The 59,311-nt window shown below is 34.9% G+C and overlaps 8 protein-coding genes across 12 annotated transcripts in view; 5 read left to right on the top strand and 3 right to left on the bottom strand.

The window, feature by feature from the left end:
• The first annotated feature begins 1,625 nt into the window (after nt 1–1,625).
• On the top strand, nt 1,626–8,783 carry LOC110798279 (uncharacterized). Its single transcript, XM_056842815.1, has 9 exons — nt 1,626–1,782; nt 3,447–3,644; nt 5,056–5,141; nt 5,828–5,887; nt 6,897–7,139; nt 7,224–7,286; nt 8,022–8,090; nt 8,267–8,312; nt 8,436–8,783. The coding sequence occupies exons 1-9, from the start codon at nt 1,773–1,775 to the stop codon at nt 8,513–8,515; spliced, it is 855 nt and encodes a 284-aa protein (XP_056698793.1). The 5' UTR covers nt 1,626–1,772; the 3' UTR covers nt 8,516–8,783.
• Nucleotides 8,784–11,125: 2,342 nt separating this feature from the next.
• LOC110798301 (uncharacterized) lies at nt 11,126–14,971 on the bottom strand. Its single transcript, XM_022003478.2, has 3 exons — nt 14,815–14,971; nt 11,734–11,847; nt 11,126–11,655 (listed from the first exon to the last, which is right to left on the bottom strand). The coding sequence occupies exons 1-3, from the start codon at nt 14,857–14,859 to the stop codon at nt 11,425–11,427; spliced, it is 390 nt and encodes a 129-aa protein (XP_021859170.1). The 5' UTR covers nt 14,860–14,971; the 3' UTR covers nt 11,126–11,424.
• A 2,465-nt stretch (nt 14,972–17,436) lies between these two features.
• On the top strand, nt 17,437–20,975 carry LOC130459501 (uncharacterized). Its single transcript, XM_056826908.1, has 4 exons — nt 17,437–17,578; nt 18,140–18,346; nt 19,329–19,439; nt 20,513–20,975. The coding sequence occupies exons 1-4, from the start codon at nt 17,455–17,457 to the stop codon at nt 20,686–20,688; spliced, it is 618 nt and encodes a 205-aa protein (XP_056682886.1). The 5' UTR covers nt 17,437–17,454; the 3' UTR covers nt 20,689–20,975.
• A 2,254-nt stretch (nt 20,976–23,229) lies between these two features.
• On the top strand, nt 23,230–26,149 carry LOC110798297 (zinc finger CCCH domain-containing protein 39). Of its 4 annotated transcripts, none has more exons than XM_056842813.1 (3): nt 23,230–23,422; nt 24,340–24,951; nt 25,541–26,149. In XM_056842813.1, exons 2-3 carry the CDS (start codon nt 24,444–24,446, stop codon nt 25,789–25,791), a joined length of 759 nt encoding a protein of 252 aa, XP_056698791.1. In that variant the 5' UTR covers nt 23,230–23,422; nt 24,340–24,443; the 3' UTR covers nt 25,792–26,149. The 4 variants fall into 4 exon arrangements, with proteins under 4 accessions (XP_056698791.1, XP_021859167.1, XP_056698790.1 ...); XM_022003475.2 differs by having other exon boundaries at nt 23,231–23,422; nt 24,376–24,951; XM_056842812.1 differs by lacking the exon at nt 23,230–23,422 and adding an exon at nt 23,458–23,609 and having other exon boundaries at nt 24,376–24,951.
• Nucleotides 26,150–27,180: 1,031 nt separating this feature from the next.
• Nucleotides 27,181–30,573, bottom strand: LOC110798298 (uncharacterized). The gene is made up of 3 exons (XM_056842811.1): nt 29,107–30,573; nt 27,640–27,913; nt 27,181–27,536 (listed from the first exon to the last, which is right to left on the bottom strand). The coding sequence occupies exons 1-3, from the start codon at nt 29,842–29,844 to the stop codon at nt 27,196–27,198; spliced, it is 1,353 nt and encodes a 450-aa protein (XP_056698789.1). The 5' UTR covers nt 29,845–30,573; the 3' UTR covers nt 27,181–27,195.
• A 613-nt stretch (nt 30,574–31,186) lies between these two features.
• Nucleotides 31,187–35,089, bottom strand: LOC110798280 (uncharacterized). Of its 2 annotated transcripts, none has more exons than XM_056826969.1 (3): nt 34,967–35,075; nt 33,740–33,877; nt 31,187–31,740 (listed from the first exon to the last, which is right to left on the bottom strand). In XM_056826969.1, exons 1-3 carry the CDS (start codon nt 35,072–35,074, stop codon nt 31,327–31,329), a joined length of 660 nt encoding a protein of 219 aa, XP_056682947.1. In that variant the 5' UTR covers nt 35,075; the 3' UTR covers nt 31,187–31,326. The 2 variants fall into 2 exon arrangements, with proteins under 2 accessions (XP_056682947.1, XP_021859148.1); XM_022003456.2 differs by having other exon boundaries at nt 31,192–31,740; nt 33,740–33,971; nt 34,967–35,089.
• A 16,512-nt stretch (nt 35,090–51,601) lies between these two features.
• LOC110798281 (uncharacterized protein At1g15400-like) lies at nt 51,602–52,575 on the top strand. Its single transcript, XM_022003457.2, has one exon. It carries the CDS (start codon nt 51,824–51,826, stop codon nt 52,202–52,204), a length of 381 nt encoding a protein of 126 aa, XP_021859149.1. The 5' UTR covers nt 51,602–51,823; the 3' UTR covers nt 52,205–52,575.
• A 5,988-nt stretch (nt 52,576–58,563) lies between these two features.
• The window catches only part of LOC110798295 (citrate synthase, mitochondrial), a 7,638-nt gene continuing 6,890 nt past the window's right edge, over nt 58,564–59,311 (top strand). The window contains exons 1-3 of the mRNA XM_022003474.2: nt 58,564–58,678; nt 58,841–58,898; nt 59,131–59,193. Coding sequence (XP_021859166.1) covers nt 58,848–58,898; nt 59,131–59,193 — 114 coding nt within the window. The 5' untranslated portion in view covers nt 58,564–58,678; nt 58,841–58,847. The remainder of the gene's footprint in view (nt 58,679–58,840; nt 58,899–59,130; nt 59,194–59,311) is intronic.

Below are 59,311 nucleotides of genomic sequence, written 5' to 3'. Positions count from 1 at the left end.
AATTCTACCGTTAATCTTTCAATTTCATCAGGAATGACCTGGTTTCCTTCGATATGATTTAACAATTGTAACAAGAGTTGGTTGTACTATTGGCGAAGATGATCTAGGGCGTGTTGTGGAGCTTGAATCTGATTATTGAGTTCTTGCATGGTGTCGACAAAAACACCCAAAAGCGTTGTTGCATCCATACCGGCCTTAACTTTTCTTTTTTGTTTATTTCTGTTTGGGAAAAATTATTCGAAAAAGTTTTACGGTGGTTTATGCTTTTGATTTGCACATATACTTTTTTTTTTCGAGGGAAAATTTGGGCTATTATTGCTTCAAAGAGTCAATCTCCGGATCCGCCAAGGCTAGAATGCCTTCCGGGAAAGAATCAACAAAAATTTGTTCCTCCCCATTAGCTGGGAGGAGCCTAGCTGCTAAATGAGCAGCAGTGTTCCCTGCCCTATGTATTTTTTTTTTATTTTTTTTTATTTGTAAAGGAAAGGTACACAGAAGTTAGGATAGTCTTCTCTCAATACTATATCCTAACTTATCTAAAGTAAGAAAATAAGAAAATATATTGTCTACAGAATGATCAATATCTAATTGACTATTAATGTGATGACCAATGGATGCTACGTAATCAGCAGTGTGGTTAGCTTTTCGATACACATGTCTCGAATTATGGGTATCGAAATTAAAGAGCAGATCTGCCCTATGTATATATACATACATGTACTATGTATATATACTCTCTCCGTCCCTTAATACTCGCACCGTTTTGACTGGACACGCTTACCAATACACAACTTTGACCACCAATATTAACTACATCTTACAAAAACTTTTAAGAATATTAATATTTTGAGAATATTATTAAGATGAAGCCAACAATATATCATATACTAACATTTGTTTCATAATATATACTAGAAATAAAATAGAGTCAAAGTAAATTATGTGAATAGTGTAAAAAGTCAAAACGGTGCGAATATTAAGGGATAGAGAGAGTATAAATTTATCCCCTCAAAAAGTCTCATATACAAAAAGGAAAGTATCCTTCTAACCGGGAAGTGATAAATCCAAGGAAAATTTTACTTCTTCCAAGGAAATCCACATTTTTTTAAAGGTGATTTCCTTGGAAGAAGTGAAATTCTTCCTTGGATTTATCATTTCCCCTTCTAACCTCTTTTTGTTTTCTTACGCAGGAACTAATTAAGGAAGGAAAGCAATTTTATTTAGTTTCCTTTTTCGAAGTTAAAAAATAATGGAAAGAAAATTTTATGAAGTAATTTCCTTTTTCAAAGTTTTATTATAGAATAGTATTATTTATTACACACTATTTATTTTATTGGCAAATTTGTCGGAATCTATCTCATAAAATATGTAGAATTTATTTGTAACATAAATTTTCGTATTCGACAATAATAGTCCATGATATTAGATTATCTACTATGCGCATATATTAATTTCTTAGATAGTCAATAAAATTCCCTGAACAAATTAGCAAATACGGAGTACTAATAAAAACAGGTGAACCAACTCCAACAAATTTACCCAAAGCTAGGTTATACAGTCCAATAATTTATGGTCTAACTTTGACTAGATTTGTGGGTTAATTATTTTATTTTTTGCACCAAAAAAAATAATTTCAATTTCTCCAATTTATAATTCCACCCAAAAAAACGGCTAATCCTGAGCTCTGCAGTTTTGGCTTTCATGCGCTTTCTCATTCCCTCCACCTATCTATCTCTCCTCCTTTCTCTCTCTAACTACTTTGAACCACTGCCATGGCTTCCAGTAAGTCCCTCTTTCTCTCCCCTCTTGGTATCTAACCCTTCAATTTTATTAAAGTTCGAAACTTTATGCTATATGAATCATCATCTTCCCATGTATTTATTTACCCATTATCTTGTTTTTTTTTCTTCGGACTTTTATCCGAATTTGGATTCTGGGTTTGCTTCTGTATTGATAATAGATTGAATTGGGGATTTAGATTTTAATTATATCATATGCAAAAGAATGATGGGGTTAATTTTTTTAATTGCTTGCATGATTATTGCTGTTTTATTGTTTCCATCGAAATTGTATTTCCATGGAGGAAAAAGTTTAGAACTTGTTTCATGGGAATTGTTGAATTGGATTTGATAAGTTTTATCATGTTATTGGAATTGAAATCGGAATCGAAGTAACCAAACACTCAAACAGGGTAGATGTTTATGGATTTTGAAGGTTTCAGAGGTTTAGCCTTTTTATTTGAGGTTAAAGAAGATTTTTTTATTGTTTAGTTTAGGTACTTAAATGTTGCTCTTTTGCTATTTTCCCGTACATATGGGATTTTAAATTACTTTTGGCCTGGTTCTGTGATCAGCAATTAGGTGTCTGAAAACTGATTTCAGTGACCATTAGCTGATTCTTTAGCCGATTTCACTAGCTCATTGTATTAGTTGTTTGGGGAAATTTAACTGATAGGTGTTGGTTTTTAGCTGCTTGATTAGTTGATTTCATGAAAGGACTTGGAAGTTATTGATGAATTAGCATTGAATATCCGTTTTCTCAATAGCTGTTAGTACAACTTTTGATAAACTTGTCTTCAAATTTACAATCATCTCTTGAACGAATGCTTCTGTTACCAGTTTCTTTGAAGAACTAGAAGATTGATCCAAACTCTCTTCCTATCAGCTAATAATCAAACAAAAAATATCTCTAAACCCGCCCCTTTCCTTTATTTCTGGGGGAAACACCTATTTACCAATTTGGTCCCTACTTAAACGTGTCCCTTTGTGATCCGGTGCTTATTAATATGAAATGTAGTAAATCTCGGCGATCAATGGACTAATCATTTTTCTGTTTGTTTGTAACATCTAAGAATTTCTTTAGAGCTTCATAGTAGTGCCTCATATTTATGTCTCTTATCAATAATCAAGTTTATGTGTTGATAAGGTTCACTTTGTGATGATTCAGTACTGGCTTCACTTTCAACATACTTCGTATAATTTCTTATTGCCAGATGTGTGTATCATTTGTCTTTGTTCTCGACATTATTGACAAAATATTGTGCTTTTCCATTGTAACTACTATTGAACTAATTGTTAAGTGTCGTCATGATACTTTTCTTAATTCAATAAGTTTCATATGGTGGATTTTGTACTTTTACATTCAGTAAGTATCCTGCTTCTTACCTGGCAACTGATCTATACAAATTCACAATCAAGCATGAAACTTTAACCATTTAAATATGTTATCAACTCAAGCAATCAGATAGTGTTGAGTACTCAAAAGATAGTTGGCATTCAGTTTTGGCTTGTCACTTTTATATCACGTCCTGGCTTCAAACCTCACTACGGAAAAAATCTTGTCTCTCCTAATATCAGATGCTATTTTGAACTCAGTATGGTGTTTGATGCCTATTCTATTATGAGTTCATCAAATTAAAAATTTATGTCGTTTATGTCTGATTTCAGGTAGCTTAGGTGTTTCAAACACACAAATTTTGAGCTCTAAGCTTAATAACAGGAGAAGCTGTTCTTTGGCATCCTTCCCACGTGTTATTCGGGCAGGAAATAGGCCAAATTCATGGAAGAATTCTGGTTTAAAAATGTCACAAAGTTCACATAAAGAATTAATTGTGTGCCGCGCTCAAGCATCGTTAGTCACAGAAAGTAAGCAATGACTGAATTTTGTCTTATTTTTCATTTCAATTTTTACCGTCTGCTAGTGGTACAGCTGGTATTACTGTTGTTATCATCACAATTATCATTGCAAACATTGCTTGTTTGCACCTTAAGCGGTGCAGTATGTGATTGTTTTTCTTTCGAGACTTGTTTCCTTCTGTGTTTTGGTACCGTCTAGATATTCATGGTCTATTTTTCAGGACTAAGATAAGGATTTGTTCATAGCATTATGTATAGGTGGTCTAGGCTAGTAGGCTCTTTTCCAGTTCTGATATGGCAATTTCTTGATGACTGATGCCTCAAATAAGTACATGAATAAAATCATATGACCAAATCCTGCGCATATTTGTATAATGATATGGTGTTCTTTAATTTTTTTTTTTTTTTCCGGTGTTGTCATTATCCCGACTAAAAGGAAGTTAACCTTTGTAATCCTTATAAGGACAATCTAAATGTGGAGACCGGCAACATATTGCCTGTTCATAGAACTATATCTCAACTTTTGTACTGATATATTCTTGAAAGGGTTAGTACCCAGATTATTTTAGATATTTAAGCGGGCAGTTGTTTTTAATTGTATGTTTCCATGTTTCTTTGGTCTTTCAGATGAAATATCAATGAGGACGTCTCTCTATAGTTCTGTTTTCTATGAGATATAGGAGTATATAGTTTAAAAACACACAGACAACACAAGTGGAAGTTTTTTATTTTCTTCACAAGAATCTAGTATTGTGGACAATCCCGCAAGTGATGTTTCGAATGTTAACTTTGTTGAAAAGTCAGTTTAAAGATGTTCATATAATACCTGCAAATAACTGATAAGTAGTATAATATTTTTAGTTGCTTCACATTATTAGTTTTATGGAAGTGCAAAATACTTGAAATCTGTTATCACGAATCAATTTTCTTTAGGGTGTGGACTGGTGTCATAACCTCAACGTCACCATATAAAGGCCAAAGGTATATTGTTCATCATGTACAAAATCCAAAACATAGTTGCACCGTGTACAAAACCTAAAACATAGTTGCACCTAAAACATAGTTGCACTATGTAGAACTTCCGTGAAAAAACAAGAGACCCAAATAAACATTTTAGGATGTATTACATTGTTGTTAAATGTGAATCATTTTTTCCCATGTGGATATGTAAATCATTAATCTAGTTTGGCAAGATATTTTAATTTAAGACGCTACTAATTATTTCATAATGACAGTACCATGTTACAAAGAATTAAAACTTTGATTTCTGTAAAAAAGAAAACTAAACTGTTTAGTTTAACAAGCATTTGCTGGAAATGAATATAACAGAAAAGAAAAGGGAATAATATCTCTTCTCTCTGTAGCTATCCTTTATTCATACCTGCATGTTGCTCACACTGCCATGTGCATGCGTGTGCAGATGAGCCAGCCGCTTCAATAATAGAGGTGGGAGAAGAGCAAAGTAACTCTGGTTCAGTTAGCCAGCTTATTCCAAATTCAGACGAGGTTATATTCATTTCCATGTCATATCAAGTTTAACCTAGCGTTTTATCATTTACTGTTCTGAAAATTTGGATTCAGCTCCATGCCTTCACTATTAAATTTTACTGGTAGAATTTGTGTGCCACGATGTACTACTTTTTTCCGATTTTGTGGAAACTTGATATTTGTATATATGAGTGAGGGATGACTGACATTGGACATTGCATCTGTTTCTTGATTCTGTAAATCATTCACATTATTTATCTCATTCACATTATTTATCTCTTTTCAAAATCCATGTATTCTATCAAAGGTGTTGTTTTGCAGCACTTTCAAAGTCTGCAACTGAATTTGTAAATTGTTTGATAGTGATGTTTTGGGGGCTGAACTAAACAAGATTATTAGTTGGGTTTGTGATATTCAGTCTTCAACAATTGTATTCTATTTAAGTTTTTCTAGGAAGTTCTATTTATTGCTTTCTGTGTCTTGTGGGATTCTGAATGAATAAGCTAGCCAAATAGTCATTATGTTTCATGATTATTAAGAATATAATGAATTTTTCTCTGGTGAACTTTCATCTTTTCTGTTTCTGTTTCTTTCTTATAAATCCCTTCTGTCTGCATTCTTACCTTCCTTTTCTACATGGATTTCTCATTTTTTCTTCCTGATAAAGTTCATGGTAGATGTGATGCTTCTTTTTACTATGTTAGGTGAAATTATTGGTAACAGAAATCTGCGATACAACGTCAATTGCAGAATTTGAACTGAAAGTAAGTTTCCTGTGTTCATCTTTGTTTTAATTTACCATTCTCATTTAGGTAGGATTTAGGAAATTACAGAATCGTATTATTCTTTGACCACATGGATATTTGGAAGTGGTATGAAATTGTTAAGGATCAATGTAGGAGAATACGGCAGAGGAAAGCCTATATTTACTGATTCACGACCTCGTTTGAAATTAGTTCCAGGCATCCTCATTATTTCCCTAACAAGTTCCCTTATCATTCTATTTGGTGGTTAGATTGGCTACTGTTTTTCCTACACAACCCACCACAAGAATTTCTTTGTTTGTGATTCTTATCCAAATGCTTTTTTTGGGTCTATTAGGCATCAGTTCATATCAAGGCCAAGGACAAGTTCTTGAAGGGATAAGCTTTTTGGATAATTGTAAACTTAGACTAGTTAAAAATGAGTGTTTTAGTCTATTAATGATGTATTAATGGCTCGTTTGGTAGCCGGGCAATAATGGTGTCAATGGAAATGGATTTTTATGTAAATTTGTAAGGAAAATCAATATCCATTCCCATGGTAATGCTAGTTCACTTAAAATTCTCTCTTTTTCTTCATAAATTTCAATTACCACACTTTACCATTGGGGGAGTGGTATTGGGTGGGAATGCAAATTCATGATGAAAAACACCAAGTTTGAGATAAAGTTTCATTACCACGGACATTATGATGTTATTTTTCTCGCCAAATAACACTTAGATTTATTCCCACTCCCGCCATTTATTAACGGCTACCAAACGGGCCGCAATAAATGCCAGTCTAAAGGCTGTGTTTAGCTACCAATATTACACTCATCACACTAGCTGCATCAAAGATAACTTCTATTGCTTGAAACCTGCTGAGGGTGTGTAATATTTATTTTCTGGAATATAATTTACACTCAAACGAATTTTTATTCTCAGTTTTAATAATTGTAACTCGGACAGTTTGTTTAGTACATACAAGACATCTTCAAATTTCTAATAGCTTTAATTTTTTTTGCAAGATTAGCTTAATGGCTTTCACCTTCATGTAACAAGGGCCTTGTCCGAGGGTGTTAACCCTCCTCCGTCTTTGCCTACGCCGGGTTCGGTTTCTATGAGTGCAAACACAGCAGTAGAGGCACCTTCTTTGAATGGTCCAGTCTCGCCATCTTCATTAGCCATCACCAAGGCAGGGCCTTTAGATATAACTCACGGCACCTTGCTAGAGAGAGCTGCAGATGAAGGATTCGTAATAATTCAATCACCAAAGGTGAGAATCCTGGTATTAAGTGACTCTGCTTTGGAAATACCCTGTATCTGTACATTGAAAATTTTGATGTCATTGATGACACAGGTTGGGTTTTTCCGGAGATGTCGAACCATTAAAGGGAAGCGTGCGCCTCCAGCTTGCAAAGAGGTACTCCCTCCGTCCCAAAATGTTTTTTACATACTCCTTTTTGGGTGTCCCAAAATGTTTTTTACATTGGGAAATCTTTCCTTTTATAAATAATTTGTGTGGTTTTCCATAATTGGTTCAAAAGTTAAATAAAATAATCTCATTTGTTGTTGGAATGGTTGGTGGATTGAAGTTTTATTTGAGTTTATTTTCTTAATAAAAAAATAAAAGTTGTTTTCACTATATCCAAAAAGACAATAAATGTCAGATTTTGGAAAAAAAATAAAAACAGGATTAACGATGGAATAATTTCCATTTAAAAAAGAAAAGAATGAATCTTTATTATACGTTAAAACGCGTGCAAAATACCAAACGTAAAGAACATTTTGGGACAGAGGGAGTATATTATTTCACCCCTTTGCAAAGTCCTCTCAAAATTCTTGTGGGTTTTTCCCCTTTTAATGGAACCTCTTTGGTTAGTAAGAAAGGGAGAGAGAGAGGGTAACAGGGAGGTTTTTATTCAGGTTATTTGTTCTTTCATTATGCGGATTACAGAGGATAAATGATTTCGAGTTTTGGAGAGAAATAGAAGGAATGTTTTTTTTCTTTTTTTCCAGTACTTGAAAGTTATTTTGATGACTAATTTTCTGTGAAATATAAAGTTGAACCCTTTCCGTGAATTTTTATGGTTACAGACCATGATACTGTCAATTACTATAAGAGTGTCTTATTAACATTTGTTTTTCATATAAACAGAAGCAAGTAGTTAAGGAGGGGCAAGTGATATGCTACATTGATCAGCTAGGTGGCGAAATACCAGTTGAGGTACTGGATTCATTCTTTCGAATCATTGTTTAAAATGTGCCTCTCTTTTCTCTATGACTTGATCACAATATTTGTTTAAAATACGCTAAATTGGGAAAGTTGATTGTTTTATCCGTGCCTTTGTAATTTTGTTACAGTAGTAACTAATTTCTCCAATTTCATCTTTCCAATGACAGTCAGATGTATCTGGTGAAGTTACAAAGATCCTACGTCAGGATGGCGGTATGTTCATTAAATTTTCTGCTATTTCTTGATGATTTTTCTGCAATTTCTTCATAAATGAATTGATTTTTTTCCTTTTTTTTTTTTTTCTGGTTTGCTTTACTGATCTTGGTTTTTCAACAGAACCTGTGGGATATGGTGATGCTATAGTCGCGATCCTCCCATCTTTCCCAGGCATAAAGAAGCTGCAATTGGATGGATAATTTGCCTAAATTTCCCATTTGTTGGTGGGAAATTGGTGTACAGGATACTGAAAGGTGCAAAGAGAGACTACTCCTCAAAATCTGTCACTTTACCTCCAGGAAACTACTGTTTTTTTTTTTTTTTTTTTTAAATTTGAATGGTTATTGGATTTTCCAGTAGTATTTCATAAGCTATTTTGGTTGGGATTGCATAAAGCTGTTCATCCCTTTCACTTTCTGTAATTTTACACATCATTTTTCCAGATTAGAAACTATACTATTCTTTTAACTGTTTTCTGTAAACAAACTCGACTCTTTTTAAAGTGTACAACTAAGTAAAGCTAACAATAAACAAGAAACAAGAAACTTGCCAATCCATCATTTTGCTCTTGACAAGAATTAGATGTATGGAAGGGTGTCTTGCACAATTGCACGGTATGAGACGATCTCACAATTAACTTGATAGAGCTATCACTTTTTATTTCAAGGATAACTATTTACTTTGATAGGGCCTCCTGGTTTTGTTTTAGTTGCAACATTTCTGTTCATCTTAACTTTTGCAATTTAATCTTCATACAACAAGGCAGCATCTAAACTTTCTCTTTCTAAAACTTTCTCTCTGCCTTCTTTCTAACCCCAAAAACCAAAACCCTAAAATCTCTCTGCTCACCGGCGGCCTGACTTTGCCACCTTCTTTGGGTCGCCGGTGAGCCAAATAATTAGGGATAAATTCAGTTTTATTAGTGGTAAAGTGAGCCGCGAAAAGTTCTTCCTCGATTTGGAGCTAGGGTTTCGATTTTAGGTCGCTGCCAAATTAAGGGAGAAAGCCTTTCTTTGCGGTTTGTGTGCGGTGGTTTCTTGCGCCGTTCATCACCGAAGAAGTGAAAGAGGAGCCAAGCTACTGCTTCTACCTCCTTTTCGTCCGAAGCTCTTCTTGGTGATTGTTTTGTTTTTCGGTTTTTTCAAGTGTTGGTGGAGAAAAGCTCTTTGGCGCAGATTCTCGACCTTGGGTGTTTCATTCCGGATCTTCCTAGTCGCCGCCGTCGTTGTTTTCGCCGGTAAAGGTAAAATTAATTGAGGGTTAGGGTATCTATTGGAATTGAAATTGCTCGTTTTTTTGGGTTGTGATCTGAGATTTAGGGGTTTGTTGTTTTAATTCCGATTCTAGCCTTGTCACCGCCGTCTTGTAGTGTCGGGAAACGCCGATCTTGACGGTAAAGGTAAAGATTAGGTTAGGGATTCCAAAACTAGCCGTGTCGCCGCCGTCTTGTTGTGTCGGAAAACGCCGACCTTGACGGTAAAGGTAAAGATTAGGTTAGGGTCTCTGTTTCGGTCTTAATTAATATACCTTATAATCTAGCCTTAGTGTTTTTTTGTGTCTGCCTTTAATGTTGGTAGTTTCTTGAGGGTAGTAAGTTGGTTTCTCTTTATGTCTGTTGAAAGGTCTATGTTTGGTTTTGGCCTGTGGTTTCCAGTTGTATGGTATTCATTTGTTTGGGTAGTGTTGTTAGGCTGTGCCCATTTGGTTTGGATACCATGGAGGTTTGAGAATGCAGGAAAGGTGTTAGTAGGTAATAAGATCATAGAGGAGTTTTCAATTGAAGTCTTTTTCTCCTCCGTTAAGTGGTGTTCGAGTTTTGAAGGAGGAGTAGTTCTAGGTGTAGGTTTGAAGGACTTCATAGCCTATGTTAGTGGTCTTGGGCCTGTAGAAGTGTTTACAGGTTGGATGATGAGGGAAGGAAGTAAGGTGTGGTGTTATTGGGTCCTGGTTGGGTGTTGGTGTATGAGATTTAGTGTTGTTAAATCTCATTTTAGGTTAGCAATTAGATTAGTTCTCGTTGCTTTCAAAAACCCCTATCTTTGCGCTGCTCCCCAAATTCATTTGGGGGTTCATAGTATGCTTTCCAAGTCACTTTTAGTGACCTTTTTCTCTTGTGAGCAAATCACAAGGTTTATTCAACCAGGGTTGTTTGTTTGTGTTGTGTTTTTATCTCCCCTTTTCATCTCCCAAGTGTCATAGGTTCTCAAAGGCGCCTCTAGTGGTCTGTCACCCCTGTTTCAGCTCTCCGTATGTGAAGGAAATTGCTGCCATTGATGGGGAAAAAGCATCAGGAAGCATCACTGGTCTATGCTTTGGCACGCTTACACTTCAAAGGTGTGGTAAGCGAGGTTATCACAACAATCTCGACCCGGCAGAAGTAGGGAATGCTACCTCTTCAAGTTGTATTGCCTTTTATTTCGTTTGGTTTGTAAGCTATGTAAGGGTCTTTCAAGGCCCTAGTTTAGGTTTAGTTCGTACTTTTAGTTTGTAATCTCTTTAGTTTATGCAAATTAAGCTTATGTCAAAAAAAAAAAAAAAAACTTTTGCAATTTAAGTGAATATATTGTAAATTACCTTTATACCTCCATTTTTAGATATAATTATGGAAAAAGGCGAGTTATTGAATATGGATGAAGGTAGTTTGGTAAAGTCAAGTGGATAAAGTTATCAAAAATAGAAAGTTGTAACTAAAAAAAACGGCCCAAAACATAAATGTTGCAACTAAAAGAGAACGGAGGAAGTAATATGTTTGTGTGAGACTGCCTCACCCAACCCAAGACTTGATCTATCCATATGGAGGTCAAAGAACATTGAGTTTTGAACCTCTAATGAATCATAAATATAGGCATACAACCAGCCTTAAAGTCTGGAATAATTGACACAAAATGGTCATGTAGATTTTGCCTTTACCTCTTTTAAGGCATACAAATTACTTCTATAATTGGATACAAATTATGGTCATGTATGTTGTATTGAAAGGATATGAAGCTCAAATGAGACCCTGTGTAATAACTCCTTTCTCATTGAATTTACAAAGGAATGAAGAAACTGCCCAACATGTCAAGCTTATTTCATTGAAGAATAATGTTACAGAAATCATCATTTACCCCTAGGCTACTTTTCTGGATTTGTTCTCTTCTGCTTCAGGTTCACCATCATTAACCAATGATGAAAATTTACGGCGTTCATCAGAAGAAGCAGTTATAACAGGCATCCAAACATCAGCAGTACTACTCAAGATAGATTTTACTCGAGGATCTGTTGTTATAGCTGACGATATCATCTCATCCACTTCATCCAGTTTAGATGTCAATTTATCCATTCTACTAGCCAATTCCAGCTGAGTGATACAACCAACATATGATAAGAATCAAGTACCTTGAACACAAAAAATTCTTAAGAGAATCATGATACCTACCTCAGTGTCGACTGTATGTTGTAGAGATTGAGAAGGTACTTTTGTTACTTCTGATTTCAGAGCTTCAATTTTAGCACGTAAATCAACTTCTTCTTGGTTTGATAATGTTTCAACCTACACATCAAAGGATCCACCAACACATAATATACATCGTAAAGAAAGACTAAAATAAGAATATAACTAAAATTAAAGAACATTTTAACAAATTACAATCAGAAAAACCAGTTGGTAAATTGCTTCAGAAAGAAGTTGAAAATCTAATGGGTTATATTGGACAATAGGATGCAGAAGTAGCAACAACACGTCAACACCTACTGTGGTTTTCCCATATTACGACTAGTGTCCTCCCTTTGAAGGAATCAATGTGCTATATAGTTAACAAGGGGCATTAACACTCAATAATAAGACCCGAGAGATACAACTCTGTTCTTGTGAGGGAATAAATGAAGTCCCGACTGATTTGTTCCAGGACTTTAAGGTCATTTCCAATGGAGTTAAGGCTGACATTTCTTTGACCTCTGGATTACACGGCCTATATAAGATGGATCATTAAATTGGCTGTATATTCAACACAAAGTAGCAGAACATCTTTGACATTAAGAGACAACTAAAAACAACCGCTATTATCATGAAGATAAGACAGTGTACACCCCAACCACAACTTCTACCCAGCCCGAGTAAGTATTCTTTAGAGGCATTGAGGAACTTTTACGGGAGTTATTTTTTGTTTGTACTTGCCTACTCGGATGCAACACCTCCAATCACTAAGTTACCAATGCAAAATACATTTCCTATTTGACACCTTGAACTCTTGAAGCATCAGAGTCATTCTCTTGATTTTAATTAGAGCCCCGTCCTAAAGCTAACCTCTCTGTTTTCTACTTCGTATACGTATATTTTCTATAAGGTCAATGTGAAACACCTTCAAAGATCATAACTTTTCAAAAAAGGAAGTATCTAAGGCGTAAGCATAGAAAGAGTGCCAGAAAATTAAAATAATCAAAGATTGTTTTCTGGCCAATGTGATGTTAGGTAGATGCTGAAGATCCAGTATGAAACCCTCTTCCAGTAGACAGGAAAGGGGTTTCAAAGGAATAGCTCTTCACTCTTAATTAGTATCCCAGTAAGGCACAGAACATCTTGCTGGTACTTTCTGTTAAGCTAGCGAGGAGCAACAGGTCAGTCTTTTGTTTCGTAAGAGAGAATTTGATCTAAGACAAAAAAGAAGGATACATTAGGGTCAATCCACTTCTTAAACTCAGCTTACAGGATTTTTATTATTCACTAATTTCTTTTCCAACCTTCAACCACTTCAGGTGGTACTGCAAATGTCAGCTACTTAAATGTAAGGGGTATTCTTGGACAAGGAATGGCCAGCAAATACATTAATATATCCTCATGTATTGATTCAAAGGGGAAAAAGTCGGAAAAGGAAACAGATGGAACATTGAAACTGGCCATGTTCAGAGTTTCTAGCAAGCATTTGGAAAAACAAACTTGCTTTTTGCCTAGGTTTCAAGAAATGGAAAGAAAATGGTGGAACAGGAAAAGAACAACAGCATCTAGTAGCATGTGGGTGTCGATCGAGGAGTGATTTATCTGTGAAAGTTTCCATTTTCACCAAAAAAAAAAAGGATCTAGTAGCTATAATCAGCCGATCAGGGGAAGAAAAACAGAAAATTTCATAATAATATTAACTCGAAATGGAACCTGAAATGCTCTTTCGTGAACTTCTTTATTACACATCTAACTTAAGGAAGGTTTTCATGATTTAGCAGAGGAAGTTTCAGAGCTTGGTCCTTAATTCACTTTGTAACTGTAAAGTCTACTAAATCCAATGATAATTTTGTGAAATAAACTGGCTAAAGTATGTTGAGAAGATGCATCGTCTTGTTACTAGAGTGATTAAGTAAATTAGGGGCAGAAGCTTGAATATGTAACACAGAACCTGCTCATCCAAACCTCCAACTGGGGGGTGGGGACAATAATCAAACAAATCATCTTCTGCTTCAGCAACAGTAAAAGATTTAAAATTTGGTTTAACTACAAGCCAATTAAATGAGTACCATATTATATGGGGATCAAGACCAATTACTCTAAACAAAATTGAAAGTTTCTAAAGTTTCAGGCGATCAAGTCACAATAGCTTAATATTCACAAACTAAAAACCGCTAGTAAAAAGTGGGATCTTAACCTAATCAGCAAGGACATGATATACAACATTCCTTCAATTCCACCTCGCCTTACCCGGAAACTACCCAAATGATATATTGTGTCCATTTGCAGTCATAATGTTATTAACGAGATACAGCCAAATAGGCGGCACATCACTAAAGCTGATATTGATGGATAAGAAACCAAGATAAGATAATTTTGTAGACCATAAACCATAATTTTCGGTATCAAGCTTTTGTACAACCCCAAAGTAAGTTCCGAAAAATGATTATGACAATACTAAGTGTCTAAGTCAGTAAGCACAAACCAGGCCGCAACCCACCATGCTCCATTACCAGAAAAATTCACTGGTTGTATGACCTCCTCAAGAGCAGTGTTAATACAAGTACGATCCACGGGTTGTTTCCCAAAACAGTTTTGAGTTCATATGATAATTATTGTCCTTCAAAGCTTAGCTACTCATACTGCACTGTCAATTCTAAGCCAATGGATCAAACAAAACCCAGTAGTTATGTCTCCCCTTACAAGTTACATCTGACTAATTTGCTCTATTAAAACATCAATAAGGTACTTAACACCTTCTACAATATCTACATCCAACACGTTCTACCATCTCAATCACCCTAAAAATGATCTACAATCAAACTCAAATAATTAAGCATGAAATTAGACAATCAAAGTTTCTCCAAATGCATTCTTTTTGTAAATTGACGACATTATAACAAAGAAATTCTACAAATTTTATATACCCAGATGAAAAATAAGAAGCACCCAGGTAAAAAAACAATTTTGATTATACCAAAATCAAAATTTAGTGATTTTCAACATAAAAAATGGCTGGTTTTAGACATTCAAGAGTTGTGCAAGTATGAAATTGAGAGAGGGAAAAGGGTAATGACAGTTTACCTCGTTGAGGAGAGTGGAAAGAAGCTCGAAAAGTTGCTGAGACATCTTGTCAATTTTTCCGTTGATTGCCTACAAATTTGATCTCCCTTAACTGGCGTTCTGAATTTCTGATGTATAGATTATGTTTATGTAGATGGCTATGTTTCTTTTTTTCGCTTTCCCCCTTTTTGTGAATTGTTTTGCTGAGGTGTCCAGAAGAATACGATGTCCAAGACCGGATCATATATGGCCCGGGCCAGCCCGGCCCGAAAAATTATGGAATTGGGCAACCTCAAATACGCATTTTTAGACTAAAGCCCGAACCCGGACCAGAAAAGTCTGCACCAAATTTATGGGTTTGAGCATGAATTTTATGTTTAAGTCCGATCCGGCCCGAATTTTGATCACCTCTGCCGATGTTCATTATGTCCAGAAAAAGTGCACAATGGCCTTTTTTTTTTTTTTTTGGCGTTTGGGTAGGAAAAGTGGAAAACCTTAAAGGGAAAATCTTCATAGAAAAAGCAACAAAGGGCAACTGACGTAAACCTCAGATACCAGGTAGATGTCAGATTATCATCTCTCTAAGACTTTATCAACTAAGATAGTATAATTCGATTGTGAAATATTCCGTACCATTTTTTAACATTTAGAATTTGTTCTCTTCGTCCGAGTAGCCTAGTTGATGTGATATGGTCTGATACTCTAATGTAATTTAATTATTTCTTGTATGGCCTGGATTATCTAAATCTTTCTAATGTGTTGCCCTAATCTTAGTTGTTCTTGTCTGGAATAATGTTTTTATCTAAATTTGTTGCTATTTTTATTTATTTATCGATACTATAAGTGACATCAAAATTCATAATAATAGTAAAAATATAATAGTAGTAGTAGCTTATTAGTAGCATTAGTGGTCTCATCTGATCCAATCTTAACAAGAATAAGTGTTACTCGGAACATTATTTTTAACATTTATTTTGTAAATTTCTAAATATACTTTTCTTTCCTATTGGTACTACGCATTAGTATCGAAGTTTTGGCCAACGGGCTACGGACCGGACCTTCTATTTCAAAAAATAACCAATCTATAACAAATTAACACTCTCCCTTCTCAAAAAAGAAAAAGCCCTTATCAAGATTTGAACCTTAGTAATTTGTTTTCAACAACAACCCAATGAGACAAATTTATTCAACAAGAAACACAATAATTATGATTTTTTGTCATTTAACACCTTAAAAAAACCAGTTTTTATAGCTTAACACCTTACTTAATTTGTATTGTTTTTAAACACCTTAAAAACAAAAAAAATTAGAAATCGACACCATTTCACGATTTTCATTAGAAAAAAAAGTTAGTTTTTAACTATGATAAAGTTCCCAAGGCAGGATTTGGTGGTAAACAACTCATTCTGCCATCAAATTATACTTTGGGAGCTATATCATGGTTAACAACTAACGTTTTTTCGTATGGAAAACGTTAAGTGGTGTTGATTTCAAAAATTTTAGTTTTTTAAGGTGTTTAAATATAATAAAAATTAAGTACGGTGTTATATTACAAAAACTAGTTTTTTTTTTTTTAAGGTGTTAAATGACAAAAGTTCCCAAAAATTATCCAATACAATTTTTTAATTTTTTTTAGGGGTGCAACGACACGAGGACTAGACCTGGTTATCGGGCGGGTCGGGTCAGGGTCGGGGCGGGTCAAAAGAGGGTCGGGTATTAAAAGGGTCATTTTTAGCGGGTCGATAATGGGCGGGTCAAAAGCGGGTTGCGGGTCAATAGCGGGTCATTAGTGGGCGGGTCAATAAACGAGCAATGAAAAATGAAAAACAAAAGAGCCATGTGCAAGTACAAGTGAATACGAAGCTATACAAGTAATTTTTTGTATCATTACTATTTTAATTTTCAAAATAATTGTAGTATAAGTTTGACCCTATAATGACCCTGTCCAATAAAGGCCCTGTCCAATAAGAGCCCTGACCAATAAAAGCCCTATTAACTTGACCCTAACCCTATATCCATTGGACTACCCTGTCCAATAACCAGGCCTAACGAGGACTTCCCAGGATGTCCGAGTAGCACCTAAACATCGAAGTTTTACAAACTTCAAGTGACAATATTTGTGATCAAATTATACACAAATCGTCAAACACAACCACTTTTAGTACCAATACAGAATATGTCAGTACCAACCGCGTAAATGACTCGTATTTGTATACCAATACCAAATAAAAACAAACGAGTAACATATATATTAAGTCATCCCACGTCAAATGATCATTCCTCAATTCCTCCCTTTGATGTACTAAATTTACAAATTCTGATTACTTCCCGTTACCACTTTATATATAGGGTTTGGTACTCCGTAGTAGTACGTAACATTTTTAATAAATTCGAAGTTTCGTCATCTTTGATAATTGATATTACTCCTCCCCTTTGAACTTTTTTGTTTGTACTCTGTAAAGAAGGTTCGTTAATCACTTAATCATCCTTTTTTTCCTCTTCATTTCTTCTATAATTCTCTATGTTTATTCACGCCCCTTTAATTTCTTGTCTATATTATGTAAAAGGGTTCGTTTAATCTAGTAGTGCCATTAATGGAACAAGCTTGATTAAGGGATTCTAAGGGTATTGATTTTACTTATTTCTATGATTTATTAAGTAATGGCGTTATGTTCATGTGATCGTGAGTCGAAATTACACGTAAAAAATCCCTTTATATTACATTTTCATGTGAAATCCTCAGTTAATTTTGCGAAACAGTACAAGTTAAGCAACCCCAATAATGGTGGGTCTAATTTTTATTTATTTATTTTAAACATCGATCTTTCTCTGCCAATTCTTGCTAATTATAGACTTTTTGGTATACATTTCTTGTAAAATTTTGTTAGAATCTTTAAATTGTTATTGTTGTTGAAGAAAAATCAGTGGAAGCTGAGGGTTTTAAAATTTAGAGTGATTTTTTTTATTGGTGTTCTTCATGTTCTTTAACTGGGTTTTACTGGGAAATTTGATTTTTCTTAAACATCGATCATTCCCTGCCAATTCTTGCTAATTATAGATTTGTGGGTATACATTTCTTGGAAATTTTTGTTAGAATCTTTTAATTATTATTATTGTTGAAAAAAAATCATTGGAAGCTGAGGGTTTTAGAATTTACTCATTTAGAGTGATTTTTTTTTTCCCTGGTTTTTTTTTATTGGTGTTCTTGATGTTCATTCCTTAACTGGGTTTTATTGGGAAAATTGCAATTTGCAGAATTGCAGTTCTTGAGTTTGTTTGCGTTCTGTTGCATTTATTTTTCTGTTAGACTGATTGTAAGGTGAAAAAAATGTTGTTGTTGTTGCAGCCTGCATTTACTTTACTTCTGCGTTTACTATTCAAAACTGGTATTTCAAGAATTTAGCAATGGATTCTGGTGGATTTTCGCGGCAAATTACAGGATCATCTTCTACAAATACACCCTCAGATGCCCAGATTTCTGCAACTGCTACTGGAAATTCGAGCAATCAGACAACAACAGTTAATGTGTTGGATTTTTCTCATGGAGAACGAGGTAATTAATATGCTCATTGGATTTTTCCTGTTTAATTTCATTTATCAAAATGTTTAGTTTATGTGTTCTGTAGTTTGAAACTGGAGTTCTTCATGGAATTACTGTGCTGTATAATTAACATAAAACTTCAATACATTGATGCGAAAACTGATTTGAATTCTTTCAACTGTGATCGATTTGGGCATGTAACTGGATTTAGTCAAATTGAGAACTGTGATCTTGGTGGTGGTGTATGGTTTATGTATATTATAACTGTGACATTATGTGTCTGTAAAAATTTGGCTGCTTTAAGTTCATAAGATAGAGATTTTCATGCATTTCTGTTAATTCGGAGAAGACAGATTTGCAGACTAGTTTTCAAACATGTAGCAGTCTGTAAAGATGGTCGTGGGTTGGGCTGGGTCGGGCTCCGGGTCGAACCAGGTCATGCCCACACCAGGCCACATTGTGGCGGGCAGGGTCAGGGCGAAAATTTCATAACATGGCCCAGGCCCGGCCCAAACCCACGGCTTTCTTGCCCGTCGTGCCTAAGCCAAATTTAGCGTGCTTTGTCGTACCGTACATTGTCGTGCTTTTTTCCAAAAAATTAAGTCCCAGGTTCGGCCCACGGCCCACAACTTCTTGCCTGTGCCGTGCTTTTTCATGCTCGGGTCGGGGCAGGTTTGTGTCGGGTCGGGTTTGTCTTCGGGCCGGGTCGGGCCTGGCTTAGGGTTTATGGTCGACTTCTTGTCTTGTCGTGCTTAAAATAAGGCCCAGGCCCAGCGCACGGCCCACACTTCGTGCCAGTGCCATGCTTTCCCGTGCTCAGGTCGGGCCGGGCTTTTGTGTCGGGTCATTGCGGGCTCCGGGCCGGGCCACATCCATCTTCAGCAATCTGGTTTCAGTATCATTATTCATTAGGGGATGGTTTTAATCTGTTTATGTGTATGGTATTAATGTCAGTTGCTTAGATTCTTACCAAATCCCTCATGTTTAATTTCAGAATTGGTAATACCTGCATCAAGTTCTGGAAACAGACAGATTAATCCAACAACCTCGATCAGGGTCAGAGATACCGTACCTAACCAAGCTGAGGAACCAAGTGGAGAACGAGGTAATGAATATGCGCATTGAATTTTTTCCTGTTTAATTTCCTTAAACAAAATGTTTAGTTTATGTGTTGTGTAGTTTGAAACTGGAGTTTTTCATGGAAATACTGTGCTGCATAACATATGAAACTTCAATACATTGATGCGACAAATGATAAGAGTAAAATGATTTGAATTCTTTCACTGTGTGATCTGGAGCAGATATCATCAAATCATGTTACTGGATTAGTCAAATTGAGAACTGTGTGATCTTGGTGGTGGTGTATGGTTTATGTATATTATAACTGTGACATTATGTGTGTGTAAAAATTTGGCTGCTTCAAGTTCATAAGCTGGAGATTTTCATGCATTATGTTAATTCAGAGAAGACAGATTTGCAGACTAGTTTTCAAACATGCAGCAGTCTGTAAAGATGGCCGGGCCGAACTGGGTCGGGCCCACACCATGCCACATTGTGGCGGGCCAGGCTGAAAATTTCAAAAAATATGGCCCAGGCCCACGGCTTTCGTGCCGGACCGTTGTGCCTAAAGCTAATTTTCCTAAATTTAGCGTGCCTTGTCGTGCTTTTTCCAAAAAATTAAGGCCCAGTCCGGCCACGGCCCACGACCTCGTGCCCGTGCCGTGCTTTTTCCGTACTCAGGTCGGGCTGGGCTTTTTCATGCCAGGCCGGGCCGGGCTTTCATGTCGGGATTCAGGCCGGGCCGGCCCACAGCCATCTTTAGCAGTCTGGTTTCAGTATCATTATTATTCATTAGGAGATGGTTTTAATTTGTTTGTGTATGGTATTAACATGGCTAAAGCTAATTTTGCTAAATTTAGCGTGTCTTGTCGTGCTTTTTCCAAAAAATTAAGGTCCGGCCCACGGTCCACGACCTCGTGCCCGTGCCGTGCTTTTTCCGTGCTCGTGTCGGGCCGGCCTTTTTAGTGCCCCGACAGATCGGGCTTCGGGTCGGGCCAACCCGCAGCCCTCTGGTTTCAGTATCATTATTCATTAGGGGATGGTTTTAATCTGTTTATGTGTATGGTATTAATGTTAGTTGCTTAGATTTCTTACCAAATCCCTCATGTTTAATTTCAGAATTGGTAATACCTGCATCAAGTTCTGGAAACAGACAGATTAATCCAACAACCTCGGTCAGGAACAGAGATACCTTACCTAATGAAGCTCGGGAACCAAGGATCTCCTATTTTGGACCGAACAAGAAGTTGGATAAAATCTACGCTGATTGGATTGGAGAGATGAGGAAAAATTAAAAATGGCGGTTTTGAAGATTTGAAAACAGTATATAATAAACAGGGTTGAGAAATACAGTTAGTGAAAAGTGCAGTATAATATACAAGATTACATGAGCTTTTTTCAACAATGAGATTGAAGCTGTAGAAGTTTATTAGATTTCATTCAAGTTTTTGTTAGTAGTATTCGGATTATTGAACTGTGTAGATGTTTGTTCTGCAATGGTATTAGAAATACAAAGTACATTAAATATGCACATACCATTTTGAGATAGTTCTTCCCAATACAGAGGAAATTAATCTGATTATCTGATAGTATTCATGGTTGGTTCAATCTGTTGTTCATTGCTGAGTTGCTGATTGCCCAACAGTATTCCTAGTGTACGCGATGCGTGCGTAGCATTATATTGTTATCTATAAGAAGTATTATTAAATATAGTAACGTAAAGTCGTAAAGTACTCCTTCAAATTATATATGGTATAATATTTTATTTTATCATTTACGGGGGTAATATAAATATCTTTATAAGGAGACACAAAAAAGAGTCAACCTCAGGTGTTCTTCATTTTAAGAGCACAAACCAGGCCTCGACACCCACTATGTGGTCTACCACTACCACAAGAGTTCACTGGTTGACCTCAATTTTTAAAAAATAAAGTGTTTACCATTGAATTATAACAAGTTATATGATGTCATTGTGGAAAAAAAATGTAATAAAAATGTATTGATTAATAACATTTTCAAATAAAAATAATGTAAATGTTACCAATGCAATAACCAATTTTCTTTTCTATCTCTTTGCATTTTCAATTTAAAAAAGATAGATTTTCAAAGTTTTTCCTTGACATGTCTTTGCATTTTAAATTAAAAATAATAATATCATCACGTCTTTTCCTCTCAATCAGTCTTTCACTATCTTTTCTCCTTCTCTTCCCTGAAACGATTATTCTTTCCTCCTTTTCCCCAAACTTTCATGTCTCAATTTCAATTGTACAATTTTCTACGATCTTCAAAAATATTCAATACATACCCCGTTGTTTAAAAATTCTCGTTTTTTTTCTCTCCCGATACTCTCCTTTGACGTTATTACGTAACAATTAAATTTAACCCATTTTAGACGTTTACATAAGACTCAAACATCTAGGGCTGTGCAAAAAATCCGGAAAACCGAAACCGAACCCGAAAACCGAAAAAACCGAACCGAAAAAGCGGATAACCGAACCGAAATAATAGGGTTAGGGTCGGCTTTTTTGCATTTTAAAAAAATCCGAACCGAACATGCGGATAACCGACCCGAAAAACGGGTAACCGAACCGACCGAAATTAACAAGATGTTCGTTAGATTGGTGTGATGTACTGATGTTCCTGTTGTTTAGTAGTTGCTAATGTTGGAAATTAATTAATGGTCTTGTTGATGTTGAATTATGCACATGGTAATCTATTAAAGATGGATAATTTTGCTCTAGTTGCTTCTTTGCGAACTTGCTGTATTGTTTTGTTCTTGTTTTGTTAACTTTTTTGTCGTATGAATCAGATATTTAGAGTTCATAAACATGTTTATAGGTGTTTTTTTTTATCTTCAACCCTACATGATTAAAGTTTTCACGGGAAGTTTTAACAAAATAATGTGAACTATTATCCGACCGAACCGATCGAAAAATACCCGATACCCGAAAAAGCGGGTACCGATACTTGTGGATACGGTTTAGGGTCGGCATTTTTAAAAATCGAAAATAACGGGTACCCAAAATAAATTGCTAACGGGTAACCGAACCCGCATTTGCACACCCCTACAAACATCACACTAGTGAATAGTGATACTCTAAAAACAAACTTCTGTCAAACAAAATAATAATAATAATAAATAATAATAATAATAATAATAATAATAATAATAATAATAATACTCCCTCCGTGCCCATAATTATAGTCTCGTTTGACCAAAAATACGAATTTTAAGAAAAGTAGAATATAGTACATAAAAAGTGGAATAAAGTACAAATGATGATTGAGTTGTATGGAAAAGTGGAATAAAGTAGGAAAGTGGAATATACTCCCTCCGTATTTTTTTAAGAGATACACTTGGTTGGGCACGGGTCTTAAGAAGAATAAAAGAAGTGGGGTTGGGGTAGATATTTTAATAAATAAGTACATTGGGGACCATGTCCTTTTGAACAAGTGGAGGTGGGGTGGGGTGGGTGTAGTTGTAAAATTATTTTTTAATTGGATGGTGGGTCATAAAGCGTAGTAGATATATTATTTAATTAGGTGGTGGGGTTGATAAGTTACCAAAAATGGCAAGTGTATCTCTTAAAAAAATACGGCCGGAAAATGCAAGTGTAACTCTTAAAAAAAATACGGAGGGAGTAGTACATAGGTGAGGTTTTCAATACATTTTTAATTAATATAGTACATGAGAAAGTGGGGACCTTAGTAGACAAAATTAGAAACAGAATTATAACTTTCGAACGCCAGATTTAAAAACAAGACAATAATTTTGGGACGGAGGGAGTAATAAACAAACTTCGTCATGAAGGGTAGGAATAACATTTAAGACGAGACAGTTCACTGTGTTACCCTGGCTATACGCCTATACCCCTTGGCATCCCCAATTCCACCCTTTGAAGTTTGACCCTTAATTGTCCTAAAATGGCAAATTTTTTGTAGCATTTTTAGCCATTTTTACCATCTTTTCATCTTCCATTCTTTCACCAATATGAAGCTTCTTTATCTTTGATCTCTCCTTCTACGAAGGTTCGTTAATCATCCTTCTTTTGTTCTTTATTTTATTTAGTACGGTGTAATTCTGTTTGTATATTTATATTCCGTTTATCTCTTGCAAAACCCCATTAAATCTTAGGCAAAAAATTCCAGCTAGTTAAAATGTGTTAGAATAGAGAAATGAGGAAATGGAACAATCTTGATCAAGGGTTTTTTAAGGGTAATGATTTTTTTTTAATAATTTTTTTAAGTAATGACATATTTAATCATGTGATTGTGGGTCGAAATTAAACGTAAATTAATGGGTTTCATTTCCTTTGTTTTATATGTTCATGTGAAATTATTTGTTGATTTTTGTGAAAGAGTAGGAGTTAAGCAACCCCAAAAAGGAAGGGTGGGTCTGAAATTTCTTGGAACATTTGATGCTTTTCCCAATTCTTGCTGTTTATGGGGTTTAAGTTCTTGAATTATGGGTTTAAATTTCTTGGAATTTTCATTACAATTTTGAAAATGTTACTATTGTTCAATTGTTGGGAAAAAAAATCACTGGAAGTTGTTCTACATTTCTACTGCGAGGGTTTAGAGTGATTTTCTTCTCCTTCTCTTTGATTGGCGTTCTTGGTATTTTTTAACTTGGGTTTTCTTGCTGTTTATGGGGTTTAGTTCTTGAATTATGGGTTTATATTTCTTGGAATTTTTATTACAATTTTGAAAATGTTATTTACTGTTCAATTGTTGGAAAAAAAAAATCACTGGAAGTTGTTCTACATTTCTACTATTGAGGGTTTACAGTGATTTTCTTTTTCTTTTCTTGAATTGATGTTCTTTGTACTTTTTTAAAAACTGGGTTTTCTTGCAAAATCGAAGTTTCTTAAACTTTATACGATCATCTGTTATATACTTACATAAGTTGTTTGTTTAAGTTCTGATTGCATTTGTTTTCCTGTCAGACTAATTGCAAGGAGAAAAAATTGCTGTTGTTGCAGGTAACTTCTGTGTTTAGCACTCAAAACTGGTATTTCCAAGTTAGCTATATAGGCTTTAAGAATTTAGCATGAATGCTCCTGCATTTGCGCGGCAAGTTACAAGACCGCCTTTTGTTCCTCATTTTGTTCCTCAAAGGGGAACTGAATACCAACCTCCTACAACGAACAAGCTGGTAACTGATAATACACCCTCAAAAGCTGTCAATTCGGTGTACAAGACAGGAATTTGCAGGAACTTTAATATTTCTGGTAGATGCAACTATGGGGACTTTTGCATTTTTGCTCATGTGCCTGGCAAAATGAGGGACTCAAGAATGATGAATGAGAACACCTCTGGTAGAAGAATCTGCAAATACTCATGGGAGATGTGTCCTTATGGTAAACGATGTACTTTTCTGCATAAAAAACCAGAGATTTACGAAGAGAAGAACAACTACAACTTGCCTAGGGAGAAATCTGTTATAATGATTCAGGAAGAAGATGTTGATTCGAAAACCAAGACAAGGTTATGCAACAATTGGATGGTTAATTGCTGCGCTTACGGTTCGAAATGTAAATATGCTCATGGAAATGCAGGTAATTGGTTGTGTTTGATTTTCCCATTTGATTTTTTTTCTGTTCTTCCTTTAGCAAAATGTTTAGTGCATGAGTTCTGTAGTTCGAGACTAGAGTTCTTCAATACATAAGGTTGCAGAATTATTGTTCTTTCAAAATTTAACATGTACGAGTATGACAACAATAACTCATGCGACAAATTAATGAACAAACTAGTTGAATGATAAGGATTCTTAGGTGGGTTTGTTGCCCGTCAACTGTGATTTCAATCTGGAGGAGATATCGAATCATGTAAGGGTCTGTAATTTCTGGAAAACTGAAGGTGACTGTGGACCTATAAAAGCTTTCTAGTAACAGCTATCTGTAAGCATTCATCATTGATTTGTTGATATGAATTACAGTGACACCATGTTTCTATAACAGTATAAACATTGCTGCTTCGAGTTCATCAGAACTGAATCTGTTTTTAGCTTATCATGCATTATGTTCAAAGTAGATTGCAGACTAGTTTTCAAACAGTTCTAGGGTTTTAGCTGCTTAGATTCACTCATTCACACATAAGAATCTTGATTAATTTTATACTTACCAAATCTCTCGTGTTTTGTTTCAGATTTAAGAAGATCTGTACCCGCACTTGCATCAAAATCTGGAAACACACCTATTGCTCCAATATCCTTGGTAAAAAATATGCTACAGAATGAGGCTCAGAAACCCAGTGTTTTGAAACAGAAACTGCCATCAATTGCACCAAGAGTGTGCTTATTCAAGAAGAAAAAGATTAAGAAGTTGGTTGGTATCTATGCTGATTGGATTGGTGATGAATCCTTAGTGCCCTGTTTGGCTAGTGAGTATCAACAATGAATTCCGGATTGGGGATTGTGACATGGGGTACTTGTTTTGGAGTTGGCAACAGTATATAAACAGAGTTCAGAAATACAGTTAGTGAAAGTGCAGTATAGTACCAAGATTACATCAGGTTTTTTCAACAGAAGATGGATGCATGTGGACTTGCAGCTACTGAAGTTTATTAGTTTCCGTTCAAGTTTTTGTTAGGAGTATACCGCTTGGATGGCGTACGGGTACGTAGATGCTTGTTCTGCTACTGTATTAGACATAGAAAGTACATTAAAAGCTCATACCATTTTGAGGTCTTTTCATTAAAGAGAAGTCTGATAGTATTCCTGGTTCAATCTATTGTTCATTGTTGAGTCTTGCTTTAGGACATTTTTCCCTTGCTAGTTGCTTAACTAGTTACGCGAATACTTGTTCTTCATTGCCATATAAGTCTCTGTCACTTTCAGTGGAGGTACTTAAAAATGACCATGAAATCAGAGATATCTGAGTCATCTATTACATTATACTAAAACACACACTAAGAATGATACACGTCATTTCCTGGTGCAAAGTTTTCCTGCCAAAATCCCCTTTTCTAAAAAAACATATTTACTTTATTTTTAAAAAAAATCTCTCATTTTGTATAAACTGTTTAGTATGGGAAAAAATACTGGATAATAGAATATGACAATATTAGACAATTTTAGTAATATTTTAATCAAATCATCATATCAATAATATAAAATTTATTTACCTAATATTAACATATTAATCATATTGAATATTTTGGTCAAATTATCATACTAACATATAAAATACTTCCTCCGTTCCGAAAATATCGCACCATTTGTTTTTTACACTATTCACACTACGACTTTGTCCATTTTTTGTGATTCGTACGTAAGGAAATTTTAGTCATGTGGGGTCAGGTTAGATCCGTATTGATATATATTTTTAAAATATTATTTTTTTTATAGTTTTTACTTGCACACAATGTGAGATATTAAGAGTCAAAGTAAGGCTTAGAGAAGTAAAAGTCAACCATGGTGCGATATTTCCGGAACGGAGGAAGTATATAATATGTAGTATGACGAAAATTGCATATTGAGTATGTTCAAGGTTTCAACTAAAGATTTTATAAAAAGATTTTAAAATTAATTTTCGAAAATTCGTGCACATGACCTTATCTAGTTTCAGATAATCTTAAACCAAAAAAATAATGTCGAAGAACATGGCGATGAGAACTTTACTTGACGAACACTCTAATCTAAGTCCTGTAACTTTTTTTACAGCAATTGTTTGCCTTGTGGACGTTGCTGAGGCCATGTCCAAGCAACTTTTATGTCTATTTTTGTCAATAACATCTAAAAGAAGCACCCACTTAGGGCAGGGAGGAGGTCCTTAATGGAAAATTTGTTAGAGAAGAATAATTTATGTATGGTTATCACCAATCTGCAACAGTTTTCTTAGTCCATACTTCCAGAAAGTACAGACTGCAAGAATTAAGATGATTTTAATACAAAGTATTTGACAAAAAAAGTTCAAGGGATATTTCAGATTCAGAATTTTGATTAATTTATTCCAGGGGCTGTACAAATTTGAGGCATTGATACAGATGGTTATATAAGAGAATGTAACAAAAAAAATACCAGATAAATGGATTGAATTTGACTTGTAGAGGATGAAATACCAAACAATTGCAGAACTTTGCCAATACGAAGTTACACATAACACATCTGTTCTGTTCTGTTCTGTCCTGTCCTTCACAAAGCCTGAAACCAATATTGTTAATCTGTAAGTGAACTCCTGCATCAACCAATGAATGGCATTTACTCATTTACCCCCATGCAGCTTAATAATTTGTTCAATGTGAACCTGTTTCAACGGATTGAGCCCATATGATAGTTGACCTGACCAAAGAATCAATTGGATCAATGCATTTCTTAAGGAGAGGGTCATCATGAGGTAAAAGCTCGCGCATATCATGAGAGGCAATGATGACCATGTTTACAGCTCTCACCAAAAGAACCTGAAGAGCAATTCTTAACAAGTTCCGGGCACCTTCAATGTCTTTCCTGTCTAAAGCTTCGATAGCAGGACGCACTGCGTGTTCCATGGTTGCTTTATCAGGGAGCACCACCTCAAATCCCTAACATAGAATTCGGGTGCAAGAAAATTACTGGATTTGATAGTTGTAATCTTTAACCACTCACAAGTCACAAGGGCAAGGGTAAATCAATCATAGTGCTAAACAGGTCGAGTATTAAGGGACGGAGGGAGTATTAATTAAGCATTATTAAACAACTACCAAACAAGCACAAAATATTATCGAGTCTGTTATGTTGCATCTTGCTGCTTGATGCCACAGAAAATTGCACTAATACCAGATAAACCTATGCCATATTCAACAACTTTTGAAGAACGTACTTATATCATTACCAAGCCACTATATAACAGAAATCTCCTTTTGAAGTTCTCACGAGTTAAAGAAAATCACAATAAGATAGCACAATTTCAATAGTTTGTGATTTCAAAAGGCTTTAATGAGCTTTCACTGCCACTATATTAGAGCAAGGCTAACAATGCTTTGACAAGAATAGTGCTAAACTGCTAATTGTTGTTTTAATGAATGAGTTATGACCCCCTTCAGTCAAGATCCTTGAGATCCTTTTATATATCATGTTGTCAAAAGCGGGTCGGGTAATGAAACGGTCAATTTTAGCAGGTCCATGGTGGGTGGGTCAAAGCGGGTCACGGGTCAATAGCGGGCCGATTGTGGGCGGGTCTATAAACGAACAAGGAACAATGGAAAAAAAAGGATTAATACGAAGCTATCCATATAATTTTTTGTCCAATAAGAACCTTATTAACTTGACCCAAACCCTATACCCATTGGGCTACCCTGTACAATACGGAGTAACCAGGTCTAGTTGTCATGTATTTTGTAGTGATTCCGGCTAAACGGTCTAACCTTAAATCCCCATTGAACTGTCAGCAATTCTTGTCATTATAAAATCAAGATTCCAAGAAGAAAGAAGAGGGAGGACGCAAGACTTTATTTTTCATTTTTTATTTTATTTTATAGTTTCATCCTAAAGGTTAGTTTCTTCCTACAATCAAGATACTCGGAGTTCAACTTCCATTCACAAGATAATATCCTCGTAACTCAGCTTGTTTCTGCTCCTAATATCCTAAATCAACTCAACCAATGACCTATTAAACAAAATGCAAGTTTTATAAATGTTAAGAACAGATTCCTGTAGTAAACAAGCAAGCATATCTAATCTGCATTCTCAATCCAAAATATATGAAGTAAAAGGCCAAAAGCATTGAAACAAATACCTCATTCTGTAGCTTTTCCTGATAAAACCCTGATTTCAATACAGCATCACTACCAACAACACCAATTCTCAAAGGACATCCAGTTTCAAGAGGCCTTAATTTGGCTTCCTTCAACTCCTTAGCCACACACTCACCCATATGAAGAACAGGCACACTGCATCCAATAGAAACATCACCATGCCAAGAATGCAACAAATGGCAAGGCATCACTAAGCATTTAGCACCCCCTTGTTCAAGAAATGCCCTTTTGCAGTTCAAGTTCGCTACAATCGGAGTATGATCTAAATTACAGGGTTTTACTTGAGTGTAAAGTGAAGGAAAAGAACTTCTTTCATAGTTCAAGAGCAAATCCGTTAACTGTGGATCAGAACAAAGCATGAATGGAGGAGAACAATCCTTTCCCTCCATTGATCCCCATTGCACAAGCTTATGCAAGAAATTCATTGTAGAATCAAGAGATACCCCTCCTATTACACCAATTCCATTGGCTTGATTAAGAATAGAACTAGTACTAAAATCTTTGTTTGATAAAGACATGTTTGGCACATAATTATTTCCCCCACATTTCAAGAAATTGTCACTTTCACCAGTGTGCACAAGAATTGAAGATGGGGGAGTAGCAGCTAAAGCAGGAATCATTCTTGAGCTTCTTAATAACCCATGTTTATATGTATTCCCTAAAACATATGTTGGATAATTCAATGTATGGAAAGACATTGTCATACTTCCATCAAACATATCTTATATAGTATTCATCAATCAACTGCTTGCATCTATAAACCAATAATCTTAAGCAATACCCAAATATCTTTCTTTCATAATCAAAAATTCAGAAATGTATGCATCAAAGAAGACATTTCTACATTATCCAAGCAAAACCCAGTTCAGAAACTAGTTATGATACCTGTAAATCACTCGGAAATCTGAAATTTGAAAACTTCTCCAAATTCAAACGTTGTTCTACAACACTGTAAATTGATCCCAAATTTAGCACAAGCAATCAGCAACCTGCTAAATTGAGAATTTGAGGAAAACCCAATTCAAATATTTGAATTAATCCCAAAACTAGTATAATCACTCAGCAATTAACAAATTGAGAAACCCAATTCAAATATTTGAATTTGAAGCCTTTCCCAGTTCTGAAAAAAGCACAGTGATTTCTCAAAATTTGAAAACCAGAAAAATATTGTGGCTATCTATGATACTTTTTGTCATGATTAATGAGAAAATGAGCTAAAATTCGCCTTTCATTTTCAGCCCATCAAATCTAAAGGGAAATGGGAAACATAGGAAAATAAAAGGAGGGATCGTGATGGGGAGATTGAGAAAGGAGAGAGAAAACATGCGTAAACGCCATTAAAATTACACCAAACATTCTAGTCATGGGATTGGGGTGATGGGGATGGTCAGGTGCTCAGGTCCAACACAGAGCCCAAATCCGATTTGAGTTTTGATAATGGTGAAAAATAATGTGGATTTTTGTCTATATATGGTAACATGGGTCACAAGATAATTGATCATCTTATCATCTTTCTATCAACTTGTGCAACTTATGATATGATCAGATTGGCTACTAAATTATTGACCATAAAATGAACCAACAATGTCTCGGCCTACCAGTTAAAACTGAGGGCTTGTGTATGATAGATCTCAGATTCGAATTTACTAACTTCATTTGTAATTAACTGTTTTAAATATTTCTTTGTTAATTACTACGAAGTACGAAGTATACTACTGATAAATTGTCGAGTTGGATATCATGCATCTCTATTATATAAGTGAACAACTAAGTATATTTTAGTAAATTCACTTTTGTGACCCCCTTGGATTACTAAAATACCCTCCACACTTATAGAATAAAGAATATAATGACAATTTAACCAATATATAAGAAAAGCTCTAAGAAGCATTTTAATCAATCTAGCCCCTTAAATAAATTCTTACCATTTTAATCAATCTATTTTATATGCGTTCGGCTTTATCTAACTTATACTCCGTATGTTTCATATATTCGCACGCATCGCATTTTTTTTTTTTTTTTTACATGTTATTTCAGATTTAAATGTAATACAGTAACACAAATCTGTTTTTTATATTTGCAATCATCGTGTGCATATAAGACTAGTCTTAATCAATAAAAAAAACTTAGTAATTCAAGCAAAATTTGGAAAACCCATATGATAAAAAAAATACAGTACAGAAAAAAGTTGTGAAAATCGATCAGTAAAATGTATTAGTAATGCCTTCTTGTGCAACTTTTGTAGACCTAGGAGTTTTAGCATTATTGTTAACATAATTAACATTCCATTCAAGCCTCTTCATCTCCCTATCTTTCTTCCTCTTCTTTACATGTTCATGCATCTCAACAGCTGCTGTTGCAGAATAGTGAGCTTGAAAGCTTCTTATTATGACTCTTACATCACTTTTAACAGATGATAATGCCGTAATTAAAGCTACTAACATGATTGGATAAACTTGGGTTAACTGACAAGTGTTTAAGCAAGTTGATTTTTGCTTAATGACTTCCTTAATCAAACCCCAGATAAGTAGTAACATCCCAAACAAGCTTAATCTGGTGTACTTCAATAGACCAAGTATTGCTCCGGTTACACAGAAGTAGCTTCCTGCTAATATCTGAATGACAACAGTCCACAGAGAATTTTGGCGTTATTAATCTGTTTGAATGACATAGGAGTGCTAAATAGACTTAGAATATAAAATTAATTAATTACCATCAATCAGAATAACTTAATTTATAGATATCATCTCTTCGATTTTATTCTAATGTATTTGCTACTATATACTTCCTCCGATTTTTAATACTCGCAATGTTTGTCACTTTCACGTATGCCTATGCACAACTTTGATCTTTAATATCTTTCATTCTCTTTAAGTAAAATTTATAAAAAGTTAATTTTATGAAAATACAAATTGAGACAAATTTAACAAGATCCTACATGACTTGTTATTATCTGCATTTGCAAACTGACCTGCTCATCTTTTTAATTTGGACAGGAAGTACCCCAGGCCTCTGCATATCTGAACAAATACATCGACAATGGGGAATATATTTTCACATTATTGGATCATAAATTAGAGCCTACCGGATGATCAAAAATTAGATTGGATCTTATTATGTATTGACGGGTAGCATTTTAGGTGTATTAGATTGAATCCTATTATATTTTATTGGATGACATATTTGAAATTCTGGCTTTGAAATTCCATTTTATCCAAACAATATACTAGAATTTGAAATTCTGAATTTGAAATTCTCATGTTTCCCAAACACAAAATTTGGAATTGAATTCCATCATTTCAATTCTAGAAATTGAATTCCACTATTTCAAATGAATTACTTGTATCCAAACGCAACCCTAATGTATTTGTTACTATATCCTTCATCCGATTTTTAATACTTGCAACGTTTGTCACTTTCACGCATGCCTATGCACAACTTTGATCTTTAATTCTCTTTAAGTAAAAATTATAAAAAGTTAATTTTATGAAAATACAAATTGAGACGACTTTAACAAGATTCTACATGATTATGTTTTATCTAACATATAAATCAACAACAATAGTCAAAATAGAATATGTGAATAGTGTAAAATATACAAACTTTGAGATTATTAAAAATCGGAGGAAGTAGATATCATCTCTTTGATTATAGACTTAGAAATATAATTGATTGATTACAATCAATCAGAATAACTTAATGTAGTATAGATTTTATTCTAATGTATTTGCTAGTATTGCTTCTATACGAAGTACTACCTCCGTTCCTTAATGTTCTTTACGCTTTGGAATATGTGTCCCAAGTATGAAAACTTTGACCGTAGATTCTCATTGTTATATACATCAAAATGTTATCATTTAAGATCTTGTTAGATTGGTCTCGTTATGTATTTTCAAAATATTAAATTTTAATAATTTTTTCACATACGGAAATGGATATATAAGTGGTTAAATATTGCATTGGAGTTCGTGCAAATAGTAAGCGTAAAGAACATTAAGGAACGGAGGTAGTATATAGTTAGTTGTATAATCTTCTTATTTATGTTCATTATTGACTTTGTATATTCTGAGGGTTGTATAAGTTCTCCTTCATAAGCATAAATATATGGAGGATGACCGTCAGACAAAAAAAAAAAAAATTAATATTTCTCATAACTCTATCACATGTAGTGATTGTAACAAAATTTAGATGACAGTCAGACAAATTTCGCGTTATTATATTTGTTAGAATGACATAGGAGTACATTCTAAGTAGTGAATGTAACAAAATCACTTAACAACAACAAGTGTAATTCTGCAATACCCTAAACGAAAATGATAAAGGTCGCAACATGCAACCTTTAAACCGTGTCACAATGATGACATGTCATGCCTATGTGTCATGATTTAAATTGAAAACTAAAATAATTAACTTATATAACATATTATACATGTTATAAAAAAGGTAGGAAAATCTTAGTATTAACATCAGCAGCAGTTACTCAAAGATTAAGATTTCGTTCTTATCACCTGATTTTACTTCATCTATGGTGAAAATAACAGAATCTAAGGTCATAGGATCAAAATTCAAACTAAGACTTGCAACAATATATGATACAAGTTATTAGAAACATACCTCAAGATGCCTAAGATCAATGATTGCAGAAGCCTCTTTTATATGAGTAAAGTTATAAACTTCAAGCAGATGATCATAACTAGGAATGTTTATACCATTGATGACAGCATTCACAATTGCGCCTGGATAAAGAAGGATCTTCACACATGAAACAGGCAAGATTTCACTTGCTATTAGTTGAGAAGAAGTTACTTGGACCGGATTTATGCATATTCCACTTCGACATGGAACCCTGAAATTCATCAACAATCACTACTTCTCATGATTCTTAATTAGATAATTCCACGAGTTGGCTAGCTAGCTAGTATAAATGTAAATCTTAATTAATACTTGTATTATTCTAGCTGAAATCACAATGTCTTTGATAATTAATATTTCATTAAAGCTATGTTTTGTTCACCTTATTTTCACTTATTTCAGGAAAAATAAGTTCAGATTGATGAGTTCAATTAAGTTCAGAAAAAATAAGGGTTGATCAAGTATAATTTATAACTACAATAAGTTTTGATAAGTTCTAATAAGTTCAGAAATGTTCAGTTCAGATAAGTTCAGAAAAAATTAGTGAAAATCAGGAGAAAAAAAAGCACCCTAAGTATATTACTTCAAAAATGAGTAACAAATGAAAGATTTGCAATTACAAATCAATCCACTAATTTAGCCTTAGAGAAAATACTTCTTTGTAGTTATACTACGAGTATCATGTTTTAATTTCAGAGAAAATACTTCTTTATAGTTATACTACGAGTATTATTGTCAACCCCATCAATTATTATATTGTGTCCGTCTACTGGAGATGGGTAGTTGTGTAACAATTATTCTAGGGTTGTAATTTGACAATTTGTCGATAGAGATGTATTTTCATCATTTTCGTCCTATTTAGCACCTGTGTTACCTAATGTCTAGATCGAAAAAGTTGTAGCAATAAAAGCGCATTTAGCTAATACACTCCTAACAAAACAAAACAAAACAAAACAAAAACATGTTAAAGTAGGCAACGATTATTTTCTAGACTAAACAAACACATTGTCAGTTTGTCACCCTACCAACATTTATATGTCAATGATTCAATGCAATTCAATTAAATCCCAAAAATGTGACAATTGAATGAAATGAGAACAAAATTGACAAAATAATCCAACAAATAATTTACAAAAAGTATAAAAGTTTTAAATAAAATGGAAATTTAAATTGACAAGAAATAATAAATGTAAAAAGGTGTGTATTTACCTGAAGAGAGGGACTTGAAAGATTATGAGAAGGAAATAAAGACGAGAAGCAATTGAAGAAATGGATTTTGCCCATTTTCGAGAAGAACCCATCTTTTTTCTTTTGCATTCTTCTGGTTTTGGTTTCTTTTCTTAGTAACTGACTTTTAGTGGACCTCTCTTTTCAACCCATTTTTGGTAAGTCAACATCTTCATGGTTGGTTAGTGGTTCTGCACTTTTCCGATCCATGGGGCTTTTCCAGCAATGTCAACCTACCACGTGTCATCATAACAACCATCTCAATAAATAAAAAATAAAAAAATCACCTACCTATTTGTATTTTGAATGTTTTAAATTGTGTACGAGAGTAGTACAAATTATTTTGAGGGAATTATAATTTTGTTGGCATAAATGTCCGAGCTATCTTTCTATTTAAAAAAAGTGTATATTATCGTACAATACAATTTTGTTTATACTATGGTAATTGTATCTCTGTATTTCCTTCATACAATACATGTAACATTTCAATATCTTTACAATTCGTATACTAGTACAGTATCGTTGATCCATTTATTGTATTCTCTTATTATTCCAATGCAAAAAATGAAAAGAGAGAGAAAAAAAAGAAACATGAGATGCCTAAGTTTTCTAGAGAGAGAGTGAAAACCCTAAGTTGGTCTAGCCCCCTTCACAAGCTCAAATTGTTCACATATCTAAGTTTTGCCTTGCAAAACTCTTCGTCTTCCTCCTTGTCCTCTTACCGGAAAGAGATTCCCCAAAAAATCTCTAGACTAAGCCTTAATAGGGGTAATTATGGCTTCCTTGGCATCAGATTGGTGCCTCGTTTGTATCGAGGTGTTCTTCCTCTTTTCCGACCTTCAGATTGCCTTCTTCAGCAAGGCAAGATTGATCCAAAGGTGGAGATCGATGCTGAGTCACTAGATCTTGGGTTTTTCAACAATAATGATGATTTAATGGGGTTAATTAAAGGTTTTACTCCACTAATGCATTTTTACCGTCCTGTTTGGGCCAATGGAGGAGCTTATCCATTTGCAGGAGCAATAAGATTTCTTCTTTTTCCAAAAAATGTCGCAGGGAAGTCCTTCTCTATACTCTTCTTTGCCTTTTCACTCCAATTCTGTCATTTATTACTTGGGTTCGCGTTTTTTCAATGCTTGCTTTTTGTTGGTTTGTGTTTCGATTTTAGCTGTGTGATGATTACTCAGTTGTTGCAATTTATTTCTGGCTTTCTAGATCCTTCTGTGGTTGTTTTCAATCTGATGTGGTTTTTTCTTGCAACCATTAGTATTCTTAAGTCTTTAAATCAAGCCTATAAATACTGGTCTTTTTTCCTCAGTAGTAGCACCTTCTCCACGTTTTCCAGTCTTCATCAATTTAGCTCTGTATTTTCTCTTTGTGTGTTTGCAAGATCAAACTTCCAAATTTTAGTGAAAATTCCCAGTTTCAGTCCTAGTCTTTGGGTTTTAATGTCTAACAACCCTGTAGTGTCTAGCTATGCCTCACTTCTTAAGAAGAACTCTTCTCCAGTTTCCAATGAATCTCAACCTACCAGCTTACCTAGTGATCCAGGTTCTTCCAGCTTCTTCAGCCACCCCACCCATAGCTCCTTTCTCTTGGGAGGTAGCAGTCTTAATCATGATTCCAATCCCCCACCTAAGGACAGTTCACACAGTAATGCACCACAGGTTCCTGGTTCGAATAGTGCCACCATCACCTTAGATGCCCCTAAACTTGACAATGAGCAAGTCAAGCTTATGGAAGCATCCTGTCTGTTTGGGAAAGTATGGGGGGAATTTGTGCCACAGGCTGCTGTTATAGCTAGGATGAAGAAAGACTGGTCTTTTTTGAGGGGTGAGGTTTCTCTTAGGTTCATTGGGAATGGTTGGTTTCTCATCAAATTTTCTAACCCCCTTGACAAGGATGAGGTTTGGGAGGGTAGACCTTGGTTTGTGCAGGGTCTTAATTTTGTTCTTTTGCCTTGGAGAGCCTCCTTCAAAGCTCAGTTTAGCTCCATTACCCATGTGGATCAATGGGTGAAAATCCCCTTTCTCCCTACTGAGTACTGGACTTGGCACTACCTAAACCAGATTGCCAGTTGTGTAGGTCAACCCATCAAACTTGACAAATTCACTTCTGAAAACACTGAAAAGGGTCAGTTTGCTAGAGTTTGTCTCAACCTTAATATAACCAAGCCTGTGCCTAGGTCTATCACTCTTAACTTTGGTTATGATATCCAGGAGTACTTTCTGTCTTATGATGGTGTTTGGGAGGTTTGCCCTCTCTGTGGTGATCCTAACCACTTTCTGAATGCTTGTCCTAAGAGGCCTCCTCCCTGTCTTGAGCTGGTTGTGGCTCAACTGGATGAGGAAAAACTGTCCATGGGGATGCCTGTGGATAGTGGAGGACAAGCCACTCCTTCTGACTGGCTGGCTGTGGTGCCAAGAAGAAGAGCCAAGCCCAGGAGTAATACAAGGAAGTCCCATGCCAAGCCTTATCATCATCCTCCTCCTGTCCAGACTAGACCTTTACACTCCCCTTCTCAAGGGTTGGGTGCTGGTTTGCCTGTCATTCCCCTTGCCAACAGCTTTCAGGGTCTGCAGGATTTTCAAGTGTCTACTGGAGACACCATTACTCTCAATCCTCCTGCAGTTCAACCCTATGAGGATATTCTGCCGGATTTTGACCCTCTGGAGCTTGCTCCACTTGGTGTAAAGGATGTTCAGGGGGATGATGAGCTTGATATGGACTTGGAGATTTGTGATGGTGATGGTTTTGATGAGAATGACCCAATATTTTCTGACTGCGCTCCTCCCATGGAAACTGAGAACTCTAAGAGAAGGAAGAGAGGTGATGGTGATCTCTCTCCTTCTCCTTCTGCTGGTTGACTTGTGTGTCTCCTTCTACTTCCTTTTTGATGTCAATTATCTCAACACATCTTTTTGACCAGTTTTTACTGGTAGTTATGCCTTTAGGGTTTAGTAGTGATATGCTTAGCTTGTTCTGCTGGTTTATTGTCTCCTACAGGTTCTTTTTTTTCTGTTTTTGTAAACCTGTAGGTAGCTTCTTAGCTAGGCATACTACTACTGTAGTTAATCAGCTTCAGCAATCTTGCATTGTGCCTAATTGTAATATTAATGATATTTTGACTTTAATGGATTTTGTTCTGTGTTGGCTTTCTTTATTTCGTTGTTTGCCTTGGCTTCATGTTATCTTGGACTTTAAACTGTGGAACATTTCTTTTGCCTTGATCAGAATCAAGGTTAGACTTTGGACCACCTCTTGGTTCCCTTTCAAATGGAGGAACCTAAGTTTCAGGAAGCTCTTTGCTTGGTGCCTTTTGGTTGAGTCCAAAGATAGCCATTGGTTCATCTCCTATGATGTAGTAAGAAACATTACATGTTTCCTACCTGAGGACCTTTTTGTTCTAAATAACCATCACCACCTCATGTCAATTTGGCTCCCTTACTTGGTGTCTTGGTCAACTGTGCAAATGTTGTTTAGAAACTTCTGGCTAACTCTCACTTCTGTTTTTTGCATTCTCAGTTGGTATTTTACTCATACCTTCAATGCACAAGTATGGCGTTTCCACTCCTGGACTTCGAACATTTTTTGCTCCTTCTCCTGGAATGTCAATGATGTTCCTCTAAACTTTGTTTATGTAATAAGCTTTCCTTTTCAGTACAAAGTTGTTGCTTTAATTCGTTTGATCTTAGCCTCCATTGCTTGGGCTAACTGGAACCGGACTTTGTTCCGCTTTGAAACGTATGGGCTAAAGGCCTTTTACTTATGCTAATTCATAATTATGAAAATTCTCACATGGAATATTCAAGGAGGTAAAAAACTCCAAGCAATTGGTGATATCAACCACTACATCACCACCTTTAAACCAGACATTTTATTCATTCTTGAAACTATGACGACTAATTCCACTAGTAGAAATGTAATCAGAGGTTTTCGTTTCCAAAAACATATAATCATCAACCCTATGGGGCATAGTGGTGGACTTTGGGTCTGCTGGAATAACGACTCAATTCTGGTTCAAAACTACACGCTTGTGGATCGGTGTGCTCACCTTAACGTATTATATAAACCAACTAACGACCAGATTCTAGTATCAGGGGCATACTTTCCCGCTCAAAACCCAGACAAAGACCCTTTCTGGGAGTCAATGTCTACTTTTTACGAAAATATCCACACCCCTTGGATTCTAGTCGGCGATTTCAACGAACTTTTACAACCTTCAGATAAGCTCGGGGGTAACCCTGTCACTCTAAACCAATGTCAAAGACTTCCCAGATTTATCAATAGGACCATTGCTACAGACATCGCTTGTCTGCAACAGTCTTTCTCCTGGAAATCCCAATCCCACCCAGGATTATATCAACGACTAGATCGAGCCATTGCTAGCACTAGCTTCGCCCACAAATTCCCGAATGCTTTTATAAAGTATGGTACCTTCACGAGCTCAGACCACGCCCCCATGTTCTTCGACACAAACTCAGAGGCGTTACCGTCTAACAGAATCTTCAGATTCCAGAACTCGTGGACTCTGTATGAAGAACCAACTAAAATTGTTAAACAAAAGTGGAACTCAAATATTCAAGGTTCGAGATTCTTTAGAATAAGAACCAAACTCTCTAATATTAAAGATGACCTAAAATTATGGGCCAAGGAAAGATTTTCCCATAAAACCATGCAACTTAAAGCAAACGCAGAGAAAATCCAAGAATTGGAAGATAAACTGATTTCACAACCTTTCAACCCTATATGGAAAAATCACCTTTTCAGAATTCTAAAGCAACGAGAAAGAATTCTTATTCATAGACAGTATGCCTGGAAAAGCGCAGCAAAGAAAACCTGGCTTAACCAAGGTGACAGGAATACCAGATTTTTCCACCAGATTATGAAGCATAGAGCGGCTAGAAATCATATCTACAGACTCAAAAATAAAGACAATGCATGGGAAGAAGGTCAGGAGAATGTTCAAAAAATTCTTTACGAATCTTTTAAAGACAGGTTTAAGTCCTCCGTCCAAAATGGCAGGACTTTTAATCTGGATTTTCTGCCACATTTAGTTACTAGTGCAGAGAGTGAAAATCTAGTTGCCCCCTTCTCTGATGATGAAATCAAGGAGAGTTTCTTCAGTATGAATCCACTCAAGGCTCCAGGATCAGACGGGTTTGGTCCGAAATTCTTCCAAACTTACTGGAAAATTATTGGGCCAGAGATCTCTTTAGCGATCAAGAGTTTTTTCTCTCATGGTCATCTACCGCCTTTTCTTAATCACACATTGATAGCCCTTATCCCTAAAAATGACAATCCTGAGAATCCCAACCACTTTAGGCCAATCAGTCTTTGTAGTACGATCTATAAGGCTATCTCTAAACTCCTAGTCACTAGGCTAAGCCCTTTTCTTAAGAAACACATTAGCCCCTTTTAAAATGCCTTCACCCCTGGTAGATCAATTCACGATAACCTCCTGCTGGTACAAGAAATTCTGAATGTTTTTAAAAAATCAAAATCGAAAACTGGCTGGTGTGCGCTTAAGCTAGATATGGAAAAAGCCTACGATAGGATAGAATGGGACTTCCTATGGGCAGTTCTAGACAAATTGGGATTCCCGGCAACCTGGATCAACTGGGTTAAAGCAACGGTCACAACAGTATCTTACTCCCTCAAAGTTAATAACGAGACGACCAAGGTTTTTACCCCATCTAGGGGCTTAAGACAAGGCGACCCTCTTTCGCCGTATCTCTTCATCATCTGTATGGAAGTCTTTATAATTATGCTTAACAATGCTAGTACGAGGCTCAGCCAGGGACTGGGGTTTAAAATTGCTCCGCAGACCGCTAAAATTCCATGTCTTATGTTCGCAGACGACAGTCTACTCCTTTGTAAAGCCACAAGCTCTGCTTGCCATAACCTTCTAAAAATCATTACTGATTTCTGTCAACTCTCGGGACAACTCGTCAACTTCCATAAATCGGCTATTATTTTCTCAAAGAATATCACTCATTCAAAGAGAGACTCTCTTGCTAGCATTTTCAACATGACAAAATCCATGTCGCTGGGTAGATACCTGGGCGCCCACTTCTCGGGATTCACCCCCACCAAAGCAGACTATCAACGCATTCTGCAAAAAAATGAAAACCGCATCAACTCATGGCAGGCCAATTTTCTGTCTAAAGCAGGAAGAATGACTCTCATTCAGAGTAACCTCGAGTCGCTTCCAGCCTACATCTGCTCCTCCTTCCTGATTCCGCAAAAACTATGTCATCAAATGGATGTTTTTCACCGTCAATTCTTTTGGAACCAAAACAGAACAGGGAATGCAATCCCTCTTATCGCCTGGAAAAAGGTCTGTCAACCCAAGGAGCAAGGGGGTCTCGGCCTACGAAGAACTTATCCGCTAAATAGAGCCTTCATAGCTAAACTCGGTTGGAAAGTCCTAACGGACGAAGATAATATGTGGGCTAAAATTATGCGTAAGAAATATCTCCAAAATAACAATTTTTTCTCAGCAAAAAAGAAATCTAGAGACTCGCCTATCTGGTCCAATATTCTGAACCAAAGAGAGATTCTTAGAAAAGGTATAAGGTGGAAACTAGGGAATGGAAACACCATTAATTTTTGGAAAGACAATTGGATCGGTCAATACGCCTTGGCTGAATTTCCGGGTATATCTACGAATCTTATTGACTATAGTAAGACGGTAAGCTTTTTCATTGACGAGACTAAAAACTGGGATATTGCAAAGTTATATTCAGTTCTTCCTCCTGATGCGGTCCAATTGATTAGAGGAATTCCTATTCCTGTAAACAACCTACAGGACATTCCCATCTGGGGCTGCACAAATTCTGGGGACTTTTCAGTTAAATCTGCAACCTGGCTTGCTCACGACCTCCCCAAAACTGACGACAAATGGAAGTTTAGATGGATCTGGAAGCTTAATTTAGCTCCGAAACTGAAATTTTTCCTTTGGCAAATCTGTCATAAAAGTCTCCCAACCAAAGAAACGCTTTTCCATAGAAAAATCATTCCTACAAATTGCTGCCCAAGATGTAATCAAGCTAGCGAAAACTTAGATCACCTATTCCTCCATTGTGAACACTCAAAAAATGTTTGGACCCACAGACTCACTAAAAACTGGCTAGATTTCACCTTCCCTATGACCGATATTTTCAAAACCCTAGACTACCTCAGACGAAACCAGGTTGCTCTTCGCAAATTCATCAACCTATGCTGGATTATTTGGAAGGAACGTAATGCCTTAGTTTTCTCCAACACTAAGGTCTCTACTTGCCGCTGTTTCTTCAGAGCCCTCAATACCTTTAAAGAATGGGATCTCAGAATCCTTATTGACTCTCATCAACTTAGAGGTACCCATTTCACCACTCATTCAACTACTCCTAACCAATCATCCACTTCTACCACCATCCTTGTGAGGTGGTTTCCGCCTCCCACAGGCGCCTTCAAACTAAACTTCGATGGTTCTCGCAAATCTTCGTCAGCAGCAGGAGGAATCATTATCAGAAGCAGCACCGGGACTGCTATCGAGGCTAAGGCTTTCAATTTCGGCAACTCTCAAGTCTATATGGCTGAAGCCCTGGCCCTTCACAAAGGAATCCAAGAAGCAATAAGACTAGGTATAAAGGATATTCACATCGAAGGAGATAATCTTCTAGTGATTAACTCTTTAAAAGGTACTTGGAAGCCCCCTTGGAAACTGCAAAACATTATTCATGACAGCAAGATTCTCCTTCAGCGTTTTGACTCAGCTCACATCAATCACATATTCAGAGAAGCAAACAGAGCAGCAGATTGGATTGCTAATGTAGGTCATCTTATTTGTAATCCTATGTGTATTTCCCCGAACTCCAGTCCCAAGTTAGACGAAATTGTATAGAGTGACTACTTAGGCTACACCCTTGTGCGAAGGGGTACCTAAGTTCCTTTTTCTTACCTTTTTTTTAAAAAAAATAAAAATTTATTGTATTCTCTTTGTCTCAGAATACTCGCAACGTTTTAACTTGACACGTTTGTCAATGCACAACTTTGTCAATGCACAACTTTGACAATTAGTATCTTTAATTATACTTCCTCTGTTCTTATTTACATGACACAATGAGGTTTTAGACACTATTCACACAAACACCTTTGACTTCCTTTTATGATTTATACATAAGAAAAAACATAGTCGTGTGGGGTCTTATTAGATTCGTATCAGTAAATATTATTTAAATATCAACTTTTTATATTTTTTCCGATACACAATTACAGATGTTAATGTTTGAAATAGTACATTGGCAAACGTGCCTAAATAATTGTGTCATTTAAAAAAGAACGGAGGAATTATATTATAAAAACTTATAAAATATTAATATTTTTAAAAATATATATTAAAACGAAGTCAACAATATATTATATGCTAACACTTATTTTCATATACTATAAATAAAATAATGGCCTGTTTGGAAACAAGGATTTCATTTCAAATGATGGAATTGGCTAAATGATCTGTTTGGGAACTAAAGTATTTGGATTTGTATTTGGGCCAAATCCAAGACTTTAAAAAACAAGGCCATTATAAAGAATTTGAAATACAAAGTAAATAGTTGTCATTTGAAATTCTTTTTTTACTCTCCTCCTTCCTGTTGACCTAATTGTTCCAGTAGAAGGAAAAAAAAAGTCGTTCTTTTTTTTCTTTTCCCTTTCTCTCTCCTCAACCACCATTGATGGCTTTCTTCCATCATCTCTCCTCCTCTCAACCTCCATTGATTCTCTCTCCTCTTCACCCTTGTTCTTTCTCCATCATCACTAGTTCTCACTCTTCTATCACTCCGACCTTGTTCTCGAAACCTCATCGCAACCTCTTTAATGTCGCCGCCTCGTCGATGCCTCCTTGATGTCGTCGTCGCTTAAATTCGTCGCAGCCACCATCGACAATCTATATCGGTGTTGATCCTTCCATCTCCTTTCTCGGCTTCATGCGCCACTTTGATGAGATTGAAGATGAGATAATAAAATTTGAAAAGTTAGGGTTTATTTTCCCCAAATTCGAATGGTACTCCATTGTTAATTAAACAAGATGATTTGAGTTTATAGAGGGGAGAAATGGTGGTTTGATCGGGATCTCATTGATCAAACTTTACCCAAATTTGATGAAAATCTTAATTTTTATATTTTCTGTACTGATTGTAATTTTTTTGTTGATTAATTAATCAATTTCATGATTTATGTCTCATTGATTGCTATTTTATTTTTTAATTTTGACTTTATATGTTTTTGGTGTTTGACTAATACTAGGTAATCTTTATTTGAGGAATTTGTATTTATTTGAAATACTCCAGTATTTTTTTGTTTACTGTTTGCCAAACATTACAATGGAATTGAAATTCAGAATTGAAATTACTAGTGATTGCCAAATACTTGATTTGGAATTCAATTTCTACATTTCAAATTCTAGACAATTCAACATATTCAAATCAATTCTATGTTTCCAAACACTTCCTAAGGTCAAAGTGAATCATGTAAATAGTGCAAAAAGTCAAATTGTTGCGAGTATTCCGATACAGAGGGAGTATACACGAACAAATTTCATTAGTTTAACTTCGATTAGTTTAATTTCAACGTAAATTGTCAAAACATCAACATCATCTATGGCCATGTTTGGTGATTAGCGGTTAGCGGTTAGCTGTAGCGGATTGAATTAGCAGTTTTGACTAGTTGATTAAATTAGCAGTTTTGACTAGCTGATTGGGTTAACTGTTCGTATAAAAGTGTTTGGTAAATAGCGGTTAGGTGTTAGCTATTTGAGCATGTAAAATGACAAGTAAGGGCATTGTTATATTGTATTGTTTGATTTTAAATTAGCAATGGTTAATATGTTAGATATACATGTAATATTGTATTTGTTGGTATGTTTTTGTGGAATAAAATGTACTATCATGAAGCCTTGGAAGGAAAATCACAAAGATGCACAAACTTACCTATACATGGATTAATTGACAAGAAAAAAAATTAGAATAAATCACATTTGTGAAGAAAAAACAAAAAAGATTAAAAACACGTGGCAGAATAAAAGTAAGTTGAAGAGGTAGTGCGCCAGAATTTCCTTCCCTTTGAAGCTGAAGAGGTACTAGCTATTCCCTTATGCTCCACCCCCCCTTGATGACATTTATGCTTGGTACTACAGTAAGAATGACATTTATTCCGTTAAGTCGGGGTACCATTTTATTAGTTATTATAAGAGGGTCCTAAATGGTGAGTCGAGCTCCTCCGCTACTACTGAACTCTGGAAGAAACTATGGAGGTTGCAAATCCCCCCTAAGGTACGGTCTTTCTTATGGAGAGCATGTTCTAAAGCTCTTCCTACATGTGTTGGGTTGAATAGAAGAGTGACAAGTATTGAGACTACATGTCCAAGATGTGGTGACAATGAGGAGAATACATTTCACGCACTTGTAAAATGCCTGACGGCAATGGAGGTTTGGGAAGAGGCGGGTCTAGAGGGCGTAGTTGAGGGGCCTACTTGTCTTGATTTTTCTGTTTGGTTGGGGGAGCTGACTGACAAGAGGCGTAGAGATGTTGTTGAGCAGGTTGTTGTGCTTGCTTGGTTCATATGGTTTGAGAGAAATAAAGTGAGGTTGGGTGGCGAAGCGAGAAAGTCATGTGAGGTGGTGTCTAGTGCTATGGGACTGCTGCAAGCATATCATGAAATGGAGGGGACACATATCAGGTCAAGTAGCACCGTCATGAAGCGCGACTCGGTAAAATGGTATCCACCAGATGAAGGGTGGCTGAAAATAAACTCTGATGCTGCACTATATGGGGACGAGGGATGTGGAATGGGTGTGGTTGTGCGCGATCATGAAGGTGGAGTAAGAAGAGCAACATGTCAACAAGTAAAGCACCAATGGCCTGTTGATATTGTAGAAGCAAAAGCTATAATTTTGGGCTTGCAAATTGCTTTACAATGCCATGAAAAAGCTGTGATAGTGGAGAGTGACAACTTGCCAATCATTACAAAGTTGAAGGCTAGAAACCCCGAAGGCTCGTACTTGGGTGTTACTTTGCGCGAGATATTACGGTTATGTTCTTTGTTTGATTTTGTTAGTTTTTCCCATGTTTATAGAGAAGCTAATGAGGCGGCACATATAATGGCTCACTATAACCTAATTGACTACACTACTAAAGTGTGGGTTGGAAGTGTTCCTAGTGCCATAGAGAATGTAATTGCTTCGGATTTTTGTCTTGCGTTTAATGAAAACTAATGCCTCTTTGGTGTTCTTCTCAAAAAAAAAAAAAAAAATATGTTAAATTTAAGAAGAATAAAAAAAATACAGGAAAAAAAATCACATTTAAAATGGAAAAAAAGACGTAGAACGAAAAAAAAAAAAAAAAAAATCAAGAAAGAAAACAAAAATCTGATGAAGAGTAAAAGGAGGAGTAGAAAAATTTAACAAAACAAAAATATAAGGATTCGTTCGGCACCATTTTCGTTTTTTAGTTTTCTGTTTTAGAAAAACCAAAAACTGATTTCTGTTTTCGTTTCCAACATTTTCAAAACTAGATGATTATTCTTATTATATTGTTATTAAAAATAAAAACATCCCCACCTTCCAGTACCTTCTTCTACTCGTCAATCACCCATTCACTCGCTCCTCTTCCCACCACCACCACTACCACCACGGCACCACCATTCAAATAGTTCAAACTCCATATTATTTATAAGAGAATTAATTTAAAATGATACTATAATATCATCATTGTAAAAGTCTAATGTGAAATGAAACAGATAGGATGATAATGATTATTATAAAAGCATTCAATCAATTCCCTTGACAAATCAGATAATACCACCCTGCTTCTTTATTTCTCGATCACAACGTAATAAGTGAACCACACCAAATTCATTTGAAATAATTGAAACCCGTCTCATAATTTATTTACATAAATCAATTCGACCCTTTTTTTCGAATTTGCTTCTTACCAATTGAAACCTGTGAGGAAGAAAGATACAAGAGTAAACGGTGGCGGTGGCGGGATCTATGGTGGTGGGGAGTTGATAATAATTATGAGAATTTTGAGAAGTATGAATTAGAAAAATTAAAATTGGAAAAAATAAGAACAAAGAAAACAGAGAAGTATTAGAATGGAGAGGAGAGAGATTGACACTAAGAGTGTTCTTAAAACCAAAACTGTAAAATGAAAACCACATTTAGTGGTTTAGCCGTTTCCGTTTTTTTTAAGGAAATACAAAGCATGATTAGTTTATTTAAACGAAAACACCGAACATATTTATTTTGCTTTTTAAGAGAAAAAAACGGAAAAACCACAAACCGTAACATCTCCGAACGGGCCCTAAAATTATTTAAAAAACGCAGGAGAGTTAAAAAGGAGAAGAAAAAAAATCTGATGAGAGTGATGAAAGGAGTTAAAAGAGCAGAAAAATTAAACAGAAAAATTAATACAAAATCATTTTAAAGATCTTCCATCAAAAAAAGACTAACAAAGAACAGAAAAATTTTAAAAAAAATTCAACAAAAAAACCATAAGAAGAATCAAAGAGCAATAAAAAAAATAAACAAGAAAAATAAAATGGGAAAGGCAAAAAAATATTACAAACATACTTTCTTCTTGGATCTACAATGGAGGTGAAAGTGAAAGGGTGAGACCGTGAGAGGTATGTGGAAGCAATAGAAAGGAAGTTTGTTTGGGTATTAACTTGAGGACATGACTGTAATTTAACATGACTAAATGGATCCTCTAACTGAAAACGCTGCTCTCATCTACGTTATCTAAATTAGCGGATTCTTGTCAATTCGCTATTCCAATCCGCTAACAACCAAACACCTACATTAGAGGTTGAATTGGTCAAACCTCTAAATTTGTTCAATCCTCTAATTTTTCCTCAATCCTCTAACAACCAAACACACCCTATTTATTCTTATTTTGCTTCCTCGACAACAATATGACTTTTACAATAAGAAGGTGGGTGCACGTGGTCCAAGATGGATCTATAAAAAAAATGGATAAAATAGAATGACGAGTTTTATTTACTACGATAAAAACAAAAAAAGGCTATGCTTATATAACTAACCACATGACAACAAGGGAGTAACTCATTAACCTTATAAAGTGATTAACTATGTACACTCACATTTGTACGACCATATTCTGTTCTCCTTATTTTCACTTATTTCAGGAAAAATAAGTTCAAATAAGTTCAGATAAGATAAGTTCATGAAAAATAATGTTTGGCCAAATACAATTTATAACTAAAATAAGTTTTGATAAGTTCTAATAAATTCTGATAGGTTTAGTTAAATTCAGATAAGTTCAGATAAGATAAGTTAAGGAAAAATAAATGAAAATCGATCATGTGAATAGAACGCAGTCTTAATTACAATTGCACCCACCGACTTATTAACAAATGTCTGAGTAATTGATTATGAGGTGATTAAGGTCTTAAAATGAGATAATTCCTCTGTCTCTTATTATTTTTCGTTACTTTGACTTTTTTTTTTTTTTTTTGGTACGTCATCTAAAATTGAAGAACAAAAAGAAGCGGGTGAATTGGACGTAGTTTTTTGTTGCCACGGATTTTAATGGGAGATAATAACATCAAATCATCAAGCAATTGACTTAGCCAATGCCAATTGATACGAATTGTCAACATGTTATGACTAATTCTAAATATTAGGCCATGTATCCAAATTAAAGCCTTTTATTTTTTTTAATGGCCCCCATTTTTTAAGTTAACTAGCTTATGAACCCGTTAAATGAATGAACACTTATATAGTGGTTGTTAAACGGTTTTTAAAAGTGCTAATTTTGTTAAAAGCTTGTGATTTTAGTGGGAATATATGAATTTAAAAGTTGAAAAAAAAGTGAATTAAATGGTGAATTGATGTTGAATGAGAAAGATAAAGTTGAAGAAGTGTTGAAGTTGTAAAATACTTCGTATAACAAATACCAAAAGAAAATTTTTCAAAAAATAAGAACAAATTAATGGATGAAAGATAGGGATGACACATGTCATCTAATAATCTATGGTATTTCTTTTAAAATACTAGGTATAGATTGTGTGTTATTCCGGTTAGATTTAAAATTCGGTTTTTGATTGAAACTTCAAACTAATCATAGAAGTTCACACCTTGAATTTTAAGCAATTCATGACTATATTTTCTATCGCAGATGTGACGGTTATTAGTTGTAAAAATTTAAATGAACAAGTGCTAAGTTGACTTTATTTTCTTTGCAGTTTTGGCTGCGCGCATTATGTACTAGTGCTATGTATCAAATAATCAAAACTTTGACCATAAATTCTTACTATTATATTTATCAAAATTATCATGAGATATCTTGTTAGATTCGTCTCAAAATGTATTTTATAAATATCAAATTTTTATAATTTTTTGTCACAAAATTAGATATATTAACGGTCAAACATTGCACCGGAGTCCGTGCAAATAGTAAGTGTAAAGATTTTTTTGAAATAGAGGTAGTAATTAATTACTTTTTGTACCGCGATGATCGGCATCTTATTTTTCCCCGAATAAGTCGCAAGGGCATTACAAATTACAAATAGGAGAAGGGACTTGAGGTCTTGAGCATGTAAGTATGTAACCTATCAGAAACAATCCGATGTACGGAAATGATGTTGTGAACTTGTCATAATGTCAAACGAAATACGGATTACTTCCTCCGTTTCATAATGTTACTCATGTTTATTATTCATATGGCCAAAATTTTAAAACTTTGACCGTAATAAATAATACTCCCTCCGTCCAAGAATAGTTGTTACACTCTCCTGGGCACACAGTTTAATGCGATAAGTAGTAGTGTGATTATCAATTGTTATTTTATTGAAAAAGTAGATGTGATAGGAGTTAGTGGGGTATTTTTTTTTAATTGAATGAGAGAGAGTGTGGGGACAAAAAAATTTAGTGGGAAGAGAGACAATATAATAATTGTGGGGTCATTTCTAATTTAGAAGTGTAACAACTAATCTGTGACGGACGAAAAAGAAAAGTGTAACAACTAATCTGGGACGGAGGGAGTATAAATAACAAAAAAATTAACTTGTGTGATCTCATTCGATTCATTTCAATGTAATTTTTTTAAATATCAATTTTCTATAACTTTTACTAATGTACTAATTATCAAAGTATTGTATTGTATACCGCGGATAATAGAAAAGTGAGTAACAATATGGTCTTTGAATTTTTATGATGCCAAATTTCAATTTCTAAAATCAAAGCTCGATCAATAATGATATGGTTGGTTTTAAAAGTAAATTAACATTGCCCATAAAAGTTGTAGTAGTCAAACATGCATACGTAATTACATATATTCTTGGTTCATCGACTTGAAGTACCATTCAAACCATGCTTTGTTATGTCCTAAATACTAAGAGTTAGTCGTAACCAAATCAGAGAATGATAAACTTATTATAGAATTAGTATTTGACGTGTAGGGCTATCAAACTTAAAGTAAGCAAATTGAATATTAAGAAGAATTATATACATTTAAGGTAGTTAACTAGTTTTTAGGCCCGGGCGATGTCCCAGGTTACTACATTAATAACATTAACGTTTACTTATATATAAATTTTTGTAATGATCACATGAAACATGTAATAGATTAGTGGTAAAAGCTTTATTGTTTGAACTCAAGGTCATGAGTTCAAACCTTACACAAACCATGCTTTATGTAGACGAAGATTACATGGAGAGAACGACTAATAAGCATAGCGCCACGTGTCATGTAAACTTTCTTATAAACGCCGATAGAAATTAATGATATCTTCCCATAAGAGCTATTGCTTAATATCCTAAATATATTATTTTCTATATGAATACAAAAATTCTTATTTACACGTAGTGTTGTACACCGTCCACCGGAGTAAAAATTATCTACTTTTTAGTGATATATTTTTTCATTTTAATAAAAATTATTTCTTCAAAATCACTACTAATGTATAAAATTAATCTAACCCTTTAATATGTTTATCTATCAACTTTTTTTTATAATATAAAAGTTATTAAAAAAACTAGGTTAAATTTACAAAAAAAATGCATTTAAGTTATCATTGTGTACGCGCAAGACCTTTTGATATTAATATTATCTACGGAAATTTTATCACACTTATATATTTTCCTTTATTATTGCTGAGTAATATCTTATATCCTAACATAAATAAACGAACCAGACCAACCACGTAATACAAATAATTAATATTAGGAGATAACCAAGTGATTATTCAAAACCTAAGATCTAATACGTACTTAGTTACTTAATTACACAATATTAGAGTCATTAATTTTAACTTTTAATCTCGATAATAAAGTCTCATACTCCGTAATATTATTGGTGAAACTTTCTTAGTTTGATTTTAGGAAAATAGAACATTGTCAATATTGTGTAGTATTGAAAATTTTGGATTAGTAACCTATATATGGAAACAATTTATCTTAAAAGATACCTCTTTTTTTGAGCATCTTATTGTAAATTAAGATCTACCAAACTTTATCCTTAAAATATTATCCTTAAAATTTCAAACTTTTATCTCGGATATATCCTATTTTTAGATAAAATCCGTTATACAAAAACACTACATAGGTAATAAATAATAATAATAAATCATATATCCAAGTCCTATACTAATTCGACAACCCTTTAAATTATTCTATCCTCAAACCCCTTATAAGTAGAGATAAAGTCCACCTCCCTCCCACCAAAAAAGCCGGCATTACCCAAAAAAAAGAACAACAAATTCATTATCCTCAAAAAGATAACAAAAAACCAGAAGAGAGAGAAAATCAAACCTTCATCAATTCATCATCAATAATAATGGCGCAAGTAAGTTCTGGGTTACAAAGATCAGCAATTTCATTCAGACGTCAAGGTTCATCAGGCCTTGTTTGGGATGACCGTCTTGTATCAGGGGAAATTGCTCGTCCAAAAGATAGGTCTAAACCCAGATTTTATTCACAGGAATTAGCCCTACCAAACAGGGCACAACAACAAAAACAACAACAGCAACGGTCACGTGACTCACGTGCTCAAGATGATATTAACGTCAATGTTAAACCGATTAAGACCGGTCGATCAAATAATCAGAATGATGAACCGGCGTCTCCCCGGGTTAAGGGTTGTGGGTGTTGTCCTGCTCTAGGGAGAACTCCTCGGTCTGGGAGAACCGTCCGGTCTATTAAATCCCGGCCGAGGTAATTTCGGTATTTTCGGGTTTTTTTTTTTACGGTTTTTTTCATGAGTACCCATGTCCGTCTTCAAGGTGCGACATTGAGGATGAGTATCAAAAGTCAACGTGGTATCAATCTTTTTTTTATTCTTATTTTTTTTAGTTTATTTTTTTTAAGAATATAAAATTATTTCGTATGTTTTTCTTTTTGATATCTTATGATGAAGAGAAAAAGATTTTTATTTTTATTAAAGGTAGTTTGTTGATTTTTATTTTTTACGAATCGACCTTATAATTTTGGGTTGCATGGATGTAAATATTCGGACGTCTATGGGTTGTGAATATTTTCGAGTTTTATTTGGATGGTTAAATTTTATTTTATGGAATTTTTTTTTTCTAATTAATTGTATGATTTATTGTGAATGTAAATTTAAGTAATGCAATTATGGTTGTGGAATAGGTTGGATTTTTTTTTTTTTTTGGTGTTAGTAGGTTGGATTATTATTGTTATGCATTATTATGCATTCATGTAGATTAATTTAGGGTGAAGATTTCTCCCAGCCAACTTTTTTTCATCACCAAGCAAAGAGTACGTAGGTGCAAATAATAATGTCGATCAAGTACTCCTAATACATACTCCCTCTTCTGTTCTATAATGTTCCTCATGTTTACTATTCATATGGTCAAACTGTCAAAATTTTCGTAATTAATAGTATGATTAAGAGTATAAAGGTTAACTTGTGGGATATCATTGGATTCATTTTAATATAAATTTTCTACATATTAATTTTTATAATTTTTTACTCATACGAAATTAACGGTCAAAGTAGTGCATTGAAAAAGTGAGGAACATTATGGAACGGAGGGAGTATACGTTCACTGTTTGTGAGTGTGTTACATAGCTAAAAGGAACATTAGCTTACATTAAAGAACATGAATATATTTATTATTTTGCATAATACAAAAAAGCCAGATTCTTATACTCCCTCCATTTCTTTTTGTTTGTTACGTATTCCTTTTAGGGTGTTTCACAATGTTTGTTACGTGGGAGAATCTTTCCTTTTATAAACTTATTATACTATCATTTTTTGTGTCATCTTTTAATTTTCATTGGTCCAATTTTCATTAAATTTCTTTACAATTTCCCAAGTATGTTAAGTTATCAATCTTTGTGCTTTTCCATTATTGGTTCATTTTGATAAATAAATTAATCTTATTGGTTGTTGCAATGATTAGTGGATTAAGGTTTTACTTGAGTTTATTTTTTTAATAAAAAAAAAAAGAATCTTTATTATACATTAATAAACGTGCAAAAGTGTAAAAATTAACATCTCTAGCTTTTCTATTTTTTTGAGGGCTTTGTGAGACCTATCACAAGGTTCGAATTTGTGCACATATTTTTTTTAGTCGGATTTGGGTTGGACTTTTTCCGGACAAGACCGGTTCACGCGAGTCGGATTAGGATATGAATTGATATCCCTGTAGGCTATAGGTAATAACGTAAATGTAAAATATGAGTAAGAGTAAAGTGGATGTTTACTGTGTGAACACACCAAAACGTATGTGAACACATACTATAAAAGGAAATTGTGCAATTAATATGGAACTTACATATGCATAAAAGGAAAATGGTGCAAGTAAAAAAAGAAGCGCAAGAAGTATAAAATAACTCATTTCCGGACATCAAACAAAATCTTCGCTTAAGCGACTACGAATATTTTAAAAATAATTGACCAATTGTTTATAATATATTTGACTGAAATATTTCTCTCAAGTTACTGCATAATTAATAAATCTTGAACTCATTTAATCATCTAAATAAATAAATCTTAAACTTACTCATTTAATCATATGGTACGGAGTATGCGATTTACATCCTACTACGTATTACATACTTGATATGCTTGACAAACTAATTTGACCAGAATATTCGATATAATACGCTGATTTGACCCAAAAAAATATTGAGTAATTTTTTTATTTTTAATATAACGATTTAACTAAAATATAACCAAAATTCATTTTATCAAATTATTATGTCATATATTATTTTCATAATTTTTAAATAATTTTTTTCCATACATAAACAATTAATAATAAGGATGGAAACAAATTTTAAAATAAATTAGGAACTTTTTAGGAAAAAAAAAATTGGCGTAAAAACTTTGTACCGGGAAGTGATAGTCTTACTCCTAATGTGTGTTTTAGTATAATGTACTCCGTAATAGATAGATCACATGCAATGGAAAATCAAACCTCTCGCCCCACGGGCAACCAAGAAGCCAAGCCTAATGACTTATTTTTTAGATTAGTTACCTTTATTTGGGATAAATTGCATGTTAATATAAGGTGTAACACCCTGATAATTCCTTATATTTATAATTACCTTTTTCCGACCAATATAAAAGAATTACCAAGATATTACCGCCACCGAGATAACGACTAAGGCTATTTACCAGAATTACGCAGCGGAAATTAACTAACTTTCAAACACACTAAATAGTCAATGGTCGTAAGACAACTTGGAACCATCAAGGCCCAAAACCAACATTAAATAGTTTATAAAATCCATTAACTGTAGTTTAATAATTAAAGTAGTCATGACTATAAATAAAAATAGAGTTTATAAAAACGAGAGAAAAATAGTCACTCATCACTATTCCCATGATAACTTCTCCCGCAAGTTATCTCTACCAACCTGCTTATTGAAATCTACTCCCCAACAATGCAAGTGCAACGATGGATCATCATAGGGTCATTAAGGCGAAGACCATGACCGAAAGACATGAAGCACGAAGTCAGCGAAAACTGAGTACGAACAAGCTAGAATGAAATCCTAGTCTAACATGCTTCACTCAACAATAAAGATAATCTACATGCAAAAGCCATTCAAGTAAATCAATTAATCATGAAGACATACTCAAGACTTGACACGACTCTTAACTCACCGATTAATAAGAATTTAGCTTCGAACGGGTATTACACAAAACCACTGAGGGAAAACAAAACCACTGAGGGAAACTGAGGGTGTTGGGAGCCCACCAAGCACAAAATAAAATAGAGTCGGGCTTTCTACCGACAGTCGGACCATACCAACGGAATTCCTGCGCATTTTTAATAAGCGAATAACCAAAAGAATGAAACAACATATTGTATCATTCAAGGAGTACGAGTTTCTCCGACGCGACTCCCCCCATTGTTCATACTCAATGTATATACGTTCCAAGAGTTTTGAAGCTCATTCGGGTTACACTTTACGTTAATTAGTATGTTATGTTCATGACTCAACCCAAAGGCATAACTCACAAGTAATTCAACAATTACACAAATAAATGATTAAACAATGACACTTCATTTTAATCCTTTAGGACTTGTGATCAAACATAGGACTCAAGTGAATTTACTCCATTGTTCCTTCTCAAAAACACTGTTTGAGATAACCCGACATTGCCTGTTTACAAGCGGGGTGTGCCCTTAGCACGAATAGTCCTTAGTTCAATTCACATAAACTTCTTAAATGTATTCTACACTTGCGGTGAAATAAACGATGCACTGAGGTAATATTCAATAGACTCATTGTATGCTAGACATCCCGTACTATAGCATAATCATAATAACTTGCATGCGAACACTCATACATGCATAATAATTTGAACAACATGCTTGACATAATTCAACGATTACAAAAGTCCATAACATGATAGTTCAACATAATCTATAAAGGATTAATCAATCCATAACATGCTCATTCACATAGATTCAATCACAATTCACAACCCTCACATGCTTAATTGTTTACACATCAAACATGAATTCACAACACTTAAGTTCACATGATTCACAATCAATATACTTCATAAAGTCCTCATGGGATGGGTGGTCACCCTAGTCTTGTACGTACCTGGAATACCTAAGTACGGGGGCCACTGTGCGAATCACAACTCAAGCTAGAAATCAACTCCTATAAACACAAAGGAGAAACTTAATTATTATTCATGTTTACTAAATTTCCAGCAACTATTTAAGAATCTAAAACCCTTGGTTTATTTAGAAATTAATCGTTATTTGTTAATTTAATAGTCTCAAATAGTCAACTCAAGTCCTAGCATAAAAACATTGACTTTTTTGGCCTTAAAATCATTAAAAATCAACACTTTAAGCTTTATAATAAATCTGAAAATTTAAGTTGATTCCCATAATTTAAATCGTCATTAAATTATGTGAATCAATTGCTTGAATAATAGGAGTTAAATCCTACTAATAGGTCATTAATAAAACCATGTTTTGACCTTAAAAAAATTGACACTTTAATTAATCATTAAATCTGAAAATTATAATTCTTTTGAATTAAAATCAATCTCATCAATTCAAATACGAAATATTAAAACACGGTGTTCACAACCGTTCCCAGCAATTTAAATAATCCAAAACAATTAAATAATCGTACTTAAATAATTTAAAAATGAAATTGGAAAAGTTAAAAGTATTCGGAGATTAACAACAACAACAACAACAACACACACACGCAACAATGAGGTGTTGCGTGTGGGGCAGCGACGCGAGACACAACAGCAGCAGCACAAAGCAACATCAGCCATAACACGAGTACGCATGGGCGAGGTGCGCGCTGCGGGCAGGCGAGGGCGAGGGTGTGCGCTGCGGGCAGGCAAGGGGTGTGCGCTGTGGACGAGGGCTTGGCGCAGGGGTGTGCGCTGCTTGGAGCGACGAGAGCGAGAGGGAGTGAGGGTGAGGGTGAGGGTGCGCACACAAAGCAACACACGAGGCCGGGGCTGGCAGCGAGCAAAGGCAACGCTCGTTGCCTTGGGGCCGAAGGAAAGGGAAGACGAAAGAGAAGGAGAGAGAGGGAGAGAGATTGCTGAAAATTTTAAGTGGGGATTTAATGAGGGGAAGAGGGTATTTATAGTTTTTCCTTCCCTCATGGGCTAGGTTTTAGGATTTTAGGTTGGGCTTGCTTACGGACTTAATTAGAATTAACTCATTGCAAGCCTTGTTGGGTTTGATCATGAAATTGGACTGAGCTTAGATTAAAATTAAATTCGTTTTCAAAATATGACCCAACGATTCCCGATTAAATAAATTCGTTGAATTTATTTAATAAAAATCCGGTTTTCGTAAATAATTAATAATTAAATTATTTAAAAATAAAATACATTTAATTCTCATTAAATGCAATTAAATTCGTAAAATCTTTATAAATACAATAAAATATATTTATAAATTACGAAAAATACGAGGTATTACATAAGGTTAATTACCGATTATTGGAAGTAAATCATTATTGGTGGACTCTTTGGATGGAAACCTTTGATGGTAGTCCTAGCAAAAATAATACTCCGTAAAAGAGATAATGGTAATTATTAGGACCGGCTTACAATTACATTAAAATATATAGCACTACCAGAGTGCAAGCTCATTATCGGAGACAAAAGAAATTAAGTGGCTTGCAAGTTGTTGTAGCACAAACAATTAAGCTACAAGCTTGACTGAAAAAACTCCATTAAAAATGTGACACAAATACAAAATTTGTTTTATATATTTATTTTTCTAGCATAACCATTGGAGCACCTTGTAGCTAAAAATCATAATAACTTAAAAATTTGATGTCATTAGTCAAACTTGATACCTTGTAGCTTGCCCAATGCCCATTAAAGATGCTTTAATAGGTAATGATTCCATAAACTACACAGATAATTCAAAATCACGGACATTATTACATCTACCCACTGGGTAGACAACCCACTACTAATAGAACATTAAAAGACAATTAATAAAGCTGATGTGAATTCCACTGCCACTACTCTCTATTAGTGGTGGATAGTTTATTCGAGGATAGATAAAGTTTTTTTCCCCCAAAATCACTAATCCATTAAAAATAGTTACTACAAAAAGGTTCCTTATAAAAATCATTCTAGTGTCTTTGTTAATCAACAAAAGGCCGCGGCAAATGCAGAGTTGACTTGACTATTCCGAGCACAATAAGCTGTAATGCTGTATAGCCCAATATACTACTCCCTCCGTCTCGGAATACTCGACTCGGTTTGACCGGCACAGAGTTTAAGGGACTTGAATTGACTTATTTAATTTAATAGGTAGTAGTTGATATAGTGGGGTATTATTTTAATGTAGTTAGTGGGAGGTGGGTTAAGAGGTGGGGTTGGGGGAGGGTAGGGGTTGAATTTTTAATTATTTTTGTATGGAGTAGGGGGTAGGTGGTAGGTGGTAGGTGGGTTAATAGGGGTGGAGTGAGAAATAATATAATATTGTTAGAATATTTTCATTTTTAGAAACAAGTCATGTATTAAGGGACGACCCGATAAGGAAAGCAGGTCAAGTATTCCGGGACGAAGGGAGTAATTTTAATTAGCTACCAACACCGCGCACACCAACACTTTTTGCCTATCGTTCCTCTCACTGAGTCGATCATTCTTGACTCGTTCGAACCTCCTCTTCCTCCTCCATTTCTCTGATTTCTCCTAACCAAGGTAATTCTCCCTCTCTCTTCTTCCATTGATTAATGCTACTACTCCAGTTTTGTAGTTTCTTCAATTCGATTTGATTTTCCTGTGATTGCATTTATTTTTCCAAATTATGAACTTTTTTGGTTCTTAATTTCGCGAATTTTTGTTTTATTTTTGGTTTGGTAGGTTGATCATGTCGTTTTTCCGAGGTCTTTCAAATCTCTCCAAGCTTCGTTCTCGAGTTGTAAGTTTTTGTTTTGTTGTTGCAATTTTGTTGTTTGATTTTATGTAATTCACCGTTTGAATTGATTTTATTACGTTTTCAGTAAGTTAATAATGTTCGAAATGGTTGTGATTCCTAACATCCAGACAGTTGTACGATTTCAATGTGATAGTCTAGGATTTTGGATTTGCAATGTTTTTCAAAATTTGCTTCTATGTTAGTATAATTTTACCTGAATGAATTTTGCTTGCAGGGTGAACAATCATGTTTAAGCAGTTCCGTCAGATGGATTCAGATGCAAAGTTCATCTAGCCTTGTAAATTCTATCTCCTTCGATTTTATTATTATTTACCTCTACTGATAATCGAAGAAAAATAGCATCATTTCACTGAGATATTGCCTTTTGTGACCCATTATATTAGTATTGAAATAGT

Source organism: Spinacia oleracea, chromosome 4, assembly GCF_020520425.1.
Source record: "Spinacia oleracea cultivar Varoflay chromosome 4, BTI_SOV_V1, whole genome shotgun sequence".
NCBI lineage: Eukaryota > Viridiplantae > Streptophyta > Magnoliopsida > Caryophyllales > Amaranthaceae > Spinacia > Spinacia oleracea.
The sequence above is the reverse complement of the archived record's forward strand: the minus strand, read 5'-3'. Positions and strand labels throughout refer to the sequence as shown.

What these genes read in the sequence shown, in the direction of transcription:
- LOC110798297 (XM_056842813.1), top strand. Translation starts at nt 24,444, where the DNA reads ATGAATGCTCCTGCATTTGCGCGGCAAGTTACAAGACCGCCTTTTGTT. An exon ending in ATATGCTCATGGAAATGCAG is followed by an intron (nt 24,952 to 25,540) that starts GTAATTGGTTGT and finishes GTTTTGTTTCAG; the next exon opens with ATTTAAGAAGATCTGTACCC.
- LOC110798301 (XM_022003478.2), bottom strand. Translation starts at nt 14,859, where the DNA reads ATGTCTCAGCAACTTTTCGAGCTTCTTTCCACTCTCCTCAACGAG. An exon ending in TTTCCACTCTCCTCAACGAG is followed by an intron (nt 11,848 to 14,814) that starts GTAAACTGTCAT and finishes TTTGATGTGTAG; the next exon opens with GTTGAAACATTATCAAACCA. An exon ending in AACATACAGTCGACACTGAG is followed by an intron (nt 11,656 to 11,733) that starts GTAGGTATCATG and finishes TGTATCACTCAG; the next exon opens with CTGGAATTGGCTAGTAGAAT.
- LOC110798280 (XM_022003456.2), bottom strand. Translation starts at nt 35,058, where the DNA reads ATGGGTTCTTCTCGAAAATGGGCAAAATCCATTTCTTCAATTGCTTCT. An exon ending in TTTCAAGTCCCTCTCTTCAG is followed by an intron (nt 33,972 to 34,966) that starts GTAAATACACAC and finishes GATGAATTTCAG; the next exon opens with GGTTCCATGTCGAAGTGGAA. An exon ending in TTGATCTTAGGCATCTTGAG is followed by an intron (nt 31,741 to 33,739) that starts GTATGTTTCTAA and finishes GTTGTCATTCAG; the next exon opens with ATATTAGCAGGAAGCTACTT.
- LOC110798279 (XM_056842815.1), top strand. An exon ending in TTATTCCAAATTCAGACGAG is followed by an intron (nt 5,142 to 5,827) that starts GTTATATTCATT and finishes TTACTATGTTAG; the next exon opens with GTGAAATTATTGGTAACAGA. An exon ending in CGCCTCCAGCTTGCAAAGAG is followed by an intron (nt 7,287 to 8,021) that starts GTACTCCCTCCG and finishes TCATATAAACAG; the next exon opens with AAGCAAGTAGTTAAGGAGGG.
- LOC110798298 (XM_056842811.1), bottom strand. Translation starts at nt 29,844, where the DNA reads ATGTTTGATGGAAGTATGACAATGTCTTTCCATACATTGAATTATCCA. An exon ending in AGGAAAAGCTACAGAATGAG is followed by an intron (nt 27,914 to 29,106) that starts GTATTTGTTTCA and finishes ATTCTATGTTAG; the next exon opens with GGATTTGAGGTGGTGCTCCC. An exon ending in GGCTCAATCCGTTGAAACAG is followed by an intron (nt 27,537 to 27,639) that starts GTTCACATTGAA and finishes TATTGGTTTCAG; the next exon opens with GCTTTGTGAAGGACAGGACA.
- LOC130459501 (XM_056826908.1), top strand. Translation starts at nt 17,455, where the DNA reads ATGGCGTTATGTTCATGTGATCGTGAGTCGAAATTACACGTAAAAAAT. An exon ending in GTTAAGCAACCCCAATAATG is followed by an intron (nt 17,579 to 18,139) that starts GTGGGTCTAATT and finishes TTGTTGTTGCAG; the next exon opens with CCTGCATTTACTTTACTTCT. An exon ending in GGAACCAAGTGGAGAACGAG is followed by an intron (nt 19,440 to 20,512) that starts GTAATGAATATG and finishes GTTTAATTTCAG; the next exon opens with AATTGGTAATACCTGCATCA.
- LOC110798281 (XM_022003457.2), top strand. Translation starts at nt 51,824, where the DNA reads ATGGCGCAAGTAAGTTCTGGGTTACAAAGATCAGCAATTTCATTCAGA.